The 72,089-nt window shown below is 34.5% G+C and overlaps 2 protein-coding genes across 8 annotated transcripts; both read right to left on the minus strand.

Annotated features, from left to right (window-relative positions):
- Positions 1-30,371: 30,371 nt before the first annotated feature.
- LOC107634249 (uncharacterized) lies at positions 30,372-30,935 on the minus strand. Its single transcript, XM_016337801.3, has one exon. The coding sequence runs from the start codon at positions 30,907-30,909 to the stop codon at positions 30,547-30,549; it is 363 nt and encodes a 120-aa protein (XP_016193287.1). The 5' UTR covers positions 30,910-30,935; the 3' UTR covers positions 30,372-30,546.
- A 28,822-nt stretch (positions 30,936-59,757) lies between these two features.
- On the minus strand, positions 59,758-64,179 carry LOC107629889 (putative protein phosphatase 2C 52). 7 transcript variants are annotated; one of them, XM_088508466.1, is made up of 8 exons: positions 63,906-64,175; positions 63,497-63,544; positions 63,011-63,102; positions 61,850-62,383; positions 61,409-61,753; positions 61,205-61,322; positions 60,884-61,107; positions 59,758-60,290 (listed from the first exon to the last, which is right to left on the minus strand). In XM_088508466.1, the coding sequence occupies exons 4-8, from the start codon at positions 62,108-62,110 to the stop codon at positions 59,823-59,825; spliced, it is 1,416 nt and encodes a 471-aa protein (XP_088364592.1). In that variant the 5' UTR covers positions 62,111-62,383; positions 63,011-63,102; positions 63,497-63,544; positions 63,906-64,175; the 3' UTR covers positions 59,758-59,822. The 7 variants fall into 7 exon arrangements, with proteins under 7 accessions (XP_088364592.1, XP_020974024.1, XP_020974022.1 ...); XM_021118365.2 differs by lacking the exon at positions 63,497-63,544 and having other exon boundaries at positions 61,850-62,356; positions 63,906-64,179; XM_021118363.2 differs by lacking the exon at positions 63,497-63,544.
- Positions 64,180-72,089: the final 7,910 nt, after the last annotated feature.

The raw sequence follows: 72,089 nt of genomic DNA on the forward strand, positions 1-72,089 counted from the left end.
TTCCTTGCAGTAAAAATGGCAACCAAAAATCAAGGTGGAAAAAAATACAATGTAAGTTCATATATATATCTTAGAACAAGTCAATTTTCCTAATACAAATATAGGTTATTTAAATGGCTCTAATTTTCCTTTGTTTACAGCAAACCAAAGACTTGAAGTGTGCCACCAGACTATTGAGTGAAAAATTTGAAAAGATGAGCGAGCCAAAGAAAGTGATCGTTCGTGAATTAGATTTTGGTGGACTCATTCATATCCCACTAATGAATGTGCCTCACAAACTATTAAAAGAGTTGGCTACTCCTTTAAATTGGGCAAAAACACACTGGAAACAAGCTATGGTTCCTTTAAAGTTAAACCCAAAATAATAGGGGCTGTCCTTGGCCTCAATACATCAGGTAACTGATTACAGAAAACCTCTATACTTCCATTCTCTGTAATATATTCTTCATAATATCTTATTCTGATCTCATGTAATCAAGTAATAAATTTAGGTGTATATGAGTGATATTTGGGTGTATTTCAAGTAATAAATTGTTTTCTTTTTTGGAGATCTATTTCTTGATAAAGTGAGTTATAAAAAACTTTTTGAAGAGAACAAACTGATTTTTAGAAGGTTCCAGGGCAACACTCTAAAGAATCTGATTGATGACAAGATGAGTATCGGTATTGAAAACTAACAAGATTGCCTAATGTTCAAGAGGATTTTCATCCTCTATATTCAGATGGCATTCTTGTTGCCAACTACTATAAGCAAAGTATCTCCCGTGCACATAGCTCTAATTTTTGAGATGGAGAACATAAAGGAGGGCAACTGGGGAGCCCATGTGTTGAATTTCATCATCAAAGGCATAACAAATTACCGTCTGAAAAAGAAAAAATCAATCGAAGGATGCCTCTATGCCTTGATGATAATCTATTTCCATCTAACAAAAAACAAGGACAAGAAAGGAAAAGAAAATCCTGGACTGCCCTGGGTTAGCAACTGGAACAGAGAGCAGCTGGTTGCAAGGATGAGAGCAGAGATAGATGGTCATATGGTAAGCGAACAGAATACCTTCTTTAATTTGGGTGTGTTTTATTTATGTAGATGTTGTAAACTAACATTTCTACTGTTTCAGGGGCATTGTCAAGATGGCAGAAACAAAAAAGAAATTGAAAGAAATGAAAAAAAAAGAAAAGAAAGAAGAAAAGAAAAAAAACAAAAAATAAGCCAAGTTCATCATCTGAAAGTGATCTATCAGAGACTGAAGTTGATTTTTCCTCTGAGTCTGAGTCGGAAGAAGACTCAGAGGAACCTAGAAGGAAACAACCTAAAAGGACGGCCAAAAACTAAGTAATATTTTTGGGTGTGTTTTGTCAGTTTTAGGGTGTTTTTTGCTAATGATTGTTTGCTTTCCAGAATGGAATCTAGAAAGAGGAAGCAGATTTTAGAGGATTCCAGTTTAGAAAGCAAAAGTGAATCCAATGATGAGTAAGATTTTGAAATTATCATCACTTTCTTTCCTGTTTCTATCAAAATTTAATGTATTAACAGAGGGTTTCCCATTTAATTTCAAGAGTGAAGAATCATTGCCAATTAAAAAACAAAAATCAAAGAAAAAAAATTCACACTCCCGCCAAAAAGTATGCATTGCTTTCGAGAGTATTTCATCATCAATATTGTTGTATTTGTCTCATTCATGATTTTTTGATTTTCTGGACGCAATCCAAAAAAAGAAAGCACATAATTGAGGATTCGTCTTCGGAAGAAGAAATTCATTCCTATGATGTATAAGATACTTTCTAAAGCTATCTTACACTCTATAATCAAAACTATATTTTGTTAATATGTACTTTTGAATGTACTGTCAGAACTGAAATTGGAACTGAAACAATAGAAGAATTTTTAAGACAATCAAAAAAGAAGAAAACAAATGAAGAGGCTCCTGCACAGGGGTATGTTGAATTTGGGTGTATATTACCTTTCTTAAGGTGTTTTGGTTGCTGATTATTATTCTTGCTTTATTTGATAGAATTTTGATATCCTGATTTAACTAAATAGTATTTTTTCTGAATGATATTTATTCTATACTTAGAATGCCAGAGGTGAACTTAGCAAACGAGACTGATCCTTTGTTTCAAGGACAAATGGATCAAAGCAGTATAAACAAACCTCGGATTGCATGTAATTTCTTTTTCTTGTACCATTTTCTAAATTCTTTTTTTACCATATTCTTCTAATTCTGTATATATTTTTTTAGAACAAAGAGCCCTTTAATGTTTTATTCAAGAAAAAAAAGGTAGGAAAAAAACAAAAATCTGCAACTGCATAAGTTCTAAAAAAAAAAGAGCCTTTCTGGGTGTATTTGGTTATTATTTGGGTGCATTGTTTTCTTATTTGAGTAGATTTCAGGTTGAGTAGGGAAAAAGAATCGGTTAGTGACCCAGCTCAACAACAGATGGTCTTTTTTCAACCACCCTCTGAACCGCTTAATATGTAAGTTTTACAACTAAATTTCAACCTTCTAATCATCTATTTTAAAGGGCTTTCTTAACGTATTATTTTTGTCTTGTTTAGAGTTCCAATTCAACTATGCCTGCCTTCATCCCAGATAATATCAGCAAGCCCTGTGCCACCATTGGAACCATCCCCCCCCCCCAACAGAGAGGTGAGGAATAATATTCAGGTGTATTTAGTTATTATTTGGGTTTATTGTTTTCTTATTTAGGTGTATATCTTGAAAATTAATTTGATTCGTTTTCTTTAACCTTGTAGCACTCCACAACCCCAGAAAGTTGATGAAAGCACACCGACGGTGCCACCAGTTCCATTTAAAATGTAAGTTCAGCACAATAGAACTTGGTTTTCGATATCATTCGTCTATTCTTATTCTTATAGTACGATATATGTCAACATGCAGTGATCCAGCCCTTGAAGTCACTGCTACTGCACTATTGATGATGGCCCGGACAGCATCCTACATACCTAGAGAATTTTCGTTGCCATCATTTAGCCTATACTTGACTAATTCAAGCCAAAAAAAACACAAAGCCAAGAGGGGTAGGGGCAACCAGAACCTCAGGTGGAAAAAAATCCAGAAACCACAGTAATAATAGGAGAATTAGATGAGGTGGTGGAATAAATTGCAAAGGGTGGAGCAAAGACAGCACTAGCTTCTGCAGAAGGTAAAAGTCCCCCAATTGAAAAGCAGACTGTGGGCCAGATTTTTGACAAGTTTGAAACTCCTGCAAGGAGCAATTTAATGTCGGCCGAAATGAAAGAAAAATTCTACCTCTGGGCTACACTTATAAGGACATACGGGGACGGAAGTACTAATGAGTATGATCCAATTTGCACACTCAATGCCCAACAATTATTGGTGTTGTCAAGAGTCCACTTTGCATCTCTAAAAGCTACTTCATATATCGAAACTGACGTAAGATTAGAATAAGATTAATGATTATGTTATGACATGTGACTACAATATTGATTGATGTAATTAATTTGGCTATTTTGTTTTTCTAGATTGTCACTGTTATGTGCCTGATCCTGAACCAAGAAAATATTAAAAGATTCCAGGAAGAAATTTACTGTCTCCCGTCTAATATTGTGGTAAGGTGCAATGTAATAAAATTTGGGTGTATTTTGTTATCTTTTAGGTGTATTAAAAGATTTCTTTTGGTGTTTCACAAATGCTGCAGAACATGGCCATTGGAAATCATCAAGGTGGGGAGTTCTTATAGCCGAAATCCAAAAAGCCATTTAAGGTCGAAGACTACCCAATGTTTATACCCTTTTTGGTAGGGGTGTTCGCGGTGCGGTTTGGTTTGGTTTTTAAAGGAAAAGCCATCCGATCCGATCATTTAATTAAGCTGCGGTTCGGTTTGGTTCGGTTTTTTTTCAAGATCATCCGAACCAAACCAAACCAATTAAAATCGGTTTGGTTTGGTTCGGTTTGTTTGGTTTTTTCAATCAAATCAAAAAAATCTACCATACTATTATGCAAAGTCATAACATTGAAATCGACAAACCGAAATACACAATAGGTAACAAAGTCTTGATCTAATGAAATATAACGACAACAAAATTCAAATACGACAATTAAAGGAGTTTAATAGTTCAACAATCAACACAACTGAAAATAAAAATAAATTGTCATTAAAATGATAGCAAAGTTATGGTGTCTTCTCCAACAAAATAGCTAAACTTCTTAATGCAAACCAACCTGAAATAAAAAAAACAGTTACATAATAAGAACAAGAAGAACAACAACAAAAATAATTAAGGAACTGGAGGCAATCCAGTGTCGCCCATATTCTCACTTGAACTGGCGTCAAACTACATAAACAAATACAATAAATCAAGGACAGAACAAGCAATAAAAGTTTAAATCATTAAGCAGCAGCCAGCAATAAACAAGCAATAAATTGAACAAAACCAGATAATCTTAACAATAAATCAATCACAGAAACAAGCAGCTGAAGTTTAGATCATTAAGCAGCAATAAACAAGCACAGAACCAGCAATAAACAAGCACTTTTACCAGCAATAAACAAGCACAGAACCAGCAATAAATCAAGCACAGAACCAGCAATAAACAAGCACTTTTACCAGCATTAAACAAGCACAAAACCAGCAATAAACAAGCACTTTTACCAACAATAAACAAGCACAGAACCAGCAATAAACAAGCACTTTTACCAGCAATAAACAAGCACAGAACCAGCAATAAACAAGCACTTTTACCAGCATTAAACAAGCACAGAACCAGCAAAAAACAAGCACTTTTACCAGCAATAAATCAAGCACAAAACCAGCAATAAATCAAGCACAAAACCAGCAAAAAATAAGCACTTTTACCAGCATTAAACAAGCACAAAACCAGCAATAAACAAGCACTTTTACCAGCAATAAATCAAGCACAGAACCAGCAATAAACAAGTAGCTGAAGTTTAAATCATTAAGCACAGATAAACTGATAAACTGATAAATCAATAGACTGCTAAATTGATAAATCAATAGACTGATAAACTGAACAATAAACAATAAATAAGCAATAAACAATAAATCAGCAATAAACAATAAATCAATAAACTGATAAGTTATAACCCTAGGCCTAAACTGAACAACAAATCAGCAAAGTTTACCTGAATAGATGGCTCGTACTCCATATGCACTTGAATCGGACAATCGGTGGCTGGGTGGGTGGGCTCCAGAAACGCTGCTGGGTGGACTGGAGGCGGCGAGGTCGGACGTGGCGAGGTCGTGGGAGGGCTCCAGAAACGCTGCTGGGTGGACTGGAGGCGGCAAGGTCGGACGTGGCGAGGTCGGAGGTGGCTCCAGAAACGCTGCTGGGTGGACTGGAGGCGGCGAGGTCGGAGGTGGCGTGGTCAGAGGTGGCTCCAAAAACGCTGCTGGGTAGAGGCTGGGTCGTGCACCGGCTGTGGGGGTTCTCCTCTGTTCGGCGGTGGGATTTGGAGGAACTGAGGAAGGCTTCGATCTGGGATTTGGAGAGGGAGGCTGTCGCGCATGGGTTTGGCCGTCTGGGGAAGGAGAAGGATCAAGGATGCGTTTGGGGGACATGGGGAGTGGGGGTGTGGCCGTCTCACACTCTCACGTCTGGGTCTGGGTCTGGGGGTGGGGTAGGTTTAACTTTTTAGGGTTTTGGGAAGAACCGGTTCGGTTCGGTTCGGTTAGGGTTTTGGTGGTGAGAACCGAAAACCGAACCAAACCGCAAAAAATAGCAACACATCATTTTTTCGATTTTTTTGGTTTTCGGTTAATTCGGTTTTTGGTTTTTCAGTTCGGTTCTTCGGTTTAGTTCAGTCCGGATCGGTTTTGAACACCCCTACTTTTTGGACCTGAAAAAATTAGCATCACATCCATATGTAGGTTTTCTTTTCTAAAACTTCTTATCACAATTCTTTAGTTATGTGCGAATTAAACTAAAACACTGTTCAATGTGGACATGCTTCAGATTTTTGCACTTGTTTGCTATTCAGAGCATTGGTGGATATGTGTGGCTAATGTAAGAAAGAAAAAATTTTATATACTTGACCCGTATCACAAGAAGTGTCCCTCCAAAGACAGAATGAAGCTAAATAAATTTATTTTAAGTTGATTATGTTTTTTGCATTTTAAAATTTGGGTGTATTTCAATTCAAAGTAAGGTGTATAGTGTGATCCTTTGGGTGTATTCATTTATTAGATTTATTCTTTCTTATATTTTGCTTTGTTTTTTGTTTTTAGGGGTACGTGATTTCGAGAATTAGGGTATATGCTGGGGGGCACCTCTCAAGATAAAAGATCGTGAAATTGAACTTCCATACATTGACATTTCAGGCCAACAAACACCGTATAAATCTTTCACTCTGAAAATTGTATTTTCTTTTGCTGTCCTATTTTAATTTGCTAAATTATTTTTAGTTTTAGCTATGATTGTGCTGTTTATGTAATGAAATGGCTTGAAATAATCCAGCCTCAAAACGTTAACAAAGGGAAGTATGAGTGGGATAATTGGACTCAGGTAATTGTGTTTAAAACTATATAACTCTCTATTACTTTTCTAAATTAGCAGAGTTGATTAAAAGAACATTCTTTTAAACTGTAGGCAGATGTGGACCACTTCAGAGTTGAATTTGCTTCCCGAATTCTTTTTCATGAGATGAATCTGATAAACCCATATTTTATGATTTACCTTGTGCTCAATTTGAGTGTTTTTTTATCAATTCTTCACCCACTTATTCATATGAATTGCATGATTTTATTTTTCCTTTTTTATTATATGATAAGTATGAAAACATGTTTCCTATGCTTTAAAAGTATTAATTTTAATTATCCTTTATTACCATTCGATGTCGTGATTTGTGTGTTAATTATTTTCAGGTCTCATAGAGCAGGAATGGCTTAAAGGGCAGAAAGGAAACATACAAAAATGGAAGGAAAGCACAAAAATGAAGTTTTGAAGAAAAGGCAGTGACACGAACGCATGGATGACGCGGACGCGTGCCTAGTGCGAAATAGCATCGACACGAACGCGTGACCCACGCGTACGCGTGACAGGCGCCACGTACAAAAATCTGCAGAAAACGCCCCCAGCGATTTCTGAACCCTTTTTCGGCCCAATTCCAAATCCAGAAACACAGAATATAAGTCAGAGAATGGAGGAATACGACAACAACTTGCAGAACATTCAATATACATAATTTTTGGTTTAGATGTAGTTTTTAGAGAGAGAGGCTCTCTCATCTCTCTTAAGTTTTAGGATTAGGATTTCAACTTCTTCTCAGGTTCAATGTTCCTTTAATTTATTTTCTACTTTTATTTATTTTATTACTTTAATTGATATTTATCTTTTCAATTTGGCTTATGAACCATTCATGTTAGGATTTTCTTAATTAATATAAATTGAGGTATTTCAGATATAAGATTGTTTTATTCTATTTATGTTATTGATGTTTTCGATTTATCCAAATTATTTTCATTCGAGTAGATTTCCTTCTCTTTTGGATTTGGTTGATTAATTGGTAACACTTGAGTTATCAAACTCAGCTGTGGATTGAAACCACCATACTAGTATTCTGAGTTATCAAACTCAGCTGATGATAGATATAATGGTAGTAGGGGGCTTGTGAGTATGGTGGTTTATAGATATGGTTTATAGTTATCAAACTCTACAATGTATTCCGAGGTGCATACCAAGATGATAGATATGGTGGACCCCCTTGTGGTTACCAACAAGTCCCATCATACGCCTATAACCCACCTCATCAACATAACTATAAACCACCATACTCACAAGCCCCCTACTACCATTCACTTCCATATGACCCTAATCCATATCCACCCCAATTACTCCCAAGAACCACCACTTCCCTATGCACCCTGTCCATATCCATCGCCCCAAGAATCAAGGGAGCAACTCAAGGAAACAGTGGAAAAATTTCATGCCACCCTTAACCAATTGAATCAAGCGATAAATCGATTACCTTCCCGACGTTCGGACACTCAGGGAACTCCCATGGCTTCATGTGGACAATCTAATGAAGAACGCAGCATGAAGGAGATACTAGAAACTCCACTGGACAGTAAGGAGCATGATTTTGTACTGGAACAATTGGAGGAAGCTGAAATTATCGAAGAAGAAGAATTGGTTGAAGACTTAGGAGATGCTGAACCTCCATGGGAATCCAGAATTGTGGAGAATTCCGTCAAGGAATTTGCAATTGATGCTAAGGAGGATAGTGCACAGCCCCAAAGCAGGTATCTTATGAAGAACTGGACGGAACAACTCAAGAAGCGAGTTTCCTTGATACTGATAATCACGAGTCAAGTTCTCCTAGTAATGAACTTACATCCGCAAGTGAATTCTTTGAAATTGAAGAATCTTCCCCAAATGAATACGAAGATGATGCGGAGGTAGACTTTTCTAAACCTCCAACTTATGACTTGAGCGATGAGGAAGATATCGAAGACTTTGACCAAGACGTGATTGTAGTTAAAGAAGTTTGCAAAGAAGTGGAAGAATTCACAGAAGAACACAAGGGAGTAGAGCTTGCAAAACCACTGGAAACACATATCCCAAGGCCATTACCACCCAATACAAAATTCAAGTGGGTAAAATCCTTAGCCTTTATCTTTACTTTTCCACTTGAATATGGTTTTCTTGAAACAGATGGCTAGCTTAGAGCTCTTTGCGGCTTTAAGAGTAAAAGGGAAATGGTTCGTACTCAGAGCTGGTATGCAAGATTCAATAAGGTTCCACGCTTCAATTTGAAGTGCAAGGACTGGTATCAAGCTCGATTGAATAGGTCTAGGAAGATGTTTGGTCATCTTGGTGAGAATACAACTTCCAAACCGCCCGTCTGGAAAAATGTAGACCGAGACAAAGGCGGATATAAGAGCAAGGTTTTGGATCCTGGAATCTATTCTGACATTCAACACCTCGGGAGCCTGAAAACCTGTTTGAATTTACTCAAAGGCTTTACATTCCTAGTTTGGGACCCCGGAGGCTGTTGGCATTCCAAACAGTGGTGGAGATTTTTGGATGAATTCAACCACAAGTCACCATAGCAGGAAGCTCAGCAAATGTCCAACTTAAGGACTTTAACCAAAAGTGCTAGGTGGGAGACAACCCATCATGGTATGATTGTTCCTTTTCTTCAATTTTAATTTTATTTTGTTTTGCTTGTTTTTAAGTTTTATTTTATTATATTTTCATTGAACCTGGAATTGTTCACAGCATCCACATTAGCATTGCATGTTGTATCCTGCATCAAAAAAAAATTTTTTTTGCACCCCACGTGTGCGCATGGGCCACGCGTGGGCGTTGAGTTGAAATCCGCGTCAAACATCCAACGCCCAGAAAGTTGGGCTGGAATCGTGCGGCTATGGTGCATTAGGCACAAATTGGGCCACGCGATCGCGTCGGTGACGCGAATGCGTCACCTTCATTATACCTCACCCATGCGATCGCGTCAGTGACACGAACGCGTCACTTTCACTTCACGCACACCACGCGAAAGCGTGGGCGACGCGTACGCGTCGCATGAAAATCCTTGCCCCCTAATTGGAAACAGAGAGTTGCGCCAAAACGACACTAGAACTGCGCGTTTAGCACAATTCTCAGCGACGCGTTCGCGTGCTTTACGCGTATGAGTCACTTACATTTTACCTGACCCACGCGATCGCGTCACTGACACGTTCGCGTCATTTCCCTTTTCGTCCCAATCACGCGATCGCGTGCTCCACGCATTCGCGTGAATTCAAAATCACTAACACCCACCCACGCAAAACCCTACCCCCCCCCCCCGCGTCACAGTTCATCTTCTTCCTCCCTCCTCTGCACTCTCTCCTCCCTCCTCTGCAACCCACCACCGCCGGCCCACCACCAGCACCGCCGCGACACCCCCCTTCTTCTTCTTTCTCTTATTCTTCTCCCCCTTCCCTTCTTCCCCTCTCTTCCTCCCCTCCACGACCCCAAACCCATTGTCGTGCCGCCCCATCACCAAATACTCACCACCGCGCCACCCACTCAGAACCGCCGGCCACCACACCCCCCAACCACCACAACCCTCACCCCCCTTCTTCTCTCCTTCCCCCTTAAACCTTATCCACCCACAACCACCAAACCGCCCCTGCCCCCACCACGGACCGCCGCTGTGCCGCCTTCCATCGCCGCCGCGTCACTGCCGTCACCATCACAATCCTATCACCTCTCTGTGTCCAATTTCTGTTCCTACATACACACCAGGTTCCGCCGAACACCGATTCCTCTATCAGTAGCTAGTTAGTTGCATATTTTTCAATTTCTATTCAAATTAGGATAGTTAGAGATGCATGATCGTAGTGGATTTTAGGTGGTTAGGTAGCTAGGATGTGGTTAGTGGATTTAGGCCTGATAATTGCGCCGTTCTTGCTACCTGTTTTTATCTTATTCGCAATTCTAAATTTGCTGTGATGATGATGCTGTTCATATGTTGCTCTTTCATGTTTCATGCTACTGTTACACTGTTCTTTAATTTGTTAATCTTTTCAGCACTATTTAATATCATATGAACTGATTTTCTTATTGTTTATTATCTGGGAACATCCAATTTTAGCCGGAATGCTGCCCAAATTTTTTAAGCAAATTGTTTCACTCAACTCCCATTCATGAATTGGTTTTGGCAAATTTAAGTTTTGCGCTATTTGGTTTCAAGCTAGCCAATTCATGGATGAATGGGCTTGCATTCTCACCCTTTCTGGTTCCCGAATTACTAAATTGCATTATTGATGATTTCTTTTCTTTCCTTTAGCAATCTTATATATTATCATCAATAATCTGCAACCTTTGCTTGAATACGAGTTGATTGTTCTTCAAGTTTGTGAACTTATTGTTAACTAGGAAACCCATTATCATGCCACTTACTTTAACTTTCTTTTTACTTACTAACTGCTTTAACTTTCTAACTTCTCTTTTTACCTAACCACTTTTACTTTCTAACTCAAGGCATGATTACTGTTTTTCCTAATTAACAAGAATTCCACATATCATATATTTCGAATTGTGATTTTTACTCTCAGACTTTTCACTTGCATGCAGTCCAAAAATTTACTTATATTTAACTCATTTCATGCTTCTACTGCTCTTTTGCCTTTATGCTTATATTGATAAATCCTATTTGCTTACCTGTTTTCCTACTTTAGTCTTAAACTGTATCCTGCAACTTCTGCTTTTCAGGATATCTGATCCCAAAAATAAGGAAAAAGGCAAAGCAACTATAGGCAAAAGAAAAAGAGGAGAAGCCTCTACATCTATTTTGGATATCCTCCACGATAATTTCTGGCAGGAGAAGAACTTTACCCCGCAAGAAAAGGCCGATCAGTTACTGCCTACCACAGACCCTGTCAAATTTACCAACAAATACTGTGAGCTGAAGTACGCAATTTTTGCCACTTCCAGGAACTTATACCTGGAAAGGACCCTCAAAATTTCAGAAGAACTCAAACAATACACTTTAGATCAAATTAAACAAAGAGGCTGGTTCTTCTTGGAAAGGAACTTGACTGAAGTCAACTCATCCTGGGTCAGAGAATTCTATTGCAACTACTTCAAAACATCCCTGGATGCAGTCCAACTCAGAGGCAAGCAAATTCTGATTACTGAGGAAGCAATAGAAGAAATCCTCCAGCTCCTACCTAAATCAGATCAGCCAGATGGTTACCAAAAGGCTGTGGAGGATATGAGGTTCATGAGATTCGACTGGGACGCAGTCAAGAAGACCATAGCTCTTGATTCCTACTGTTCCATGGGTCATGGGCAAGTCCGCAGTGGCCCCCAAAGGAATTAAGATCATTTATCTGAATGATGAGGCTCGGCTTTGGCAGTAGATTCTGAGTAACTATGTGATGCCGAGCACTCATGAGACGGAGGTGCCAGCTGCTATGATTACCCTCATCTGGTGTGTGATGGAGGGAAAGGACTTATGTCTGCCCCGCTTTATTAGGTATTACATGGCCAGAGTCCATGTCAGAGGCACCCTCCTTTTTTCATACTTGATTACTCAGCTAGGCCACCGAGCTGAGGTGCCCTGGGAGCCGACAGATGAAAAGCCAACCGCTGCAGACTGCAAGAAGATTATCCCTCACAGCAGGAAGTTTCTGGCTTTGGGTTACCGACCTCCTTTTCTCACAGACTCTACTGAGGCAGCCACATCTTCTGCTGCCCCTTCAGGCCCTGCTGCACCAGCCACCACTATTGCACCCTCACCTGCTTCAAAGCCCATCTACCACCTCGTGCATCGCTTATTTGACCGGTTGGACCAGATGGAGCGCCGCAACCAGTGGCGATATGAGAGATCTGAACGTCGCAACAAGCAACGCTATGAGCACTTAAAGTTGATGATCCGATCTGGCCACCACGACATCCCCTCCGAGCCTGACACCCCTTTTGAGCCATCTGAGGAGGAGGCGGACGATCATGAGGAGGAGGCACATGCAGAGGCTGCGCAGGCAGGACCTGAGCAGGCTGTGCCACACCATGAGGAGCCTCATCAGATACAGCCGGCTAATCCAGAGATCCCTCTACAGGCAGAGCCTCCACTTCAGCAGGCAGACCCTCCGACACTCATACAGACTGCAGAGCCTCAGACCACCACAGAGACACATACTGCACATCCTTCTGGAGATGACACTTCTTCACACCCAGCTTGAGTGAGCATCGAGGACGATGCTATTATTTAAGTGTGGGGAGGTCACCATCTCCGGCGAACTTTATTTTGGTGAACCACTTTTCAGACTCTCTTTTTATCCTATTTTGTTTATTTTCTGTATTTTTATTTTTGTTTTACTTTATCTTATTTGTCTTTCAGTACTTGCACATTTTTCTGTATTTTTACTGTATTTCTGCATTTTGCACTTTGGTTTATATATTTATCTTAGATATCTAGTTTAGTTGCACTTTTAGCTTATTAAGTTGTGATATAGAAATTATGGATTAATTAGTTTAGTTTACCCTTTTAGCATACAATAATTTGGTTTCATTGGAAATAAAAAGAGTAAACTAGAGACTTTATTTTAACAGAATCACAACAATCTACATACTGTATATATATATAGCAACAAATGTGAGTTAGTTAACAACATTTCTTCAAGGAAGAACACTAAGATTTTAAGAGCCATCCTAAGATTCACATTGAGAATAATGGGAACTCTTGATTTCTACTTGCACGACATACATAACTGATATATGGTTTTTGAGTCAAAGAACACACAACCCGTGAGTTTTTGAGCTTAATTGTATGGTTATATTCAACCATAAATTTTATTCCTGTGTGTTTCGTATTTCTTTTCTATGCTTGTAATCTTTACTTTGTTTCAATCTATATGTCCAATATAGAATGTAGGTACATACCCACATATGATTGAGGCCATCATTTGAATTTTTCCTTACATATCCCAAATAAGCCTACCTCCTACATCACCTTTGTTAGCCTCCTTGAACTTTTTAAATCCCCTTTTGTTCTATAACTACATTACTAACCTTAAGCAGAAAGAACAAATTAAAAACCCCAAGTTGAATCCTTGGTTAGCTTAAGATAAAAATTGTGATACACACTAAGTGTGGGGAAATGTGGGAACATGGATTGATAGGAAAGGATTAAATTAATAAAATAATTAAGATTTTTGGAGCATACTCATATGAAACCAAAATAAATAAAAATACCATGTGCATTGAAAATTGTTATGCTTATGATTCAAAAAAAATAATATATATATATATATATATATATATTAAGTAATTAAATAAGGGGACAGATTCGCCCCAATGATAAGTTTAGTAAAGGAATCAATGCACATGGAGGTAAAAACAAAATAAACTTGGTATATGAGTATGTAATAAGAAAGTGAAAAAAAATTGGGCAAACCAGGATAATTTTAAATTTTTATAGAGTATGTATATGTTAGGTGAGATCTTAGACTAATTAAGGATTCAACTTATAACTCACTTAGCCTTATATATACCCTCACCTTTACCTTGGTCCCATTACAACCTTGAAAAGACCTTATGATGTTTGTATGTATACATTGTATATTTGTTGATTGGTTAGATGAAGAACAAAATTTTAGAAAGCATAAATAGAAAAGAATAGAGTGATTAACCCCAAACACTGAGTGACTAGAGAGTAAACACAAAATCCAATGAGGGTTCAATAGCTCATCTCCATATATCCAGATTTAATTATTTAACTATCTTGCAAGTTTGTGAAATATTTTAACCCAACTCAATTGTGAAAGTATTTTAATATGGCTTGGTCTTATATTTACATATATGATTCCTTGGAGAATATGAATCAAATTAACCACATGTAAGCTCTATATATATAGGTGGATAGTAATTAGAAATGGCATGATTCATGTAGGTAGCTTGCATTTAGAATAGATTGCATTGCATAAGATTCCACCATTCTACCTTCACTCTTTCTCTTGGATTTAGCATGAGGACATGCTATTGTTTAAGTGTGGGGAGGTTGATAAACCCATATTTTATAATTTATCTTGTGCTCAATTTGAGTGTTTTTTATCAATTCTTCACCCACTTATTCATATAAATTGCATGATTTTATTTTTCCTTTCTTATTATATGATAAGTATGAAAACATGTTTCCTATGCTTTAAAAGTATTAATTTTAATTATCCTTTATTACCATTCGATGCCGTGATTTGTGTGTTAATTATTTTCAGGTCTCATGGAGTAGGAATGGCTTAAAGGACAGAAAGGAAACATACAAAAATGGAAGGAAAGCACAAAAATGGAGTTTTGAAGAAAAGGCAGTGACGCGAACGCATGGATGACACGGACGCGTGCCTAGCGCGAAATAGCATCGACGTGAACCTGTGACTGACGCAGACACGTGCCTTGAGCAGAACGCAAATGACACGAACGCATGACGGACGCGTACACATGACAAGGAAAAACTCCAGACCACGCGAACGCGTGACCCACGCGTACGCGTGACAGACGCCACGTACAGGAATCTGCAGAAAACGCCCCCAACAATTTCTGGACCCTTTTTTGGCCCAATTCCAAATCCAGAAACACAGAATATAAGTCAGAGAATGGAAGAATATGACAACAACTTACAAAACATTCAATATACATAATTTTAGGTTTAGATGTAGCTTTTTGAGAGAGAGGCTCTCTCCTCTCTCTTAAGTTTTAAGATTAGGATTTGAACTTCTTCTCAGGTTCAATGTTCCTTTAATTTATTTTCTACTTTTATTTATTTTATTACTTTAATTGATATTTATCTTTTCAATTTGGCTTATGAACCATTCATGTTAGGATTTTCTTAATTAATATAAATTGAGGTATTTCATATATAAGATTATTTTATTCTATTTATGTTATTGATGTTTTCCATTTATCCAAATTATTTTCATTCGAGTAGATTTTCTTCTCTTTTGGCTTTGGTTGATTAATTGGTAACACTTGAGTTATCAAACTCAGCTGTGGATTGAAATGGGAATCGCTGATTGATTTTGATCGCTCTAAAGCTAGTCTTTACACATGAGTTGACTAGGACTTGAGGATCAAATTGATTGGTCCACTTGACTTTTCTTTATTTAGTAAAGGTTAACTAAGTGGGAGCAAAATCCAATTCTCATCACACCTGATAAGGATAACTAGGATAGGATTTCCAGCTCTTATACCTTGCCAAGAGTTTTATAATTATTAATTTATTTTTCTTGTCATTTAAATTACTTGTTTCTTATTTTTAAAAACCCAAAAACATATCTTTTTACATAACCAATAATAAATCATACCTCCCTGCAATTCCTTGAGAAGACGACCCGAGGTTTCAATACTTCGGTTATCAATTTTATTGGGTTTGCTTAAGTGACAAACAAAACTTTTGTACGAAAGAATTTCTCTGCTAGTTTAGAAACTATACTTACAACAAAAATTTATTTGTGAATTTTTTTACCGGCAGGAATCTGTTCGTCAGAATCGTAACAGAGATACAGCGATCAGGGGAAGTGAAGCAATGAGATTGCCCAAGCTATCTGCAGTGTTGTTGAGTCCATATTGTCAAGTAGATTCATATGATATTGACAGTGACAGTGATCAACTTCAGTGTTATCTAGTCTTGAAATAGTTTGAACACTTGTAAATTTTGTGAATATTTAATGCAGTTGTATTATAAAATCTGTTTAAATGAATAAATTGTTTGTGTTGTATTTAAAAACTGTAAATTACAAGTACAAAAAAATAAAGGTAAACAACACCAAACCAACTAATACGCCCAATTATTTTTACTATACACCCAAATATAACCTATATACACCCAAATATATAACCTAAACCCTAAAACCCTAAACCCTAAAACCCTAAATCCCTAAAACCTAAACCCTAAACCATAAACCCTAAAATTCTAAACCCTAAACCCCTAAACCCTAAACTCCTAAACCCTAAACCCTAAACCTTAAACCCAAAACCCAAAACTCTAAACCCTAAACCCTAAATTCTAGAAACTAAACAAAACAATAATTTCTAACATAAATAGCAGCATCTGAAAAATATAAAATTAAAATGTCAAACACATGAGAATTCAGAAATACACCCAAAAAACTGAGCATTACACCAATATCCTGTAACTATACACCCAAAAACCTATCCGCTGCTGCTGCATCCTTGAACTAATAATTCATAACATGTCCGTGATATTGGCTGGAATTTGCTTGCACCACTGATGCAACATCAAAAAGATTTAACTGGAAATAATAAACTCACATATTAACAAAACTATTAACAAAATAATTAAACTCAATTATCACCTATTTAAAGAACATCACTTTTACCTCGCTTAGAGCTTTCGTTTTCTTCTTCTTTGAGACATTTGCAATCTATTTGTCCAACTTTGAACCTAGCCTATTTTTTGGATGTCCTCTTGTTCGAACCCTTGGAGGGCTTTGAAGCTCGTTAACGGATTCCAAGTTGGCATCTTCGTGAGATAATGAACATGTCCCCTTCCTTTTGGCTTTCAGTTCTTCCATCTTAACCATGACGTTATCGTAAGCACGGTGCAAAATGGCAATCAGCTCCTTGGATTCTGATGTAAATTCGCATATATTTTGTGAACGAAACCCCAATTCTTCAAACCTCTTGCTTCTTGGCTCCAACGGTGGCTCGTCGTGGCTGCTCTTGATGTGTGTGTGTCGCCTCTTTACCTTCTTGCTCCATCGTTCCAATATGTATCTCGGTGACTCTTGGGTTACTCGTTCAAAGCTTAACACGCTTAGGGCGTGACGGCACAATATCCCTTTTGACTCGAATAATAAGCACTGGCATTTCACTTGGACTGCTACTGAGTCGTAAGAAACCGCAAACTTGTTGAATATTGAGCTGGAAACTTGTTCTCCAACTTTGTATACTGAATAGCCTAAAGCGGAGTTCATTAATCTTATGATGCAATTCACCTTCCCTCTGAATTGTGCTTGAACTTCCCTAAACTTTTGGTGAGTGTACACATGTTGAAATTGAGCTTCTATGGAGGATTTTGTTGCACATGGAATAACTGTGTGAAAATCTGCAGCATCCAATTCTCTCTCTATTTGCTCCCTGCTTTCGAGGCAATTATCCTATTGTTTGACAAATTGGATAAGTGAGCTATTCCGGGTAATAAACTTGTTAAAATATGAATGCATGCTCTCGCTCCTTTGTGTGCTTCTCATCCCGGTCCAAAAGTAGTGATCCAGATAAATTGGAACCCATATATGACGGTCTTCATAAAGATCTGCAAAATACACCTAAATCAGACTATAATACACCCAGAAACATTCAATTTACACTTCTGCTGCAGATTTTAAACGTCACTACCTGAAAGCCACTTGTTGTCCACAAGACCATACTTCAGTAGAAAATCATCCCAATTCCTATCAAATGATTATTTGGTATGAGAGTTCTAAACAACATGGCTCATTTCTTGTTCGATTTCTACGTGTCCCTTGTAGCCGTTTAATTTGTTTGGAATCTTCTTCATGATGTGCAAAATACACCAATGGTGAATTGTTGTGGGCATACAAGCCTCGATAGCCCTTTGCATCGATGCACATTGATCGGTGAGAATCCCTTTCAGAGCATTTCCTCCCATGCAACGAAGCCAACATTGAAATAACCATTTGAATGATTCAGTATCTTCGTTTTTCATCAAAGCGCATCCAAGAAGTGTTGACTGACCGTGGTGATTCACCCCAAAAAAAGAACCACAAAACCAAATTATACCTGAAACAGATTACGAGAAAACATAATTAAAATCAATAAATACACCCAAATAATGATCTTACACACCCAAAAACCTCCAATATACACCTCTGCAGCAGATTCATAAAACAACATGAATTCAGCATCATAAACCAGAACAGCATGTTACCTGTTTGTATTGTAGGTAGTGTCAAATGAAATAACATCTCCGAAATACTCACAGACAGCTCTGCTCCTTGCATCCGCCCAAAAAGCAAGCTTAATGGACTGATCGTCCTCGAGTTCGAGCTCGAAAAAAAAAATTTTGATTCTTCTCTTTCATTCTTAATAAGTATTTCTCGAATTTTTTTGCATCCTCTTATTCCGAAACATTCCGCACTTCTCTAGTGATGTAATTCCTCACGCCTTTTTCGATAAAATTTAACTTGCGATGACCCCCGGCTGCTGCAGCAAATGATTGAAAAGTTTTGCTAGGTCTGATATCGGCTTCCTCGTTATTCTCTATTGTACGACGCATGGACATGCTTAGTTCCCTGTGCTGTTTGAGCATATGTGCTTGATCTGGACAGCAAGGATGTGAATGATGCAACACGACCTTCGAAATTATCTAAACACCAACATCCTTTAATATGCGTATATAAATTTTTGCAGGATAATTTAAACCAGCTGAGGAATTTGTCTTCTCGGTCGGAGATATTTTCGATTTCCATTTTTCCTCTCTGCTACATGTAATCAATTGATTCTTAATTTTGTTTTCCTTCTTATTTGTGCTCCGAACTCTTGTAGAAAAACCTGCAACCTTCGAATAATCCTTGTAGAATTTTGCAGCATCTTCAAGGATGTTAAAAGTTATCCCAACCTTGGGGACAAACTGGTCATCAACACCACAGAAGGTCTGCAAAATACACTCAAAATAGACCATATTAAAACAAGCATAAACTATAGAATACAAATACAACTATAAAACCATCATCAAAAATAAGAAAACCAGTCATGAATCATAAATAAACAGAAACTAAAACAATTCAACTAAAATAATAAGACAATTCACCCTCCATCAGATAAAAAGTCATAAACTGTAAATACCCCAAACTTTCCTGAAATACCCCCAATTATTACTGATCTACACCCGAATGTCTGATATAAAATGGACAAAATTATTTTAATTCTAATGAGAACTAGTACATTAGATTCAATTCAAACAAGGAAGAATAAATAGCAAATATCATAGGCAAGGTTCACGCATTATTCAGCTACACAATCAAAAACTACTAATTGGATTCAAATTCAGATTCAATTACTAACTAAAAGTAAATCACACCTCAGGAACTTTATTGGATTCAGTTTCAAAATCCACTTCGCTCTGGTTCAGCTGACAATCTGAAGTTGAATCATACATTATCTTCAAAAATGATTTCGCAGCTTGATGTAAAAAAATAATGGATAAACGCACAATGAAAAATCTGAAGCACATAAATGAAGAAGAAGAAAGCAGAGAGAAACGCACGTAAAAAACGAAGGAGAAGGCAGAGAGAAATGCACGAAAGAGATCGAAGACAGAAGGCAAGAAATTCGAAAAAAGAAAACGAAATTCTTTCAAAAAAAGAAGTTATATATTCGCGCGTTGATTGAATTAACATCTGTTAGAGGCGCGTGAAACATACGTGCATAATAGGCGCGTTTGAGTGTAACATCAATTAAAGGACTTATAAGATTTGTAGGGCAAAATCATTTGTATGTCAAGATTAATTGTTTTTTTTTTAATAAATATATAAGGTTCTTAAATGGGTGAAATATTCAATCTAAGTCAAGATTTAATCTTAAAAGATTTTTAAAAATATCTAATATTCTTAAGTTAGATGTAATCTATCTAAGTCTTACTTAAAAAAGTCAGTTAAATATTTAAGGTTACTGGTTAGTGAAGTATCTAAAATTACTTCTTAGTCTAAAAAGATTTGCACTTTTTAATTTAGATATGGAAGGGAGAATGGTGCAAGATGCAGTTATGGAGTGAATGGGTATTTTACGCAACTGTGGTATTAGAAGCTAAAATCGGACCATTCTATTTGTAAGATGTATAAAAATGGGACCGTCCAATTTTTTTGTACATAAATCGGACCCTCCGATTTGTGTTTAAAAATTAAAAAAATTTGGGGTACTCCGATTTGTGTACATAAATCGAACCCTCTGATTTATGTACATCCCATAATTTTAAAAAATATAAAAAATTATAATGTTAAAGTATATCACTCATCTTACTTCCATATCTAAATTTTTTAGTCAAAGATTTGATGTAATAATATCTAATATTTTTATATTAATAAGAAACTAATTTGATTCTTATTTGAGAAGGCCAAACAATGAAACAAATATCTAAAGAATAAATGACCATTTCTATCCATAAAAGATGAAAATACTGACATATATATTCACATTAGATCGAAACTAAACTTGTACCCATGCAAGATGCTTTCCGTGTGACAAAAGTACCCTACGTGGCACTCCAACCTTTCAAAGACAGGGTACTTTTGTCATACGGAGGACATCTTCCGTGGATACAAATTTAGTTTTAATTTAGTGTGGGTACATATGTTAGCGTTTTCATCTTTTATGAGTACAAATAGTCATTTATTCAATATATCTAAAATATTTGATTAGTGAAATAGTCATTTATTCACTTAAAAAAAATTAAGACAATAATATATATCTAAGCTTCTTAATTCGATGAAAAATCACCCCAAATTTTATATAAGATGGTTAGTATAATATAAAATTGTTAAATTGTATTGCGATTCCCAAAGACTAAAAAACCTTTATGCAAATAATATTTACTGTACACTTATTTTATCAGTGAAATTCTAAAACTTCCTCAAATATTCAAGGCATCTTTCTCTTTCGGGGGGTTGTGTAGTTGTTTAGTTGTTTAGTTGTATGAAGGGAGACTAGGATAAGTTGGTGTGTTTTAGGACTTTTAAGCCTCACCCAAGGTCCAACCTCAAATATTTTGTTTTAGACCTTTAGGGTCCGATTGAAAACTCTAAAAGCAACCTTTTTTTTTTTAGCTTTTGATTTATAAAAAGTTACATTAATAATATTTGGTACAATTTTTTAGATAAACTTTTGATTTTTTAAAAAGTTATTTAAGAGCTTTTGAAGAAGTTAAAAAATGTGACTTCTTCTATTTTCAAAAGCTATTTTATCACTCATATTTAATGCACAACTTTAAAACAAGGACTTCTATAATAACTTTCCAAACACAAAATAACTTATTTAAAATTTGTTATTAATAAAAGTCCTTATATTTTAAGCTCCTTTTTCAAAAGAACTTATTTAAGAAGTTTAGCCAAACTCACACTTAGTTCATAAACTATATCTTCTTCTTCACTTAAATTCTAAAACTAAATTATTTTAGATAGAAATTTAAATAGAATTATTTTTATATAAAATTAATATTTAAAAATTATTAAATAATTATTTAATTAAATTTATCAAATTATTTAACAATTTTTATCAATTAATTTTATATAAAGACAATTGTATGTAAGTATTTATTTTTATTTAAATTTTACCAATCATTAATCTACCAAATCCAAATTTATTAACTAATGACTTTTTTGGATTTTACGACTAATGAGTAATGATTGAGGGCAAAGTCTTTGGTATGGATGAGAAAAAACATCCATACTTATGGATAAAAGGTGTCCATATCCATTATTCAACGCGTGTCATATTAGATGTCTTGGGAGTTGAGCATGTACAGCCACCATGCTGAAATTGTCAGGGTTGAAAAGTACTTTTTAAAATTGATCTTGTCATGTTGGATGGATTAATGTGGCTTAATTAGTTATTAACGAAACAATTTAGTTAAATATTATTGTGGAGTTGGGTTTGTTGGACCAATTAATTTTACGTGCTGTCTTGGGTCATGCATGATGGACTTTAAATAAAGTGTATATTTTTTTAGCAACCCAAGATCTAAAACCAATGAAATGGAGGTTCACTAATAAAGGAAATATTTTTTGATAAAAAAAAGAAAGAAATTTTTTAATTTCATTAATAGGGAAGGGAATGATTCTGGAGAATCCTAAACCTTCATTTATGTGATTATGTGATTAAGTTAACATTAGATGTCTTAGGAGTTGAGCATGTACAGCCACCATGCTAAAATTGTCAGGGTTGAAAAGTACTTTTCAAAATTGATCTTGTCATGTCGGATGGATTAATGTGGCTTAATTAGTTGTTAACGAAACAATTTAGTCAAACATTATTGTAGAGTTGGGTTTGTTGGACCAATTAATTTTACGTGTTGTCTTGGGTCGTGCATAATGAACTTTAAACAAAGTGTACTTTTTTTTTAGCAACCCAAGATCTAAAACCAATGAAATGGAGGTTCACTAATAAAAGAAATATTTTTTGATAAAAAAAGAAAGAAATTTTTTACTTTCATTAATAGGGAAGGGAATGATTCTGGAGAATCTTAGACCATCATTTATGTGATTATGTGATTAAGTTAACATTGGATGTCTTGGGAGTTGAGCATGTACAGCCACCATGCTGAAATTGTCAGGGTTGAAAAGTACTTTTCAAAATTGATCTTGTCATGTCGGATGGATTAATGTGGCTTAATTAGTTGTTAACGAAACAATTTAGTTAAACATTATTGTGGAGTTGGGTTTGTTGGACCAATTAATTTTACGTGCTGTCTTGGGTCGTGCATGATGGACTTTAAACAAAGTGTACTTTTTTTTTAGCAACCCAAGATCTAAAACCAACGAAATGGAGGTTCACTAATAAAGGAAATATTTTTTGATAAAAAAAAGAAAAAAAATTTTTACTTTCATTAATAGGGAAGGGAATGATTCTGAAGTATCCTAGACCTTCATTTATGTGATTATGTGATTAAGTTAATATTAGATGTCTTGGAAGTTGAGCATGTACAGCCACCATACTGAAATTGTCAGGGTTGAAAAGTACTTTTCAAAATTGATCTTGTCATGTCGGATGGATTAATGTGGCTTAATTAGTTGTTAACGAAACAATTTAGTTAAACATTATTGTGGAGTTGGGTTTGTTGGACCAATTAATTTTACGTGCTATCTTGGGTCGTGCATGATGGACTTTAAACAAAGTGTACTCTTTTTTTAGCAATCCAAGATCTAAAACCAATGAAATGGAGGTTCACTAATAAAGGAAATATTTTTTGATAAAAAAAAAGAAAGAATTTTTTTACTTTCATTAATAAGGAAGGGAATGATTCTGGAGAATCCTAGACCTTCATTTATGTGATTATGTGATTAAGTTAACATTAGATGTATTGGGAGTTGAGCATGTACAGCCACCATGCTGAAATTGTCAGGGTTGAAAAGTACTTTTCAAAATTGATCTTGTCATGTCGGATGGATTAATGTGGCTTAATTAGTTGTTAACGAAACAATTTAGTTAAACATTATTGTGGAGTTGGGTTTGTTGGACCAATTAATTTTACGTGCTGTCTTGGGTCGTGCATGATGGACTTTAAACAAAGTGTACTTTTTTTTAGCAACCCAAGATCTAAAACCAATGAAACGGAGGTTCACTAATAAAGGAAATATTTTTTGATAAAAAAAAGAAAGAATTTTTTTACTTTTATTAATAGGGAAGGGAATGATTCTGGAGAATCCTAGACCTTCATTTATGTGATTATGTGATTAAGTTAACAACCTTCAACAGAAAAAGCCGTGGATTGATCTATGGAAGTTGAACTTGCCTCACAAAATTAAGCTATTTATCTGGAAAGCTCTCCATGGCCGGCTCCCGGTGCTTGCTCAGATTCATCACCGCATCCCATCTATATCACCAATATGCCCCTGCTGTCATGAAGCAACCGAAACAGTCACTCATTGTTTGATCGATTGCTCTAGAATTAAAGATGTATGGTCTCATAGTTATCTTCGTGACTGTCTTCCCCCTCAGAGTCCTAACGACTTTTGGACATGGTGGATTGCATCAACAGAGATGCTTAATCCGTTAAAGAATGCTGACCGTAATCCTCAATTACTTGCCATCATTTGCTGGAACTGTTGGAAAGCATGCAACCAGTTGATTTTTGAAGGTTCTACTTCAATGCCGTCTGCCATTCTAGCAAGCTCTGTCAAGTTGTTTCGTGAAATCCAAAGAACTCCCAGTTTAGGTCGTCATCTCCATGAGGCAAGCTCTTAGTTGCATTCAATTTGATTTATCATTTTTTTTTCTTTAAGATTTTTTTCGTTTTTTGACCATGCACCGTTGGATGAATACCTTCAGTGTAGTGTTTTTGGAAAATCCCCACTTTTCATTCTGCTGTCCTGCTTTTGGACATCTTTATATTTCATTTTTCAATAATTAATGAAATATAACCTATTATCTTTGGAAAAAAAAAAAGATGTCTTGGGAGTTGAGCATGTACAGCCCACCATGCTAAAATTGTGAGGGTTAAAAAGTACTTTTCAAAATTGATCTTGTCATGTCAGATGGATTAATGTGGCTTAATTAGTTGTTAACGAAACAATTTAGTTTAACATTATTGTGGAGTTGGGTTTGTTGGACCAATTAATTTTACGTGCTGTCTTGGGTCGTGCATGATGGACTTTAAACAAAGTGTACTTTTTTTTTAGCAATCCCAGATCTAAAACCAATGAAATGGAGGTTCACTAAAAAAGGAAATATTTTTTGATAAAAAAAAAAGAAAGAAATTTTTTACTTTTATTAATAGGGAAGGGAATGATGTTGGAGAATCCTAGACCTTCATTTATGTGATTATGTGATTAAGTTAACATTGTAACTCATATCTTTGAAATTTGTTATTTGTTTATTTTAAACTCTTTTAAAGTAATATTATTAAAATGGTTAATTTTTTACAATAATTAAAAATATTATTAAACAGTTAATATTATTAATTAATTGAAATAATTAGGAATTAATATATTTATTAATTTTTTACAATAATATTGTTACGTTGGATAACCAAAGATTAATGGACTAGACTTCGTTGGGTTGACCCAATCGTCTGATGGAGGGAGCCTCTGACCAGGTTTGCGTCTGGGAACCTCCATCCGACTTGTGTGTTGTGAAAGAATGGGGGATGGTACCTGCAAAGACATTCCGATGCTTAAGTCAGCAAGGGTCTAAGTAAGTTTAGAGAGTATTGGAACTCAGAGATACCTGAGGGGTGTCAGTGTATTTGTAGTGGCGAACTAATAACCATCGTTGAAGTAGTTCCACTTTTTAAGGAGGATAACCGTCCCTTTATCTTAGGGAAGTTGAGATATGGCTCCTGGAAGTGGGTTGAGAGATTTTAGGGGCAGTTATTTATTTGAATAAGGATTATCTGCCAGCTAATCTTCACTCCCGACTTCCTTAGAGCAAGTCGTCGTTTGATCCGACTTCTTAAGAGAAGGTTGGTGTCGAGTGAGGGTCAATCTTTGGATTGGGCATTTTATTTAAACCTGGACCTTAGTGTTGGAATAGGGTATGAACAAATATTATTAAAATAATTAACCTGTTGCAATAATTAATATAATAATATTATAACTGTTAATAATCAGTTAATAATATAATAATTTTATAACAATTAATATTATTATTAGCGCGAGTTTTCTATGATAGAAACGATAAGGAAGGGGTTTTAGGTTAGGGAGGTTGGGATTAGGATTCGGGTAGGGTTTTCTGGGTTTAGCCCAAGACAAAAAAATAGTGAAACAAAAGTAATTATTTTCACTAATATCATAATATGTTAGAATAATTTAAAATTTAATTTAAAATAAATAAATAAAGCACTCCAGTATAAATAATTGAACTGGTAATTTTTTTTCTAATAAAATATTTTTTATACCTAAATTAAAAAAATCATGAATGAAGCACTGCAGGAAAAGAACAAGAATGAAGCCATTAGGCAGCAAAAAAAGAAAAAAACGAATGAAAAATTTTTAAATTAAATTTCAAATTATTCTGGTAGGGTTTTCAGTTTCACTAACATAGTTCTTTTTTTTTTAAAACAAGTGAACCATGTCAGTGAAACTGAAAACCCTACTAGAATAATTTGAAATTTAATTTAACAATTTCTGATTCGTTTTCTTTTTTTTTTTTTTGCTGCCTAATGGCTTCATTTTTGTTCTCTTCTTGCAGTGCTTCATTCATGGTTTTTTTTTTTAATTTAAGTATAAATAATATTTTATTAGAAAAAATAATTACCAGTTCAGTTGTTGATACTGTAGTGCTTTATTTATTTATTTTAAATTAAATTTTAAATTATTCTAACATATTATGATATTAGTGAAAATAATCACTTTTGTTTCACTATTTTTTTTGTCTTGGGCTAAGCCCAAAAAACCTACCCAAATCCTAATCCCAACCCCGACCCAAAACCCTTTCCCCATAGTTTCTATCATAGAAAATTTACGCTAATAATAATATTAACTGTTATAAAATTATTATATTATTAACTATTAAAATTAATAAATATATTAATTCCTAATTATTTTAATTAATTAATAATATTAACTGTTTAATAATATTTTTAATTATTGTAAAAAATTAATCATTTTAATAATATTACTTTAAAAAGTTTAAAATAAACAAATAACAAATTTCAAGGAGTATGAGTTACAATGTTAACTTAATCACATAACATAATTGAAGGTCTAGGATTCTCTAAAAATCCTTCCCTTCCCTATTAGTGGAAGTAAAAAATTTCTTTCTTTTTTTTATCAAAAAATATTTTCTTTATTAATGAACCTCCATTTCATTGGTTTTAGTCTTTTAGATCTTAGGTTGCTAAAAAAAAGTACACTTTGTTTAAAGTCCATCATGCACGACCCAAGACAGTACGTAAAATTAATTGGTCCAACAAACCCAACTCCATAATAATGTTTAACTAAATTGTTTCGTTAACAACTAATTAAACCACATTAATCCATCGGATATGACAAGATCAATTCTAAAAAGTACTTCTCAACCCTGACAATTTTAGCATAGTGGCTTCACATGCTCAATTCCCAAGACATCTAATATGACACGCGTTGAATAATGAATACGGACACCTTTTATCCATACGTATGGATGTTTTTTCTCATCCATACCAGAGACTTTGCCTTCATGATTGAGAAATCAGTTGATCGCTTGTCTATAGTCTATCCCAAGTTGATTCAAAGGCACGCATGCTCCTACATTTTTTTTTTTTGGGGTTTGCGTTCGAGCAGGAAATATACAAGGGCTCATCCAAACCCAAAACGTGCAGTCTAAAAATATCACCCAAAAACTGAAGTTCGACATCGACAAAAAAAAAAAAAAAAACTGAAGTTCGACCCAAGAAAAGAAAGACCAATCCAAAAACTAAATAAGAGAGATCCTCATTCGTCAAGAAGATTCAAAGCTGCTACAATTCGAAAGCAATGGCGAAGCTCAAAGAAAATGACGATCCCAGAATCAAGAAGAACAACAGGAACCATGGCTCTACGGGCTTCTTCGTCTTCGTTGATTACCTTTTCATCTTCATTTTCATCTGTTTCTTATGCTTCATCATCTACAAGTTTATCGGCATTTGAATCCTGATTCGAAATAAAATAAATAAATAACACAATGCATCAGGTATCAACTTTACTCGTTAATTAGATGCTTCATATGTTCTATGTTCATGTCTTAAGAAGCATTTGCAGCATTTCCTTGATCTCTTGGTTTACTTGTATTCTCATCTTTGATTTAATTAATAATTTTATGCAATCGTGACCTACGTTGCTTTTTCTTGTTATTATTTATGTACATAATGTTGTATCATGGAAATCATTGGATGTAATTTTTGGTAGTTGTATTAATTATTATTATTTTGCTGATTTTCTTTTCTTTTCTTTGGTGCAGGATATTTTCTATTTGACATGCCCTATGGCAGATCTGGTTCCAAGCTGCAATGCCATGGCAGGTGTCGGTTTTGGTTTATCAGACTCTACCATGTTTTTCTTGAATGTATCATCCTATTCTTTACTTAGAAAGTTTTGCTCTAGAATCCCAAATTTTGCATAGTTGATTATATTTTGTGAGTTACATTTGATCCCTCCTCACATTCAATTCTACTAAAACAATGTAGCTAAAATACCTATAACATTTTTCTATTTAGTGTTTTTGTATCATCTTCTCCCTTGGCTATGATAATCAAGGATGACAATGTGTGACAGCTAAAATCAGTATCAAAATATAAAGGGGTTGGTTATAGAAATCCAAATTGATTTTGATTCTTACAGCAGACTAATCTCTCTTTTCATCTAAGAGTTGTGTTACTTGGACATCTATAATTCGATTTGAATTTAGATCCTCTAAAGTGAGGAGATTAGTAAAGTTATAAAGTAAGTGATTAATCACTATTGAATTTGTAACTCCTAAACCCTACTTTCTTAATTTAAGAATGATTTACCCTTCACTTAATCACTTTGTCAATTTTCTCACTTTAGAGAAGTTTGATCCGATTTATTTGTCCTATGAATACCTAACTCAATCTTGTGGAGTTGATGAACTAGATGTCAACACGGTGTATAACTATGAAAAATGAACTAGTTACATTTCCTTTCATTTAATACTTGAATGTGTCATCTTTTCTCTGTGTTAAGAAAATTTTAATCTGGAGTACCATATTTTCATAGTTGAATTCTTGTCACATTTAACTGTAGTATAGTAAGACAATGTAGCTATAACATTTTCTGTTTGGTATCATCTTCTGCCTTGGCCATGATACAGAAGGATGACAACTAAATCAGATGAATGTAGTTTTGAGTTACATTTGATCCCTTATCACATCTAGCTTCAGTAAGTCAATATAGCTATAAAATTTTCTATTTATTAGTATCATCTTCTACTCTTATAGAATGATGAGAGTGTGACGGCTAAAAGGTTGGTTTTAGAGATGCAAAATTGATTGTGACAGCAAAATAATCATTCTTTTTTGCCTCATAAATATTGGAATGAGGGACTCCTTTTGAAAAATGCTGATATTCTGGTCTCTGGATCAAAGGACAAACTTGCTTAATGGTGCTAACTAGTGTCTCAATATCTTTCAAAGGGGAGAGGGCCAAAACTTCGGAATATATTGTGAATTATGTCTATTTTTTCAATTTTCTCGTTGATATGTGGGGGCCCCCAAACTAATTCTTTGCATGTGATAGACCCTTGTGTTACTTCAGCCTATTGCATGTTGATGGTACAGCTACTAAGGATTTAAGTGCATCATTTTCTGTCTTTCAGGATGATGTGAGATGCTGAGGAAAAATAAATGAATTTGTTCCCATAATCCCATAGTTGTTATTCCTTCATGCATTTATTTATAATGTATCATTTATGGACAGTTAGGTTTGTTTTTAAGAGTGAAATTGGAGGTTTGAAAGGTCTGTGATGTGTTTCAATGTTCAGTTTCAAGGGGATTGATTATTATCTCCTGCTTGGTATCAGTTTGTTGTGATTGCCAACATTAGTTCAGTGTGATTTGTTGCTTAAATATGAAGTCTGCATTAATTTTTGGTCAATTAGTTTGCATTAATTTATGATAAATGTTATACTAAGTAAATATATATTCTTATGTGAATGCTAAAGTGTTCTAGAGAAAGTAAGAAGTGCAGTATTTTTTGAATTTTAAACTCTAGATTTTAACATTAAATTTTAAACACTAAATTTTAAGCTCTAAGTTTAAATCATTAATATTAAATAGAATAAAATTGATGATTAAGATTTGTTTATAATAAAGAGTGCATCACTCTTTACTAATTCTTGAGCAAGTTACCATTTCTAATAACGAAAAATTAAAGCACAGATCATGTTGACTATGACAAATATAAACTAACTTGATACCTATCAAAGATTGGATCAACGTTGGATAAAATTACCTAATGAACTATCTATTTTGAATAATTTGTTGAATTAGCCCAATCTTTTCTGAATATAGAGTTAGTTTACATCTTTTATGATTAGAACTATCAGAATCTGAGTCTTTTATAACCAAAGAGGATAGTTTATTCCAAATTTTTTTTAGATATAGCATGCGTGTTAATTACCCAAATTCTTGCCACATATAGAGTATTGACTAATAATTAAACAACAAAAAATATATAGATTACAAGAAAAAACCACAAAAGATGTAGCAGAGCGGTCCTTACTCCTTAGTGTCCAAACCAAGTAGAAGCCAGTGTGTTACAAGCACACATATTTATTTGTAGAAAGCGCACACAAAAAGAAGGAAACAAAACGGGAAATCTTAATCAAACCATAAGAACAGTGACACCATTACAAATAAACTACTTTAGCTATTGCACTAATGCATGACTGAAACTCATGGATGAACTGAGCCTGGAATTCTGCCACCACTGCCACCGGGAACTGGAACCTCGAATCCGGGGTTTGGTACAAAGGTGTCATCGCCACCGGGAACATAACTGCGGCCAGTTGGTCCTGCTCCTGCGCCGGCTCCTCCACCTCCAATGCCCCGGGTGAATGGATTATTTGGTATAGCCCCAAGAGGTGGAAATCTCACTGGTCCAAAGCCAGGAATGTGCACTCCTCCATGAGACTTGAACAAGAATTTCTTGTCATCATTGTTGGGATTCACAGCAATGGTGCGTGCAGAAACAGAGAAAAGAAGGATGTTGGATATGAGAATAAGTGCAATGAAATAAGAGGAAGCTTTGTGAGCCATTTTTAAGACAAGCTAGCTAGCTAGTATGTTTTAATAATTTATGCTTTGTCTCTTTTCTGTGTTGAAGAATGAATTGTAGTGCATGCATTATATATAGTTTCTGTTCTTCGGTTTTGATGCAGAGTTGAGAGTGAACTTTGGCGGCGAGTAAATTGTTTCTCTACTTGATGAGTAAATGTGGTTGGCGGGGATATGATCCCAATTCACAAATGCATGGGGTTGGGATACTACTACTTTGGTAGTTGATCATCACTGATTCTTTTTCAGGACAAGTTCATGAGTTAAAAAATGGTTAAAATGCTGGTGGGAATCTCTTATTATTATTACATGCTATTTGTGGAAGATTGTCACCAATGTTATGGCGGCCACTAAATGGTGCCTTCACCCCTTCACATGGCTGATTTATGCACCGCGGTCTAATAATAAAATGCTTCGAATTGCTTCAAGCTATATTTCGGAGGAAACTTTTAACTCTTCTTAAAAAAGAAATCTTCATCGTTTTCTCTAAATCATTCAGTTTTCGACGAGTAAAATCAGTCGTAGAGAAATTATTAGTAGGATATTTTAGTCTTCAACAAATTTTGTTATACACATCATATTATTTATCTATAAAAAAGGATTGACGTAAAAGTTTTAAAAATTTATAAAAGAGTAAAGTATCGTTTTTGTCACAACGTTTGGGGTAAATTCTATTTGTGTCCCTAACGTTTAAATCGTCCTATTTGTATCCCTAACGTTTGTAAAAGTGATTCAATGTTATCCTGCCGTCAATTACACATCATGAACGCTTTAGTTTGAGTTTTAAAAATCTCTTCTTAAACTTAGAATACAAATGTTTGGAATAGAATCGATGATCTACTCCGAAAAATAGTTCATCAAATGTTGAAACTAATTCCTACAATATTTACATAATTCACTTTTTTAGGGATATAATTGAGTTTAAACACAAATAGTGGGTATAATATTAAAATCGAATACATTCAAGTGAGACCTACTTGAGAATGAATACATCCAAGTGAAAATAATTGAAAAATATAATCTGATTTGTTAGTATAATTGATAGTAGGATAACATTGAATCACTTTTATAAACGTTAAGGATACAAATAGGATGATTTAAACGTTAGGGACACAAATAGGACTTACCCCAAACGTTAGAACAAAAACGATACTTTATTCTTTATAAAAACTATTATGCCTTTTATTAAATAATGACAAAGGCTATTTTATCTAATTTTTTGCCAAAATTAATATAAAAATTAATATGAATAACAAAATAAATAATTATAGATTGATTTAGTGATTATATTAAAATTTGCTGAGAATTAAATTATCCAATTAAAATTTTTTGAAGACTAATTTAGAATATTACTCATTTTGGATTAGTTACTAAACGATGCTTTTAAGATGAGGGTCTTCTTTGGATTCGGTGTAAAGCACGATTCTCTCTATGCATCATCTTTCAAGGGAAACAGAATCAGCTGCTAATCATGTAATTTTCTTTGTGCTTGCTAATTATATTCCACTAATTCTTGTATATGACAATGACTTGTGGTTCAAAATGTCCTTATTTATCATAACTTGTGTACGTTGTCAATTCTTCGAAGTCTGGGTGGGGGGCCTAGACCTATGTTCAGATAGACCGTACGTGCATTTTCTTTTTATTCATTCCTATTGAGAAAACAAGTGGAAAGAAAAGTTAATTGAAATGCGTTATTGTTTTAGTTATTTTGGGAAAGGTTGGGGTATCACTCTGTTGGTATAGTAGAGGCAGAGGGGCATAAGGGAGGTATTTGGTTTCTATCCTCTATGAAGGGTGTTTGTTGTAAGTTCATTGATGCTTTTGATCAAGGTGTTACTGTTGAGGTTCACTTTGATAATTTAATTTGGAGATGTAGTGGTATTTATGGCAGTCCTCGATTTAATAAAAGGGTTCTCCTTTGGGATTATCTTGTTGCACAATCCATGATTTTTCAAGGACCTTGGATTGTTCTTGGTGATTTTAATGAAGTCAAATTTTCTCATGAATCTAAGGGCTGTCAATTTTCTCATCAAAGAGCAGACATGTTTGCTACTTCATTAGGGGATAGTGGTTTGTTTGATCTGAAGACTATCGGGAGGCAGTTTTCTTGGTACAGGAGGGTGAAAAATTATGTTGATGTGGCAAAAAAGCTTGATCGAGTCTGTATAAATAGTAGTTGGTTATCTATCTTTCCAGAGGCTTATGCAGAAGTTTTAAATAGGCTTCAGTCTGATCATTGCCCTATTCTGGTGCGTTGTAAAGGTCGTCCTCAGCCTAAAGGGAATCGACCTTTCCGATTTGTTGCTGCTTGGGCTACTCATCCTAGGTATAAAGATATTGTGAACCAGTCATGGTGGTCTGGTAATAGAGGAATTCATGGCAAGCTTTCAGAAGTACAGAAGAATTCACTAGAGTTTAACTCAAAGGTATTTGGTAACATTTTTGTTAAGAAATGTGAATTAGAGCAGCAGATTAATTATTTACAAAAGCGTTTGGAAGTGGTGGATAGTATTTATTTGCGTCAGAAAGAGCAACAGTTGCTTGATGATTATAATAATACTCTAGTGCAAGAAGAGCTCCTATGGTTCCAAAAGTCCAGAGAGCAGTGGGTAAGGTTCGGGGATAGGAATACAAGATTCTTTCATATTCAAACTCTTGCGCGAAGGAAGCATAATAAGATTCATGGCCTTTTTCTCAAGGATGGAGTGTGGGAAACTGATCCAGAGGTTCTGAGTCAAGAAGCAGAGTCTTTCTATAAAAGCTTATTCTGTCATTTGGATGATGTTGATTTGGGTTGCCTTGGTGATGTGCCTCTTCCTTCTCTGAATGAGGAAGCTTGCAATAATCTTACGGCACCAGTTACTATGGAGGAAGTCAAAACAGCTGTTTTTCACATGAACTCTTTTAAAGCTCCAGGTCCGGATGGGTTTCAAGCTTTCTTCTTCAAAGAATATTGGGAGATCATTGGTCTTGATGTTTGGAAGATGGTTAAGCAGGCATTCTCCGGTGTTACTCTTGATCCGAGAATGTTGGAGACTTTACTGGTTCTCATTCCAAAGGTTGAATCACCGGTATCTATGAAAGATTTCAGGCCGATTAGTCTCTGCAATGTAGTTTACAAGATCATCACGAAGGTCCTTGTTAATAGGCTTCGTCCTCATCTTGCGGAGATTGTTGGCCCGCTTCAAGGAGGATTTATTCCGGGACGAGGAACTCCTGACAACATCATTATTGCTCAAGAAGTCCTCCACTTTATGAAGAAGACTAAATCAAAGAAAGGCACACTGGCCTTTAAGATTGATCTGGAGAAAGCTTATGACAGAGTTGACTGGAGGTTTTTAGCTCATACCCTTAAGAGCTTTGGTTTTCCTATTCCTACACTTAATTTGATTATGAATTGTGTCACTGCTTCTTCCTTATCTATTCTTTGGAATGGGAGTCGTCTGAATGGCTTTACTCCTAGCCGAGGTCTTAGACAAGGAGACCCTATGTCACCCTATCTTTTTGTGTTGTGTATGGAGCGACTGGCATGCTTTATTAGTCATCAGGTTGATTTGGGCTTGTGGGAGCCGGTTGCTATTTCTAGAGGGGGACCAAGAATATCCCATTTAATGTTTGCGGATGACTTGCTTCTATTCTGTAAAGCTACAAAGAGACAAGTGCAAAATGTGATGTTGGTTTTAGAGACTTTTTGCAAAGCATCTGGGATGAAGATTAATGTGGAGAAGTCTAAAGCGCTTTGCTCCAAGAATATCTCTGCAACAAGGAAAGAGGTTTTCACTGGGGTATCCTCTATCAGATTTGTCCAGGATTTGGGCAAGTATCTTGGAGTTACCCTTAGCCATTCTAGGGTGACTCGTTCAGCTTTCAATGGTGTCCTGGATAAGATTCGGAGTAGGCTAGCAAGCTGGAAAGGGAGTTTACTCAATCGGGCTGGTAGACTCTGCTTGGTTAATTCTGTTGCCGCTGCTATTCCCACGTACCAGATGCAGGTCTCTATTTTTCCCAAAGGAATCATTAGTAAATTGGAGTCTATGATGAGGAATTTTCTTTGGAAAGGACAAGTTGATGGAAGAGGATTGAATCTTGTTAGTTGGAAGGTACTGGTTACTCCAAAAAAATATGGAGGTTTGGGGATTAGAGATCCTTATTGTGTAAATATTGCTCTTCTTGGGAAGCTAGTTTGGACTTTTTTCCAGCAGCCAAACAAACTATGGGTCCAATTATTAGATGCCAAATACCGATCATCTCTATATGACTGTTTTAGTTATCCTAAGAACAAGGACTCTCCCATTTGGAGGTGTCTTTGCAAGGCTTGGAAAGTGTTGAAGGATGGGTTTGCTTGGTGTATTGGAGATTTGAACCAGAATTTTTGGTTTTCTAGCTGGAGGAGAGAAGGACGGTTATCTAATGAGATGGATTATGTCCACATTTCTGATTTGAATCTCCGGATACAGGATATTTGGTCGGTTGGTAGGTGGCATTTGGATACTCTTTATTCTCCTTTATCTCAAAATCTGAAAGATAATATTCTCTCTTACAATCCAGATGAACAAGCAGGTCCGGAAGTGGGTTGGTATTGGAGTGGGTCAGCTGCCAAAGTCTATGACTCACGCAATGGTTACTTGTGGTTGTGTAAGCAGCTGTTTGGTTGGGAGGAGAGGGAGAATTGGCTTTGGCTTTGGCGTCAGCTTGTTCCGGAAAAGCATAAGTTTTTGGCTTGGTTGTGTCTTAAGGAGGCTCTTCCTACTGCAAGTTTTCGCTTTAGAAGAGGGATGTCGTCATCGGATAGGTGTCCAAGATGTCTTTCTAGCCAGGAATCGGTTATACATTGTATTCGGGATTGTCCACAAGCTCAGCTTGTCTGGCAAAGGTTGGATATTCCTTGTCATCCTTTGGATTTGAAGAACTGGTTCTTGTATCATAGCAGAGAGCACCCGTTCAAGTTCTTTTCGGGACTTTGGTGGATATGGCGAGCAAGGAATAATGACATCTTTAATCCCCACGAAACTTGGCCTCCGGAAAAAGTCATTTGTCTGGCATTAGCTTCAGAAAAGGAGCTTAGAAATATTTTTGAATTACAACGTATGTCCCTTCCCTCTACTCTAAATGGTTTTTGGAATCCCCCATCCATTGGTACTTTTAAGATTAATTGTGATGCTAGTTATTTTGGTTCGGGTGATAGTGTTGGTTTTGCTTGTGTTATTAGAGATTGTAATGGGAGCTGGCAAAGGGGGTGTTTGGGAATGATTGAGAGTAATAGTATTCTTCAAGGAGAATTGTTTGCTATTTGGAGAGGATATCTCTTAGCTTGGGATGTGGGTCAACGAGATGTTATTTGTGAGACAGATTGTGTGGAAGCATTTAATCTTGTTACTCAAGATGGTTTTGGGTTTATTGATCCACTGGTGCTCAAAATAAGAGATATCATGCATTGGAATTGGCGTGTTGACTTTCGTTTGATTATGAGAGATGCAAACACGGTGGCAGATACTATGGCAAAGATGGCGATGAAGTTACAACTTTCGCATGTGGAGCTTCTTTCACCTTGGGAAGAGTTTAAGAGTAGTCTTAAACGGGACTGTCCCTCTATTTAAGCAGTTCCTTGTTTTGTTTCTTTTGTTTTTCTTTGTTTAATTTATTTCAGTCACCAAAAAAAAAAAAAAAAAATTTAAATAGGTCACTAAAGATTTGATAGTCCCACAAATTTGTCTTCCAACAAAATTAATTAGGTATTTAATCTTTAAAATCATTAGATATATGCCATATAAATTTTCAAACAGGTTCGTTTTTTAAAATGTATTATGTGAAATTTAAACCCCCTTAATTTAAGGATGCATCAAGAATGATCATATCACTAAGTTACAATGTTTCTTATTAATAAATATATAAGTATATATGTAAATTATAATACATATAGCAATCTTTTATTTTATTTATATTCAATTTATTTTAATTTTAAATTCACTTATTTTTAAATTAATTATATTTTATTTAACTATAAATTTTATTAAATATATAAAATTAAAAAAAATAAACAAAAAATTTATTAATCACAATTTTTTTAATGTGATATTTATTAATATTATTTTTTAAATAAATATTTGTAGTATAATAATACAATAAATATAAATTAATTAATAAAATATTAAATTTTGAAAATAATAATTATTTTTATAAAAACAAAATAAAATTACTTATAATAAAAAAATAATTTAATTATATATAATTATTTATCAATTCGCTTTTATGACTAAGATACTTTATTAGGTTTCAGTTCAAATTTATTATTTAAGATACTCTGGCTTAAGGTTAAAATTTGTTGTTTAAGATATTCTGATTTAAGATACTTTACTAGCTATAATTTTTTTGGAGATACACTTCTATGAGTTCTTCCAAAACACAACTACAAATTAAATGCCCCTAATATTAAACCACTCACAAACGCACAAATTTTACCTTTCTTAACAACACTGTCATTCTTTTTCTCTAACATGAGTTCTTCGAACACTTTAATTCTCTCATCTAAATCACTATCTAAACCGCACCATCCAAAGAAGCATTTAAAGAAGCCAATTCAATTCAATCTTCTATACTTTCCTTAGCTTCGCATAACAAAAAATGTTATCAAATTGCCGAAAAAATAGTATAATATATATATAATATATAAATCAAATAAATCCCTTAAACTTTTTGTTATAAGACAAAAAGATTTCCAAATTCAGCATATATGTCAATTTGGTCATTTCCAAAGAAACAATTAGAAGATGAGAGACAAAAGTAAGAGATGAATCTATCTATTAAAAATGGCGTTCCCAAAACGACATCGTTTTAACTACATATTCCGAGATTATGTATCCTGAACGCGACGTTTATTATTTTACCTGACACGTCACACTTACATACAACCTTCATGTAAGAGAGAGAATATTTTATTAATCAACTCAACCTGATTTGAAACTTATATAGCTTATATCTAATAATTTTAGAGATTAAAGACCTAATTAATTTTTTTGAAACGACAAATCTATTGAACTATCAAATTTTTAAAGATCTATGTGGAGTATTAAGTAAGTGTTTATTGATGTTCGACTCAATCTTAAACAAAGATGAAACGAATGTTGAAGTGTGTCAACAATTCAACATACATCATTTCTAATTTTTCATAAGTAAAATTACTTATTATTAGAGATATATCAAGATATTTATATATCAATCAATTAATATTAGTTTATATTTTATGAATGATAGAATATTAGATATTTAATATTTAATTATTTTTTATTTGTTTATTATTTATAAATAAACAGTATCTTGTATTATATTTCACATGACCAATATATACTCATAAAATTCTTTCTTTAGTTTTCTCCCTCAATTTCTAACATGATATCAAGTATTTGAATATTTTTTTCAATGAGAATTTTTTCACAAAACTCTAGTTTTTCTTTTTCTCTTCGCTCCTAAGTTCTCTCTCCTTTTTCGGTCATCCTTTTTATGTTGTTTTGTGTCACGACCATAGCATCGCATGCGTCTCGTTGTTTCGAGTTTAATGGACCCAATCCTGTTGCCAGAAGCCTCTGGCCGCGCTTGCCAACTTGAAAATTTTTTTTTTTCTAACTCTAGACTCGTCCAAAGCCGTTCGATCAGTTCCACAATCAGCGGCTAAGATTGCCTCCTCCCCCTATTGATATTCGATTCAACTTAAACGAAGATGAAATGAATATTGAACTGCTTCAACATTATTTCTCATAAATAAAATTGCCTTTTGGTTGTTTACTTAGAGAAATAATTTACCTGAAAACAAACTTGCTTGCATGGCACTTATCAGTATCTAGGAAAATTTTAAAGTGTACAGGTATACTAGTGTTTTATTGGTTTTTAATTATTAATCTTAATTATAAAAAATATATATAATTAAAATTTACTAAAATACTGCTATACTAATATACTTGAAAGCTTTTTAAAAAGATTACATTATTATAAGTCTATTTTAAAAGGAAAAATTGATACCATCAGGAGCGGAATTAAATTTTTTTTTGAGAGGGCCAACATAAAAAATATAAATTAAAAAAAATTAAAAATTAAAAAAAGACTAAACTAAAAAATTAAAAACTTATACATATAAATTATTAATTTTGGAGAGTCATTGCCCCTCTTTCCTCTAACGTGGCGGAAGATACCATTCAAATAAAATGCAAAAAGTTACAACTTAACTTATGATGCTGTTAAAGAAACCAAAAAAAGAGAGGAAAAAATTGGTTTTAACATGTCTGAACAAAAAGGAGAACTAAACTGAAAAATTTATATATAATATAATTTACATATAAAAATTTAAAATTAAAAAAAAATATATTCTCCCTTTTATCCTTATGTGGCTCCGCCCCTGCTACGAGACTAATCTTTAATTAAGTTGAATCTCTCTTGACTAATATCCTACAAATACTCTTTATAAGACATCTCTTATTGCAAATTCACCATTATTAAATAAAATGATATAATTAAAGAGCTATGTTACTGAAATATAGCAAAAATGAAACGTTATTTTAATATATTCTTATCTATTATCCACTGTTAAATAAAATGAGACATAAACAAAATTAAATTCACATTCAATTAAATAATAAATCGAAAAATATGAAGGCATTACTGCACAAACAATATTTTCACTAAGATATGATAAATAGTAAAATGATTTTTTTTTAATTATTTGAAAACTCAAACCTTGGTTGCTAAAGAGGTTGCCACCAAGGACCAAACCAACCCCCCCTCTCTCTCCTTCGGCAAGGTCATTAGGGGGTGCGAGCTAAATTATTAAATTAAAAAAAAAAATATAATGAAATCATGCTCAAAATATTGCTAGTTTTTAACATATTATTCATGATGCCCTCTACTCGTTTCCTAATTGACATAAGCTATAATGGCAAGATATTGTATAGTGAGCATTTAAACTCTAAAAAGGAAGATGATAATTTAACGAAAAAATTCAACTAGATTCACAGCATAACAAAGTGATGAAACTGCTAGAACTTGAGAAGCAGTTGAATCAAGTTAGCTTAAAATTGAACTTCTTTAGTTCTGTTTTCGCCGAAATTAAATATGTAGGAGATTTTTTTTGTTTTGTCTCATATGCAGAAAAGAAACAGAGAAGGAAAAAAAGAGAAAGAGGCCAGCATTGGTTCGGTTTTTAAGTGCCATGAAATTTATGTCCAGTTTCCACCACAACTATGGTAAACTTTTTACTATAATCAACAGATTACAATCACCAATACTATTGAATTACAACTTGATATATGCTCGGAAAGACAACAGGGGCATTCTAAGACATAAGGGCAGAATGGGAATTTCACACTTTCAGAGGGCCCCATCTCTAGAGCACGTGCAAAGAAGCTCAAGGAGAGCTTTGGGAACCTGGCAGCGCTTATGCATATGGAGCTGCATCAAGTTCTAACTAAGGAAGAATGGGCAAGACCCATTGGATTAAGTCAGGACAGCAAGAAGCCCAATAATGCTTTTCAAATTCAGTGGAAGGCATAATTTATCTTTAAATTTCGAAAATCCTAGATTTTTGTTTTAAGTTTGTTATGTGGTCAAAAGTTGTTAGAAGACTTGTTTTATCTGCTATGCTTAGTAGTATTTTTAGGAATTTTTAAATTTTAAATCAAATCTGATCTAATCTAATAAGATCAAGTCTGATTTAAATTAGTTATCATATCTTTAGAATTTTAAAATTTAGATCAAATCTGATCTGATCTAATAAGATCAAATCTGATTTAAATTAGTTATCTTATCTTATCTTTTATCTAGTTTGTTGAGGTCTATTTAAACACCTTCTGGTGAGACAATTTACATAACTTTGATGAATAAATTTCAGTTGCTTTTAAGCACTTGTTATTGTGTGAGAAGTGAGGTGAGTGATTTGCTTCACTTGTTGCATGAGGAAGATTGGAGGATCCAACACTAAGGTGATCTGTGTGGTGGTTTCTTTCAGTTTTCGTCCCTCTGATCTAGGTTGTCAAGGACAGGTTCTTTGAAGGTCTAGTAGGGAATCCTTTCCGGTGACCTAGGTTGTTAAGAACAGGTATCTTAGAGGTCTAGTAGGAAAACTGTATCTATCCTTTTGTTTTTCTTTATCTATCTTTATGTTTCCGCTGTGTCTCTTTATGCCAATAAATTTCTCTTCTTGATGTCATTCTTTTCTTATCCCCTTCCATTAGGATTTTATTACTTGGAATATATTAAACCCTTAAAACCCCAATTAAATCCTTATCATCTAGTATCAGTTACAGGTCGTAGGTAAATTCTTATTTACCTGCACGTTCCAGGAATTTTTTTTAGTCTCTTTATTTTTCTCTATAATTTCTGCAAATTTACTTTAAAAAAAAAAACGAAATTTTTTTTCCTTAAATTCAATTACTGCACTTTCTGTTTATTCCAGTAAAAAAGAAAAAAAAAGCGAAAAAAAAAAAAGCAAAAAAAAATTTTCAATTTTAAATTTTAAATTTTCTCCTTGTTTTATCCTTAATAAGGATTCAATTTTGCTAGTTTTGTCATCCTAGTATCACTTCTTGTTTCCTTTGTCACATACTTTACTTATCCTCTTGTCAAGTTAAACGTCTCTATCATTCCGATTATCTTAGTTTGGTGTCTCAATTCCTCATCTTTTGAAGTGCAACTTGTTAACGCAATCCAAGAGTGGAAAAAGGCAAGAGTGGTGAGCTCAATAGAGGGTAAAAGCCACGTATTAAGTGAAACACGAGTGTCCTACTCTGAGTGATACACGTGAGAGGAGTGTTGTAAGGCCTTTTCTTTTACAGGTTCATTGATGGCTAACACTGAAGAGAACCCCGATCCACAACTAACTTTTCGCATCGACGCACTTACTAGCATCCTTACAAAGATTCAACGTCTTGATGACATGGATTCCCGCATTAACTCTTTCTCCCCTAAACAAAAAGCACAGTCACGAGAATCTGTTCATAATGATTCTACGGAGTCTGAGGAGGAGCCTTCATCCAAATCCCGGCCTCATAGACACTCGGCAGATGTTGATAGTAACCTTAATGCTATCAAGATGCGCATCCCAGAATTTAAAGGCAGAAGTGACCCTGAGGCATACCTGGAATGGGAACGAAAGGTGGAGCTCTTATTTCAATGTCATAACTACTCTGATGTGAAAAAGGTAAGACTAGCGGCTGTCGAATTCTCGAATTATGCCCTTGTCTGGTGGGCCGAGCTGGACAAACAGAGGAGGCGGAATGACAAACCACCAATTCTGTCTTGGGAGAAGATGAAGAAGGTCATGCGACAACGGTCTGTCCCTTCTTACTACTACAGGGAGCTACATCAATGGCTCCAACGGTTATACCAAGGTTCTAAGTCTGTAGATGAGTATCATAAGGAGATGGAGATGCTACTAATCCAGGCAAACATTGAGGAGGAGTCTGAGGCTACTATGGCACGTTTCTTAAGTGGGCTGAACCGAGACATTGCAAATACTGTCGAACATCCCCCATATGTGACTATGGAAGACTTGGTGAACCTCGCTATCAAGGTGGAAAGACAGCAAAAGGGAAAAGGGCTGCGTAATTCTACTTCAAGGTGGGATTCGAGAGGTGCTAATTTCGGGGAGAAGACTGGATCCAAACCTACCGAATCAAAGGAGAAGCCCACCGAGCAGCACAGGAAGACGCACACGCCTAATTCCACTTCTAAACCTCCTGCACGGCATCGTGATATTACCTGCTTTAAGTGTCGCGGATTAGGCCATTATGCTTCCGAGTGTCCAAATAAAAGAACCATGGTAATTAAAGCAAATGATATTTTCTCAGAATCTGATAACTCAGATGGGTTTGAAGACATGCCACATGCGGATGATGCTACAGATAATGAAGATATAGTTGAGTATGCTGTTAGTGGCGAGACCCTTGTTACTAGGCGGATCTTAAATGTACAAGCCAAGGACGATCGTCTAGAACAGCGAGAGAACATCTTTCATACAAAAGTTTTGTTAGGAGGTAAGGTTGGACTCATGATCATTGATGCTGGAAGTCATACAAACGTTGCTAGCTCAACGTTGATCACAAAGTTGGGGTTGAAATGCACCAAACACCCTAACCCTTACAAACTGGAGTGGCTAAGTGATGTGGGTGAATTGAAGGTTATGAAGCAAGCCCACATACAGTTCTCTATTGGGAGATATAGTGACGAGGTACTTTGTGACGTGGTTTCCATGCAGGCTTGTCATCTACTTCTAGGCCGTCCATGGCAGTATGATAGGAAGGTGATCCATGATGGTTTCACAAACCGATACTCTTTCACCTATCTTGGGAAGAAGATTACCCTTGCACCTTTGACACCTAAAGAAGTGTACCTGGAGCAACTGAGCATGCGCAAATCTACTACAGAGTCTTTAGGATGTGAGAAAATTGAAAAACAAGAGGGTAAAGAGAGAGCTCTGAGAGATGACACGTGTGAGAAAAAGAATCAGAGTCTGAGTGAAAAAGAGAGTTCTAAAAGAGAAACATCTGTAGAGAGTGAGAGTGCTCACAAAATATGTTTTTATGCAAAAGAGAGGGATCTGAAGCATGCTAGTTTAGGAAAAAAAGCATTGGTGCTAGTACGATTTAGAGAGTCTTTACTTTCTACCATTGAAACTAACCATGACCTGCCTAGTGCTTTTATTTCACTCTTGCAGGAATTTGGCGATGTCTTTCCAGATGAGCTGCCCCCAGGTTTACCTCCGTTACGAGGCATTGAGCATCAAATTGACTTTGTTCCCGGATCAAGCATTCCTAACCGGCCAGCTTACCGGACCAATCCCGAGGAGACAAAGGAACTACAACGGCAAGTCGAGGACCTTTTGGCTAAGGGTTTTGTGAGAGAAAGCATGAGTCCTTGTGCTGTTCCAGTACTGTTGGTACCCAAGAAGGATGGCTCATGGAGGATGTGTGTTGACTGCAGGGCTGTAAACAAGATTACGGTAAAGTATCGCCATCCTATTCCTAGACTTGATGATATGCTTGATGAACTACATGGATCTGTTATTTTTACTAAAATATATTTAAGGAGTGGTTATCATCAAATACGAATGAAGCTTGGTGATGAATGGAAAACAGCTTTCAAAACTAAATATGGTTTGTATGAGTGGTTAGTTATGCCATTTGGTTTGACTAATGCACCTAGTACATTCATGAGATTAATGAATCATGTTTTGCGAGAATTTTTAGGTAAATTTGTGGTTGTTTATTTTGATGATATCCTTATCTACAGTAAATGCCTTGATGATCATATTTTGCATGTTCAATCTGTTTTAGAGGTACTTAGAAAGGAAAAATTGTATGCTAATATCCAAAAGTGCTCGTTCTGTCTGAGTAAAGTCGTATTCCTAGGTTTTGTGATAAGTTCTGTAGGGATTGAGGTAGATGACGCGAAGGTGAAGGCTATTAGAGAATGGCCCACACCTCAGAGTGTCTCTGATGTTAGAAGTTTTCATGGTCTTGCGGGTTTTTATCGGAGGTTTGTTAAAGATTTTTCTACTATTGCTGCACCTTTAACTGAAATCATCAAGAAACATGTTAACTTTAAATGGGATCATGAACAAGAAATTGCCTTTAACACCTTGAAAGAATTATTGTGTTCTGCCCCCATTCTTATTTTACCGGATTTTTCTAAAACTTTTGAAATCGAATGTGATGCTTTCGGAATTGGTATAGGTGCTGTTTTAATGCAGGAAAAGCAAGCAATCGCCTATTTTAGTGAGAAGTTGAATGGATCCCGTCTCAACTACTCAACTTATGATAAGGAGCTATATGCCTTGGTGCGAGCTTTAGAAATGTGGCAGCATTATTTGCTACCTAAGGAATTTGTGGTACATACTGACCATGAATCCCTCAAACACTTGAAGGGTCAAGGGAAGCTAAACAAGAGACATGCAAAATGGATAGAATTCCTTGAATCCTTTCCGTACGTAATTGCCTATAAGCAAGGTAAGGAGAATGTGGTTGCTGATGCATTATCTAGAAGGTATTCATTAATCACAACCCTTACTTCTAAGCTGTTGGGTTTTGAGTGTATGAAGGAATTATATGCATCTGATTCTACTTTTGCCTCTATCTATGTTGCCTGTGAACATGGTGCACATAACAAATTTTACAAGCATGATGGTTTTCTTTTTCGGGGTAATAGGATTTGTGTACCTACTTGTTCTATTCGGGAGCTACTTGTTCTAGAATCACATAGTGGGGGTTTGATGGGTCATTTTGGTGTGCATAAGACTTTGAATATTTTATCTGAGCACTTTTACTGGCCCCACATGCGTAAAGATGTCGAAAAATTTTGTGCCAAATGCATTACCTGTAAACAAGCTAAATCTAAGTCCTTACCACATGGTTTGTATACTCCTTTACCTGTTCCTATGCATCCATGGGTTGATATTTCTATGGATTTTGTTCTTGGTTTGCCTAGAACTGGGAGAGGTCGAGATAGCATTTTTGTTGTGGTAGATAGATTTAGTAAAATGGCTCATTTTATTGCTTGCCATAAAACTGATGATGCCACAAATATTGCTGACCTATTCTTTAGAGAAGTTGTGCGCTTACATGGTGTTCCCCAAACTATTGTTTCTGATCGTGATGTCAAATTCTTAAGTCACTTTTGGAAAGTTTTGTGGAGTAAGTTGGGAACAAAATTGTTATACTCAACTACTTGTCACCCTCAAACTGATGGTCAAACTGAAGTAGTAAATAGGACATTGGGAACCTTGTTGCGTGCTGTTGTTGGTAAGAATTTGAAAACCTGGGAAGATTGTTTACCTTTTATTGAGTTTGCTTATAACCGAACAATCCATTCTTCCACTGGTTTTTTGCCCTTTGAACTTGTCTATGGTTTTAATCCTCTAACTGTCTTAGATTTAATGCCTCTACCCTTGAGTGATCTTATTAGCTTAGATGGAGCAAGCAAGGCTGAAAAAGTTAAAGCAATACATGCAAAGGCTCGTGACCTCATTGAGAAGAAGAACAAAGCCATGGCAAAAAGGATTAACAAGAGCCGAAAGCATATAGTCTTCGAACCAGGAGATTGGGTTTGGGTACATTTGAGGAAGGAGAGATTTCCTACTCAGAGGAAGTCTAAACTTGATGCTAGAGGGGATGGCCCATTCCAAGTGCTTGAGAAGATCAATAACAACGCCTACAAGATTGACCTACTAGGTGAGTATAATGTTTCTGCCACTTTTAATGTTTCTGATCTCTCTCCTTTTGATATGGGCACAAATTCGAGGACGAATCTTTTTGAGGAAGGAGGGAATGATACATGCTCGGAAAGACAACAGGGGCATTCTAAGACACAAGGGCAGAATGGGAATTTCACACTTCCAGAGGGCCCCATCACTAGAGCACGTGCAAAGAAGCTCAAGGAGAGCTTTGGGAACCTGGCGGCGCTTATGCATATGGAGCTGCATCAAGTTCTAACTAAGGAAGAATGGGCAAGACCCATTGGATTAAGTCAGGACAGCAAGAAGCCCAATAATGCTTTCCAAATTCAGTGGAAGGCATAATTTATCTTTAAATTTCGAAAATCCTAGATTTTTGTTTTAAGTTTGTTATGTGGTCAAAAGTTGTTAGAAGACTTGTTTTATCTGCTATGCTTAGTAGTATTTTTAGGAATTTTTAAATTTTAAATCAAATCTGATCTAATCTAATAAGATCAAGTCTGATTTAAATTAGTTATCATATCTTTAGGATTTTAAAATTTAGATCAAATCTGATCTAATCCAATAAGATCAAATCTGATTTAAATTAGTTATCTTATCTTATCTTTTATCTAGTTTGTTGAGGTCTATTTAAACACCTTCTGGTGAGACAATTTACATAACTTTGATGAATAAATTTCAGTTGCTTTTAAGCACTTGTTATTGTGTGAGAAGTGAGGTGAGTGATTTGCTTCACTTGTTGCATGAGGAAGATTGGAGGATCCAATACTAAGGTGATCTGTGTGGTGGTTTCTTTCAGTTTTCGTCCCTCTGATCTAGGTTGTCAAGGACAGGTTCTTTGAAGGTCTAGTAGGGAATCCTTTCCGGTGACCTAGGTTGCTAAGAACAGGTATCTTAGAGGTCTAGTAGGAAAACTGTATCTATCCTTTTGTTTTTCTTTATCTATCTTTATGTTTCTGCTGTGTCTCTTTATGCCAATAAATTCCTCTTCTCAATGTCATTCTTTTCTTATCCCCTTCCATTAGGATTTTATTACTTGGAATATATTAAACCCTTAAAACCCCAATTAAATCCTTATCACAACTTAATTCAATTAGTATCTACCACTAAACTTTCTTCACCAAAGCTCAGCTTTCCAAGTGTTGTCCCAACTTGGAAAGGGAACCTAAACAGATTTAAACTCACCAAGTGCTATCCCAACTTGGTAAGGAAAACTAATCCTAGTTCAACAACTCAATTACACAGATTTTCAGTGGCTCTTTCATGCATATTTCTTGTCTTTTTTCTCATGACTTTTTCACTCACATAATCAGCCTTTTTCTCAATACAAAAGATTACATAAGATAGCCATAACTACCAAAATCAAAAATGAAGCACTAGTAGAAGAAAAAGAATTCAACTCAAGTATGTTGAGATGATGCTCATGAGTTTGTTCTCTTTTTCTTGATTTCCAATGTTGAAATGAAGTCTTTTTTATATCATCAGCTTGATCTCCAATTTTCCTCTTCAATTCCTTGTTTCTTCAACCCATTGGAGCTGTCTCTGATGGCATGTAGTCTTTTTTCATCCTGCTCCACTAACTCTGCTGGTTAAGGAGCCATTCCACCACCTCTGCTATCCTAGGATTTGCTTTTTTCCTTGGCATGCATTTCTTTCTTCCCTCTGCTCCATTACCTCTACTATCCGAGGAGCTGCTCCACTACTTCTGCATTCTTGCAAGTTTGTGTTTTGCTCTCCCATATTTTGAATATTGCTTTATTGATGTCCTTGGAGTAGTGGAATTGTTCTTGTGTCTAATTGCTTTGTTAGAGCCACAGCTATCCTTGTTGTATTGTTAATTCCTTTTTGTTCCACCTGTCCTCCTTTCTCCATGATGAAAATAGATACTCATTTTTCACTTAGTAAATGCATAGCCTTCTACTTTTGCTGAACGGTGCTTGTTAAGTGCCTTGGACTTGTGCATTGATTTGAAGCATTGAAAGAATACTCAAACAAAATGTTGGGTTGAGAATTGAATAATGGGCCTGCACCACTAATACACACATTAAATAATATTGAATTTTTAACTCAAATAATGTTTGTCATCATATATGAGCTCAAAATCAAATTTAGCTCAACAATCTCCCCCTTGATGACAAACATGATAAAAGAGGATAATTGAATTTAAAATATTAATTTAAATAAGTTGAGAGCACTTCCCTTTGATGACTATCCAAAGTGAGTAGTACTCCCCTTCACTGTTAGCATTTCTCCCCCTTAATCATGGCTTGTATCTTCAAGTGGATAAAACTTAAAACAGTCAAGAACAATTACCAAAGCAATATATCACAACAACAATAACACAGAGCATAGAGCAATTAACACAGAGCAATTAAAGTTAATCAAAGTAACACAGCACCAGATATCATTTAGCATCATTGTCTATGACCTAAGCCAATTCTAAATTTTCTTTTCTTTTATTTTCTCCTCCTTTTGTCATTAAGGAGGGAAAAGACCCTGCAAAAACTGTTAGTGGCTAAACAAAAGAGTCAAGTAGTTATGGGTTACAGTCATCCAAATAAAAGAAAAAGAGTCCAAGTAAAACAGTCCAATTCACAGAAAAGATAAAAGAATCTAGGCATCAGATTCCAATCATTGGAGGCTTCATCATCATCCTCATTATCAGTGGTTGTAAGGCTAGCCTTAATGTCCTCCACATAATCCCTGAGAATCAGAATCCTCCCCTTAGTTTTCTTGAGCGCATTTTCTTCCATAACTTCATTCCTCTTGTGCTCGGCTCCATAGTTGATGAGAAGATCGGTCAGATTGACGAACTCTTGGAGTACGTTTTTGATGATACCAGTCAGAACTCTGAGCTTAAAGGAATTGGATGTGGGAATCAGTGGATCCTCATCATGGGATGGAACTTCAATGCCTTCATCAGAGTTGTGGTGCTTAGTTACTATTCTTTTTACTGCACCACCACCTTTGATGTAAGAATTACAGTCACTATAAATCTCAGCCCCAAAATCAACATTAGAATATTAAAAAATTTTAGTGAGCAGTATTGCATAAGGTAAAGCATTTTTAGAACTAAAACAAGCATGCATGTGTCTCACTAACAAGTAAGCAAAAGAAATTGAAATTTTGGAAAGAAGAGCAAACATAACCAGTGTTTCACAAAAGGAGACTCGCTGAAAAGATCCACTCTGAGGAAAAATTATATGATTCACAATCCTGTGTAACTGGTCACGAACTGGACCAAGAGATTTATGAGTGGGAGTGGTACCTTCAAGGAGAGGAATGTTGACACAAACAGTCCCTAAGGCTTCAAAATATGATACATTGAGAGACTCATCCCATTTACCAGAGGTGAACATATCAAGTCTCCTGTACTGGTAATCTAGGACTTTTGCTAATGTAATACTTGTCGAGAATGATTATGCAACCTTTAACAAAGGAAGCGATTCTCCCTTCCTTGTAGGACATGTTGCTATAGAACTGCTTCACTAGATCAGGATAAACTTTTTCACGAATGGATAGGATGGGAATCCATCCTTGACATGCAAATAGAGGTGTAAAGTTTAGAACTTTTCTACGAAGTTTGTCTAGATTGACAAGCTTAGAGGGACAAAGAGTACGCTTGTAAATGTCCTTGCAGAAAAACATGTAGTTCATGAAGAAATTATAACCGCGAAAGTCAGCATAGAAGGATTTATAGGCAATGGGATTGGAAAGTTTTGGTTCAAAAACAGAGCGAAGATGAAATTCGATGACTGTACCGCGACTATGGCGAGCAGGGGATGAAGGAAGCTCTTCGTCTTCTTAACGAATGGGTCTCTTGTCCCGGGATGAACTGGATTGAGAAAAGCTGGGATGTGAGACATTTAACTGGGTAAAGGTTGGTCGAGGAGTTACGCCAGGACGGCGAGCAATGGTCATGGTGCGAGCCATTTCAGGAGTGGTATTTGGAGGAGAGGTAGAATGAGAGTTGGTGGGAGATGGAGAAAGAGATGATTGAGAGTTTAGTGAGGAGTAGAGGGTTGAGAACGTGAAGAATGAGCACCACTATGAGAGCCTCTGCGGACTGCCATTTTCTTGCGAGTCATACTTATAGAGCACTAGTTAGTTTCAAAAAATGAAGAGTGGAGTGAAGGAGTGGAGGAGTTGTGTGTGAAAGGGTGCATGTAGTGGAGAGTTAATATAGACCTTGGGGAGTGCAAAGGTCTCAACTTGAAAAAGGGGATAAAAATAAAAACTTTGAAAACCATTTAATTTCACAGTTGTAACCAATATAACTTTTATTTATTTAAAAAAATATAAAAATAAATTTGAAATGTAAATAAAAAAAATTAAAGAAAGCCCAACTTATAATGTTAAATTACAGACAAAAATGTTTCTTAGATCCATGTCCAGAGTGGACCCAAGGTGCTTCAACATAGGTGCCCCACATGATAATAAATAAGCAAACATACTAGGTTCAGTAAGTCTAACCTGCCATCAATAAGTCTAGGTAGCTTCACAATGAGTTAATGAAGCCTATTCATCATCTGCCCAGAATAATCTCATCTCGATCTGTGAGACAAAATGCTTAAACCACAATATCAGTAAAATTAAGAAAAATTAGAAGAATCAAGAATGCCTAATGCAGTGCGCAGTTTGCAGAATCTCTCTTCAATCAATGGTTTGGTGAAAATATCAGCTAATTAATCTTCATATTTAACAAACTGAATATCTAAATTTCTATTTTGCACATGTTCTCTTATAGAATGAAATCTAACTTCAATGTGCTTTGTTCTTGAGTGCAAAACAGGGTTCTTTGAAATATTTATAGCAGTTATATTGTCACAAAATAATGGAATATTAGACACTTTCAGTTTATAATCAGCTAACTGAATTTTTAACCATAGTAATTGAGAGCAACAAGAAGAGGCTATAATATACTCAGCTTCGGCAGTGAATGGTGCCACGGTTGCTTGCTTCTTACTTGACCATACATTGAGTGATTTGCCAAGGAAGCAACACATGCCACTTGTGCTTCTTCTATCAATTTTGTCCCCAACAAAATCTGTATCACAATAACCCATTAATTGAAAGGAATCAGTTTTGGGATACCATAAACCATAATTAGTGGTACCAAACACATATCGAATAATCCTCTTGACAGCTGAGAGATGAGATTCCTTGGGTTTTGATTGAAATCTTGAGTACACACCAACACTATGTATGATATCAGGCCTTTAGGAGGTTAGATACATCAAGGAACCAATCATCCCTATGTATCTTGTCTCATCAATATCTCTAGCATGTTCATCTTTGTCAAGCTTGATATTTGGATGCATGGGGTTCCTATTGGCTTGGCACATTCCAGCCCAAATTTCTTGACAAGTTCTTTCGCATATTTTTCTTGATGAACAAAAATGCCCTCAACAGTTTGCTTGATTTACAAGCCTAGGAAGAAAGTTAGCTCTTCCATCAAATTTATTTGTCATTAGCTTAGTAAAATCTGCACACAAAGCCTCATTAGCAGAACCAGAAATGATATCATCAACATATACTTGCACAAAGATAAAATGATCATTGAAATCTTTAATAAACAGAGTGGTGTTAGTGGCTCCTCTTTGAAAATTATTTTTCAATAAAAATGAGTTAAGTCTCTCATACCAAGCTCTAGGAGCTTGTCTTAAGCCATATAAGGCTTTAGCTAGTTTGAAAACATAGTTAGAAAAGGTTTTATTTTCAAATCCAAGAGGTTGAGCTACATAAACCTCTCTATCTATTATACCATTAAGGAATACACACTTTATGTCCATTTGGAATAGCTTGAAGCCGCAATAAGTCGCATAGGCTAACACAATCTGATGGCTTCCATTTGAGCTACAGGTGCGAATGATTCATCAAAATCAATCCCTTCCTCTTGATCATAGCCTTGAGCAACTAATCTTGTTTTGTTTCGAACAATGGTTCCATCTTCACCCAATTTATTTCTGAAAACCCATTTTGTACCCGTGACATTCTTTCCATTTGAATGAGGCACTAAGGTCCAGACTTGGTTCTTCTCAAACTACTGTAGTTCCTCCTCCATGGTTAATACCCAAGATGGATCAACAAGTGCTTCTTGGATATTTTCAGGTTCTATCTTTGATATAAGAGCAATATTGTTCGATTCAACTCTTTTCAAAGATGATCTAATAGTCATTCCTTTAGAGGGATCTTCTAATATAAACTCTTCACGATAATTTTTTTGAAATTTTCATTCTCTTGACTTTCTGGTTTGGGTTGAGGATTCAGGTTCTTCCTGATCAAAAATTGCCTCTGTATCAGGATTTTCTGCTGCGATAGGAGATAATTCCAAATTGTATCCTGCAGAATCAGTGTTTTCATTGCTAGCAGATGCAGTTTTTTGAGGACTTGAATTTAGTTGAATTGTCTCAGTATTCTTGGTAAATTCAACTTCAAAATCTGGACTATCATCAATACAAATACTAGGAACAGAGTTAGACTCACAGAATGTTACTTGCATGATCTCCTCAACAGTTTTAAAGTTCTTATTATATACTCTATAAGTTTTGCTATTTGTGGAATAACCAAGAAAGATAACTTCATGTGTTTTAGGATCAAATTTTCCCAAATTTTTTTTTATATTCAATATAAAACACTTGCAACCAAACACACGAAAGTAATTAAGATTAGGTGGATGTCTTTTCTAAAGTTCATATGGAGTTTTCTTCAAAAGCTTTCTTATGAGGGTTCGATTTAAAACATAACAAGCTATATTCATAGCTTCAGCCCATAAGAATTTGGGAACCTCATATTCACACAACATAGCTCTAGCCATTTCTTGTAAACTTCTATTTCTTCTTTCCACAACACCATTTTGTTGTGGTGTTCTAGGATAAGAGAAGTTGTGTAATATGCCTAGTTCATCACAAAAAGATTCAAAGAGTTGATTTTTAAATTCTTTGCCATGATCACTTCTATTTGAAATAATTTTTAAACTCTTTTCATTTTGAATCTTCTTGCTAAATTTTTTGAAAACAGAAAATGCTTCATGTTTATTATGAGCTAGAAAGAACACCCAACCAAACCTAGTGTAGTCATCCACAATAACCATTCCATAATTTTTTTCTCCAAGACTTTGAGTCCTAGTTAGTCTGAAAAGATCAAGATGCAACGACTCCAATGGTTTCTTAGTTAAGACATCTTCATTGGGTTTAAAAGAGATTTTTGTTTGTTTACCCATTTGACAGTCATCATAAGTGATGTCTTTATCAAATTTAATGTTAGGAAGACCTCTTACTAAGACTTTTTTAACAAGCTTAGAGATTTGAAACATGCTAACATGTCCTAATCTATTATGCCACATCTATTTTTCAGATTCCATTGAAGAGAAACAGGTCACATTTTGAACTTTAAGATCATCTAGTGTGAGACCATAAACATTGTCACTTCTTTTTGCAACAAATAAAATAGCCACTGTTTTCTCATTAATGACCCTACAATCTAATTTCCTAAAGGTTAAAGCATATCCAAGGTCACACAATTGACTTATGCTCAATAGATTATGCTTTAACCCATCTACTAAAAAGATACTATCAATGCAAGTAGAAAAATCTTTGCCAACCTTACCAAATGGCAATTATTTTACTTTTATCATTATCTCCGAAAGTGACAAATCCTCCATCATACTTCTTGAGTTTGATGAAGAAATTATCCTTTCCGGTCATATGCCTTAAACATCTACTATCAAGATACCACATGTCCAATTTCTTCTTGGATGTAAGGTAAACCTACATGTTCTTCAACTGACCTTTGGTATCCAAATCCATTTGGATCCTCTTATGTGAAATCTTCTTGGTTTTCCAAGATCATTATAATCATAAACAACTTTATACAATTTACTATCATTACCAAAAGACCTCATAAAGATGAAGCATTGTTGAGGATTATGACATTTTCTATTGCACTTATAGCAATGGTTCTTGCTCACTGATTTTTGTGACTTACTGAAATTTTTTGGTTTGATAATATTGGAAGAGGAAGCTTCATATTTTTTATTATTTTGTTTGAAAACAGCCTTACTTTTCTCTTTGAATTCAAGTCCAGATTTTTCACAACCAAATCTTTGACAAACAAATAATTTGTCAAGATTTTATGAACCTTGAACAAATTTTGCCAAGTCCTTATTAAGGTTATTAATTTTTTTTATTCAGCCTTTCATTTTCAGCAATGAAATTAGTGGAGACAATGACCGAATGCCTGAGTTTGAATTTGTTTAATTCAGCTCTTAAAGCACTGTTTTCTTCTTTTAAAAAAATTTCATCACAAGCTTCGGTTGCCTTTACTTTTTTCAATAAAAGTTCATTTTCAGCTCTCAATGCTTCATTATCTTTCTTGCATTTAACATATTTATCTAAGAGTTTCTTAGAGCTCACAATAAAGTCTTTGATAATGTAGTGCAATTCATCAATAGATAGGTCAGAAAGATCTACCTCATCTTCATCAATGTGATCAGCCATTAAGCGTAGTTGAGCCTCTTGATTTGAATCTTCCGAACTGGTATCATTTTTCAAGTCTTTCCATGTTGCCATCATCACTTTCTTTTTGTCTTTCTTTGATTTCTCACCTTTCCTTAATTGAGGACAATCTGACTTGAAGTGATCTGATTCCTTGCAGTGGTGACAGGTGAACTTGGTTTGATCCTTCTTGAAGTCTTTGGATTAAGAACTTCCTTTGCCTTTATTTTTGAATCTCAGTAATCTCCTCATTTTTCTTGCAAAAAGCACTATTTCTTCATCTGAGAAACTATCATCAGATTTTTCTTCTTTATTTGGCTGTTATTCTTGATTTCAGTGCTACACTTTTCTTTTTGTCATCTTTGTCTTGAGACATGTAAGTAGTTTCATAGGCCAGCAGCTTGCCTCTTAGCTCATCATAGGTGATTTTGATCAAATCATTTCTTTCAGAGATAGCTGTGCTTTTTGCTTCCCATTTCTTAGTAGGACTCCTCAAGATCTTCCTTACCAAGGTTTCTTCAGAATAGATCTTCGTGGCATCCAGGTTGTTGATGATTATTAAGAACCTTTCGAACATTTGATCGATGCTCTCATCCTTCTTCAGATTGAACATTTCATACTCCTTCATCAACATATCAATCCTGGTCTCCCTTACTTGTTTAGTACCTTCATGGGTAAGTGGTGCGGAATTTAAAGTCCACAAACTAACTGGCAAGTGCACTGGGTCGTACCAAGTAATACCTCAGGTGAGTGAGGATTGATCCCACGAGGATTAATAGATCAAGCAATAATAGTCAATTGATTATTCTAGTTAGACAATCAAAATTTAGGGTTTCAATAGCAAATAACATAAAAACAAAAAATTAAATAAGAGCAAACTAAAATTGGTTAAGAAAATAATATGATAAAAATAGTTAAGGTGTCAGAGATATTTAAATTTTCGGATTAATATTCAATATTAACTACCTTGATCATGCAAAGATTATGTTCATGGCAAACCTTAAGTGATTAAACCCTAATTTCTTAGTAATTTAATCTCTTCTAACTCAATCAATCGCCAATTTCTTGGTCACTTGATTGAATTAGAAGATTAAGTTCAATTCTAATTTATGAGCCACACAAACCCTAGATACCAAAAAATAACACGATTATATGTCACGTATCGCATTAAATCTAGATAAATAGAGAGTTGTGAGGAATTGATTTCAAGATGTAATTCTAGTGATATAACTTTTTCAAGATTCAAATAGAATTCAAGTTGAACTAGAGTTATTTCCCAATAATCACTAATTCTTAGGATGAAGAATGAAACCAATTCTTAAACAATAATCAAAACATTAATCAAGAGTAGAAGAACAAATAATTATTAATCCATCAAAGTAAAAAGAGCTCCTAACCTTAACAATGGAGGCTTAGTTCCTCATGGAGAAAATAAACCCTAGTAGAGAAAAGTATGAAAATGTGGAATCAAAATTCGGAGAGGAGCCTAGGTCAAGATCTTTTCTCTTTTTATATCTAATCTTAATAAATATAAAATATATTTTCTAAAACTAAATAATATCTTTTTATATTTATAAATAAAATAAAATTTAATCAAAATAAATAATCAAATCTTCGAATACAGCATCACATAGGCACGGAACCACTTGGTGTTAAGACTGGCGCCTAACTTGGGAAATTCCAAGTTAGGCGTTACTTTGGCAGCGTGAATATGGAACTTTGAGTGATCTTGGTGCCTAACTTCAGGAAATTGAAGTTAGGCGTGGCCTTGGCAGCATGCTTTGGAGTGTGATTGCTTCATCCGGTGCCTAACTTGGGATTCTCGAAGTTAGGCGCCAATATGGCCGTACAGGTTGGAGAAGAAGTATATACTATTATATATCGTTGAAAAGTTCTGAAAGTTAGCTTTCCAATGTCACTAGAATCACGTCAATTAGACTTCTGTATCTCAAGTTATTTCCGTTGGAGTGCAAGAAGGTCAGGGTTTACAACATCATTCACTTTCTTCTTTTCTTCTATAAAACTCCGTCAAATCCATCTGAATGCTACCTGAAATAAACAGAATTGCACGCAACTCAAAGTAGCATTCATTGTGGTTCAAAAACACTTAAATATTGATTAAACTTACAAATTCGAATGCAAATTTACTAGGAAAAGATAGGAAAGATACTCACGCATCAGTAAGTCTGAGCTTGTCCCAGATTTCTTTAGCCGTCTTACACCTCGACACTTTTCTGTATTCTTCAAAACTGATTGCGCAGTGAATTAGGTTGATTACCTTTGTATTGAGTTCAACCTTCTTCTTGTCTTTCTCTGTCCACTCATTGTCTTTTTTTGCCACAACTTCTCCATCAACATTTTGCTTTGTTGGAATGTCTGGTCCGTTGAGAATAATCTTCCAAATGTTGTAGTCAGTTGACTGCACGAAGATTCTCATTCTCTCTTTCCAGTAAGAGTAGTTGCTGCCATTGAAGTAAGGAGATCTATTATTCGACTGCCCTTCAGTGAGAGTATACGCCATGATGTTGGGATCCATATTATTGTCCATGGATCTTTGCTCCAAGCTGTAAAGCTTGACTCCTTGAGACCTTGCTCTTGATACCAATTGATGGAACTGCTAAATCTTGAGAAGGGGGTTTGAATCAAGTTAGCTTAAAACTGAACTTCTTTAGCTCTGTTTTCGCGGAAGCTAAATATGTAGGAGATTTTTTTGTTTTGTCTCATACGCAGAAAAGAAACAGAGAATGGAAGAAGAGAAAGAGGCCAGTATTTATCCTGGTTCGGTTTCTAAGTGCCATGAAACCTACGTGCAGTCTCCACCACAACCATGGTGGAATTTTCACTATAATCAACAAATTACAATCACCAATACTATTGAATTATAATTTAATTCAACTAGTATCTACCACTAAGCTTTCTTCACCAAAGCTCAGCTTCCCAAGTGCTGTCTCAACATGGAAAGAGAACCTAAACAGATTCAAACTCACCAAGTGCTATCCCAACTTGGCAAGGAGAACTAGTCCTAGTTCAACAACTCAATTACACAGATTTTCAGTGGCTCTTTTATGCATCGTTCTTGCCTTTTCTCTCATGGCTTTTTCACTCACATAATCAGCCTTTTTCTCAATACAAAAGATGACATAAGATAGCCATAACTACCAAAATAAAAAATGAAGCACTAGAAGAAAAAAAAAAGAATTTAGCTCAAGTATGTTGAGATGATGCTCATGAGTTTGCTCTCTTTTTCTTGATTTCCAATGTTGAAATGAAGTCTGTTTTATATCATCAGCTTGCTCTCCAATTTTTCTCTTCAATTCTTTATTTCTTCAACCCGTTGGAGCTGTCTCTGATGACATGCAGTCCTTTTTCATCCTGCTCCACTAACTATGCTGGTTGAGGAGTCATTCCACCACCTCTGCTGTCCTTGGATTTGCTTTCTTCCTTGGCATGCATTTCTTTCTTCCCTCTGCTCCATTATCTCTGCTGTCTGAGGAGTTGCTCCACTACTTCTGCATTCTTGCAAGTTTGTATTTTGCTCTCCCATATTTTGAATGTTGCTTTACTGATGTTCTTAGAGTAGTAAAATTGTCCTTGTGTCTAGTTGCTTTGTTAAAGCTACAGCTGTTCTTGTTGTGTTGTTAATTCCTTTTTGTTCTAGCTGTCCTCCTTTTTCCATAATAAAAATAGATGCTCATTTTTTACTTAGCAAATGCATAACCTTCTACTTTTGTTGAACAGTACTTGTTAAGTGCCTTGGATTTATGCATTGATTTGAAATATTGAAGAAATATTCAAGTAACATGTTGAGTTGAGAATTGAATAATAAACCTGCACTACTAATACACACATTAAATAATATTAGATTTTTAACCCAAATAATATTTGTTATTATATATGAACTCAAAATCAAACTTAGTTCAACACAAAGAAATCTCTCCATTCTAATTAGGCATCGCCAAACCTCGAAAGAGTGAAATTCTATTAGTTGTTACCTTCAGTTCACATAGGTGTGGAATGTGAGTTAAATGGTAGGTATAACTAACCCTGCCGCTAAAAAGGTGTCCAAATTACATCATTACTCGTTTACTAATTCATGAACAGCTTTATCAGAAGAAAGAAAGAAAGAAAAGTCTGAAAAACACATCATTGGAATTACATAGTTCACATCACATATAATTGCAAGAATCTGAATGGAGGTTGGCTTAGCTTAGCTTAGCTGCAGTTCAAATAAGACAAGTCACATTCATGTTACTGTGACTGTCGGAATTTCGATGCTCTCTTAGCCACAAATTCTTAAATCAAGGACACTATCATAACTACCTCTATCAAAGCGTGCATTAATTTTCATTACAATAATTGTGTAATAACGTTACTTTCACGTTTAATCTAGTAGGCTGCGACCACCCTTGCATGAGCTCATTATATTATTATTTGGACTATTATCATTAGTCATGGTTCGGTGTATAGAGCTTATATATAATTATAATTAGGACAATTCTAAGGTTGCCTCAATCATAATCAATTGAAAATTATCTGTTAAGAGCATACATAGCTGGCTACATGGAATTTCCTAGGTGGAACATCTTTTTAATGTGTCTATAAAGCAATACTATTTTCAACCAAGATTTGCTGGAATATCTTAGACTTAGAGCAACAAAATGTTCCTGTTAAAGTTGAACGTTATTGGGGCCTTAAATTGTGCTAAAAGGAAGACCCGTTTTAATGGTTCCAAGCTAAGCAAGAACAAAATAGTATTGTAATGCTTTTATCATTCATTGCATCACACATAATCTATATTGCAATAGTGTTGGTTAAAACTTGTAATTGCATACAATTGATGTGTTACTTCGAATGACATAAAGTTGATTACTTGATTACTTTCATTTTTCTTCAGTTGAGTATCTAAGAATTTGTCATCATGAAACCCATTAATCCATTATGCTTTTGTGAGCTTAATGATTAAAAATTTAAAACCTACTTTTCTATAAGTAACTAGTTAGCCATATGGAATAAAAAGAGAAACCTTTTTTTGGTGTACTCACTTTTTCTTATACAATCAACTCTTCATAGTAAAAGTGAGTACCAAAAAAAAAGATATCTTGAAATAAAATGATATTTCACTTGCAAGAAAATTTTTTCTTTTGCTGAATAAAGTAAACAATCTCCATTAGTTAAAGCAACAAATTTCATGATTTTGGCCTTTCCTCTGAGAATCTAGGTAGTTGGACCAATGAGTTCACACGAGTAACACCCTCCAAACCTGACCAATTTTGATCATCAGCTGATGATGCTCCATCTTCAACATCAATGGATTGTACTCCGTTATTAGGCTCATTTTCCTCTGAGGATCTAACTGTGAAGTTCCTCTGCAAAGATGGCTCGGATTTTAGTCCGTCGTCTGACTCGACCGGGTTTCCAGAATGATTGCTCTGGAGGGTTGCAGAAGAGAAGCCTTGTTCGTCATAGTCGGATTCTGTGTCCATTTTACCGTCCAAAAATAGGCAGACCACGGCGCAGTCGTCCATCTTTGAAGTCGGATACTTAAGTTTCCACTCCCGGGCTGCAGCATCTACCAGAATCCTTGCGGCTGATGACCGTGTTGGTGCCGAAGATACTATCTCAACCACCTCTTCATTGCTTAAAACATCCCAGACCTGGAAAGAATCAGAATCAGTTACATTCGGAGGAGACATGGAAAGATTCCACTGCTAAGTGCTAACAAACTATTGAGTGGTTACCTCATCAAGGCATAAGGAGAAAAAGAAAATAAAAAAGTTGAAAAATCAATCATTGCAGAGAATAGATAAATTATTGAAAGCATACTTATCCAACAAAATACGAATATTTGGCAATCAAAACAGTAGCTGATTTGTTTCTTATTTTCAACTCATGAAAAATCAAGATGTTTGACATGGCAGTCTCAATCAAGTTAATTTTCATGCAGCAAAGTATGATTATGAACAAAGCTCCAAAGTTCCCACTCAGATCATGCACAAGCTTTGCTGCCGGTTCACAAGAATTATTAGTTCTTTTCAACATTATTAAAAACTCAGTTCTACTAGATGGTTGGATCCTCACTTTTTTCTGTTCCTTCATTTTTTTTATTGGATTCTTATAGGCCATGTTAAATAGTAAGTTAGTAACCAAATTAAACAAGAATAACGAAAAATATAGTCCAACATTTGAAAGAAATAGACAAAAGTGAAAAGAAGATAAATAAATAGAAATGTGGGTTTAAAATTCTTACACCATCTGAGGCAAGAACAACAAACTGATCTTTGTCAGTAAGCAGCCGGTGAGAAAATTCAGGTATGGAAATCACACCATACTCCTTCAAGCAGAAATCTCCAAATGCTCTAGCCATTGCTAATCCCGGTGCATCATCAAAAGGCAACCATACCCTTGGCACCTCAGGCTCATCTTGCAAAGCAAACACCCTTCCCTTGCACCGTTTAATTCTTTCTGCTTCTCCTATGAGGATTTAAAACCAAATTGAAATGGGTTAACATATAGCAAAAATCACACATGGAACAGAGAGATAGGATGAATTCTGATGCAAATAACAAACTTGGCAAATCGGGCTTCAAATCAATGGTCAACTGAATTGCCACCATGGAGTCATTGCTGTCCTTGGATCCCATCACTGCTCGAGAATCCCCGATATATCCCATGAACAAATTTGAGCCCTGGTAAGAGAAGAAACTGAGAAAACCATAATGGAATCAGAAACCATAGCTAGATTCTCTTTTCATTTCTTTTTCCAATGTGTTACCTGCTTCACTATAGTGACAGCCGTGCTCCCACTACAAAAGCAGTCCAAATTCGGATGAGACCTGAGCTCTTTGTCCATAGACTTATATGCCTTCATGAAAGCCTCTCTCCACGTTGAATTCAGTTTATCCTCGGCTGATAAATCCTTCTGAGAGTCTCCATTGTCCGGTTTTACATTCCCCTTGAAGCAAGCTTTACCTGATCCGTTTCGCTTCGATTCAGAAGAATGCAGAAATGAGAGCAGTTTCAAAGGCAAGGCGTCCCTCACTTTGCGCGCAACGAGATGACCATGTGGACCATGGCCATCAAAGACACCACAAAAGGTCATATCTTCAGACATAAAATCCTGCCCAAACATAGATTGAATTTCGTATGTCAATGCCTAAAAAAATGTAACCAAGAATCATAAACTGTTCCTCTGATAATACAAAAACATACTTACTTCCCACACAATCATTGCATCCTGATTGATCCCTTTGCGGCCCTGCTGCGTAAATATGCAAGAAGCTCTACTCTTTCCATTAGTGAAAATCCTGCTCGGCAACGACGCCAAATGGTGTAGTGAAATAACATGATCAGAGAAGGTTCTCCTTGCTTTCTTATGCACACAGCATCCGATTTCTAAGCATGATGGATTCGCCATCTCTCCATTGCTCCGGCTGCTACAAGTACTCTTACTACTAGTTGAGACACAACACCCCATTTTCCTCAATTCCAGAATACAGACATCCGTGTTGAAAATAACGCGAAAAATCGGAATTCCTTCTGTCTGTTTCAACTATATAGATCTCACACCGTATTGCTGAGGTTTCAAGTTTGATCAACTTAGTAAACAACTTATCTCATCAAAAAATTCTCTTTTCTCTCAGGTCAAAACATTAGCCCACTTTACACTTCTTTAGAAAAATGGGATCTTCATTCCTTGGTCAAATGCAAAATCTGGTGGCGCCTATTTGAATAATTGATTAAAAACCAGCTGAGAGTCTCAAACACAAGTAAGACATGTGAGTTTAATAGTCAATATAGGGTATCCGAAGACATGTAAAAATGAAACCGAAAGTTAAAATATAAAAAGGGGTCAGCAAAAACAAGCTATGTGAATTAAAAAGAGGCCTAACATGTGAATAAAGAATAGAATATACTAAAAATCTGACTGGTCATTGAGAACATTTAAAAATGGAGTGCTTTGAGAACTATTTTAATCCAGAAACTGCGCCTTAAAAATTGAACCAGCAAACAAGAAAAAACAAAAGCAGAACACGAGTTAAGACCATGTAACACATTTTTTTCTTTTATTTTTTCACACAAGTTGAGACAGTCAAATTTTGTTGTCTTTCCTTCTCACAGAAACATAGATCCAAAACATCTGAAGTGCTTCTCTCTCTAGCCTTCACTCTCTCTCTCTCTCTCTCTCTCTCTCTCTCCATCAATTTAAACAGAGATAAAAAGGAGAACGTGCCTGAAAAAAATACAAACTTTTTGTCCACCAAGATAAGAATAAAATAAAGAGAGAAAGAGCATCAAATCTAATCTAACTGGAAGAAAAGAAGTAGGAACAAAATATAGGATTCGAATTTCAAATACTTCACTAATTTTCACTAACCTGAATGAGATCGACTTCTTTGAAGAACGAATGAATTCACGTGATTACAAGCATGAAAGCTAATTCCATGAACCCGTTTACTTGTGCAAAGACTGCAACAAAGTAAAGCACAAATTTGAAGTTCAAACTTGAGAGAGAGAGAGAGAGAGAGAGAGAGAGAGAGAAAAGAGTACAAAAAAGTGAGGTTTCCCACTACAGAAAAATACGAGAAGAGATAAAGTGAAAAAGCACAAAAAAGCAGAAAAGGACGAAATAGAGTTATGATCTTGTCAACAATGAACAAAAAAAAGAGCATAGTGTAGCGTAGGGGCATCAAGTAATTATCATTACCGAATAAAATATTAATTATTAATTAGTAATGTAACAAAAATTGAATAAATAACTAAAGAGACGAGTAATTAGGTAGAGAGATGCTCAATCAAATTAAGAAAATAAGCACACAAGATGTCAGAGGAAGAACAAGGAAAGTAAAGTTCAGAATATAACTGAAGTAGCTGAAGGTGGTTACTCCATGAAGAGACATCTCGGTGTGAACTGTGAAGTTAATATTATAAATTATTAGATAATTTAACATATTTCTCTGCATATATTTGACTAAATTATTTAATTATTTATAATATTATCTTCGAGTAACTACCGTATCGTAGCTGAAAGCCTAACACATAATGCAAGTAGAAACATTTCACAACTAAAAAATATAAGAAAGTAAATATAAGAATAAAAAAAATAGTTGTGAAAAAGATGACAAACATACACAACATGCAAATCTGCAATTAGCAATGGTGCTAAAAGAGAGGAAAGAAAAAGATACTAGTGTTAAATGAAGGCAGATGCAACATTAACCATCAAATTAACCAAGTAAAGAAATGTGTTGAGGAAAAAGAGAAATAGTAACCTTAGATGCAGGGAAAGTGGGAAAATTGAAGAAGTGGGAGATTCCACCACCTTTGTTTGTTGTATTTAATAGTAATAATGCAGAAGATTAATGGGTAGTAATGGATGTTGGATGGATGAGTGAGTGAGAGTGAGAGAAGGGAGTGAAAGAAAGAGCGTTGGAGTATTAATAAGGAGAGATGAGAGTAGCTGAGTAGGTAGCGTGGTGTGGTGTGTGGTGCTGCATTCATTCAAAAAGCAGAGTACACACAACATAAAGAGGGGGAGTGAGAGAGAAAACTAAGCTTCGATGAAATCATAAATACCATCGAGTTTTGGCTAATTTTTATTTTTTTATATGAAAAAATTATAGGTTTTTTTTTTTTTAAAAACGATATTATTTCATATGATTATGAAAAAGTATATGAAATCAAGAGCTAATCAGTCAAAAAGTAAATAATTTAATTAATTTATAATTATATTTAATTAATTTTATTTGTTTTTAATTTATAATATTTGATATTAATTGATTCTCATCCCAAATTAAAATTCTGAATGATACGTTGGAAAAATAGGGGTGAGGATCACGAAACTTTCAATAATTCATATAAAAAATTTTATAAAATATATAAAAGAACATCTATTTAGTATGAAAAAGAAACATTCTAATACTTAGTAGAAGAAACATCTTAATACCTAATATAAATACTATCCACGTAAAAATTTTGAATTTATCCAGAAGCATTTGGCTGGTTTTTAGCTGGTACCCTCTTGATTCTCTAGGATTGTTATTGCTAACACATGAAAATAAAATCATTTTATGCCCATTTGATATTCCAACTCTGGGTGTCTTAATTATGACTCATGAGAGCAAATGATGAGTCTTCTGGTCACATCTCCGTGTGGTAGGCATTTTTTACCTTTTCTGTTTTTATAATAAGACGGGACTAATGTTAAAAAAAAAAAAGTTACAAAAACTCTAGTTGCAATTTATTTTCCATATGGTAAGAAAATTGGTGTATTTATTTAATATTGACAATTAGAATAATTTGTAGATATGTGGGTGTAGCTTAATACGTGAGGGACGTGTTAGAACAGTATCGTCAGTGTCATTATTGAAGCAACATGTAGAAAATGTATTTGTCCAGAAATTCGTCGCAAACGTAGAAATACTCGCACAACAGCAAGAGGCATACGTGCTGCATCAAAGATTTCAACCAGCAGAGAGTTGTCACATATTTTCAAGAAGTTGCAAAACCTTTTCTAACACAGAGAGAACGTGTTGGAACTGTGACTACATGTAGGAAGTTGCTCCTTTCTACGAGAATAATTGACGGAATGCTAAAGCTTTTTAAATTGAGTTCAACCCTCCCTCCTCCTCTGTTGTATCTAGATGAAAAAATAAAGATAGAAGAGAGGAATTTTGAGAAAAAAAATTCTATAATAAAAAAAAAAGAAAGTTAGTAGTTTGTTGAAACAAAAAAGAGTGATTATATATTAAAAAAACTGTACATGTTTTAACTTTAAAAAAAAAATATATCCCATTTTTTAACACTTGTATTTAAACAATTTAAGCAAAGGCACCACTTAAATAAAGATCCCAAAACAACTTTATGGTAAAGACGCTTACGTGGCAAAACCCAAACCATACATTCTAAAGTCATACTTTTCACTTAAAACCATAACTTTTCACAAAGAAAAACGTCACCTAATGGAAAAAAGTAAATTAGAAGATTTAAGAGAAGAAATAATTAAATTATCAAAATTAATAGATCAAAAATTAATGATTTTAACTAATGTTAACGGTAAGGACACCGAATTCTTAAAATCAATACAAAATGATTTTTCTCAAAATCTTTATTTTACTATAAGTTTTATTGAAGGACTTCAAAAATCGGAAAAAACTTATTTTTCACACGGAATTTCTAAAAAATGTTACCATGGAAATGACTCCCCACATTTTTATCATACTTTTAACCCATAATTAAATTCTATAGTAGATATGCTTGAAGAAATATTAGTATCCATAAATTTTCAAAGAAATAAGGAAAAAGAGAATCCCAAAGAAGAAAAACTTCAAAATATAATCAACATAACATAATTAAAAGTAAAACCACCATTGAAATTATGAATATTGAAAAAAAGTTAGAAGAAGTTACAATGCTTTTTAAACAATTAAAAATGGCTCAAGAAAATAATATTATGGAACAGGGATTTCAAATAGAAGAAGAATTAGTAAATTTTGAAAATATAGAAAATGAAGAACACATCCTAGATTATTCAAGTGACGAAGAACCACCAATTCCAATACAAGTAAAAAATGAAGCTGGAACATCTAAGGATAATCAATCTCAATTTAAATGGAAACAGGTTTTGATAATTATGCTTTTAAAAAAGGATTTATAAATAAAGATTCAAAATATACAAAAATACCATCAAAATACGTTCCTAAAATCCAGGAAATGGAAGGAGAAAGAATGCTCGATTTAGACTGTAAAAAGAATGAAAAAGAAATTTTCGAAAACTGGTTGAATTCCTTCTTATTAGAAGCCTTTACTAATCCAAAACTTAGTGAATTGTCTGGAAGAGATATTTGGAATTACATAGGATTTCATACTAAAGGAACTGTAAGAGATTATATGACATCAACAGAAAATCAAATAATAGAAGAATTAGCAACAAAAATAACAGCTTATGATAAGATATTACATATAATGATGATTCTATATAAAGAATTTTTTGGAAAAAATATTATAGATCATAGACAAGAAGTCTATAATAAAGAATATCAAGAAGCAAAAAACCATTTAGCTAATATTCAGATATATGATTTATGTAATGTGGAGTCTTATATATGTGAATATAGAATATATTATTATAAATTAAAAGAAGAAGATAAAGACCATTATCTTAGTATGTATATAACAAAACTTCCATATCCTGCTAATGAATTTATAATGGGAAGATTTATAAGAGAAATAAATAGAGGGACAATTGAAAATAATTTTGGTGGAGCAACCTCTGCAATAAGAGAGGAAATAAAAGAACGTTGTATGCAAGAAGCGACTCAAAAAAGATTTGCAAATATAATTAGAATTTGCTGTCAGGATAATAAAGAGATGCCCAAAAAATATGGTCTTAATAAAAATTTTCAAAGAAAGAGAAAATATCAATTTAGAAAAAGAAAATACTATCCAAACTGGAGAAAAAAGATGTATTTTAGAAAAAGAAATAACAATAAAAACAAAAGACAAAAAAATGACTATTGCCCAAATAAAAAAGAAAATTATAAGTGTTGGTATTGCCAAGAAGAAGGACACTATGCAAATGAATGTCCAAAAAAGAAGGATAAAAAGGATCTTACCAAACAAATAGAAATTGCTAAGTCTTGTTTCATGGAACCATTAGAAGAATCTGATGATAACTTAGACTATATTTTTGAATATGTCTCAGAAACAGACTCAGAGACTGAGTAATAATGCCACATTTATTACTATAAAAATAACAAAAAAGTTTATAAATGCTTTCATAGATACTGGAGCAACACAATACTTTGCTAGTACAAATATAAAACTTGATTGGAAAAAATTAAAGAAACCATTAAGAGTTAGAATAGCTGACAAATCAATATATAAAATTGATCAAAAAGTAGAGATGGCTGAAATATTTATTCAAAATTATAGGTTCATTGTTCCATCCATATATATGTTAGATTCTGGAATGGATTTTATCATAGGAAATAACCTTTTAAAGCTATATCATCCATTCATTCAAGAATTAACATATATAGTTTTAAAAGCTCCACACGATTCTTCAATAAATCAAAAATCAAAACATATAAAAATACCAACTACTACTATAGATAAAATCTTAAAATTTAAAATATTTTCTATATTAGAAACATGTTATTTAAATTTATACTTTCAGATAAATATTCCAAAAAATAATCTTAAAATAAATATAGAAGAACTTTTGGATAAAATTTGTGTTGAAAATCCTTTAGATATTAAAAATATAAATAAAGAATTAGTAAGCATTAAATTAAAAGATCCTACAAAAGAGATAAATGTTTCAAATAAAATTCCTTATTCTGCAAGAGATAGAGAAGAGTTCTCATTAGAATGTAAAGATCTTTTGGAAAAAGAAATTATAAGATTAAGTAAAAGTCCTCATGCGACTCCAGCCTTTTATGTCAAAAACAATAATAAAATTAAAAGGGAAAAACGAAGAATGGTAATTAATTATAAGAAGATGAATGAAGCAACTATTGGTGATGCTCATAAACTTCCAGGAAAAGATTCTATTTTAGAAAAAATTAAAGGAGCAACTTGGTTTTCATCTCTTGATGCAAAATCAGGATATTGGCAACTTCGTTTAGACGAAGAAACAAAGAAATTAACTGCTTTTACTTGCCCAACAAAAGAATCAACAAGTGTGTTACTCTATGAATGGAATGTATTACCATTCGGATTAAAACAAGCCCCAGGTATTTATCAAAGATTTATGGAAGAAAATCTAAAAGAGTTAAATGAATTTATTTTAGTTTACATTGATGATATACTAATTTTTACAAAACAGAATAAAAAAGATCATCTTCAAAAATTATTAATAGTTTTAGAAAGATGTAAAGAAAAAGGATTAGTTCTTAGCAAAAAGAAAGCAAGAATAGCAAAACAAGAAATAAAGTTTCTTGGATTAATTCTATCTACTCAAGAAAAGCTAAAACTTCAACCAAATATTTTAGAAAAGGTAAATTTATTTCCCAATAAAATAGAAGATAGAAAACAATTACAAAGATTTTTAGGGTGTATAAATTATATTTCTGATCAAGGATTTTTAAAGAATATAACAGAATACACTAAAAGCTTATTTCCAAAAATAAGTACTAAAAAAGAATGGAAATGGGAAGAAAAAGATAGTATGCAAATTCAAAGAGTTAAAGAATTATGTGAAAAACTTCCAGAACTTTATATTCCAGAAGAAAACGACTACTTAATAGTGGAAACAGATGCTTCAGAGATAACCTGGTCGGGATGTCTAAAAGCTAAGAAAGCTATAAAAGGTTTGGAACAAGAAAAAAAATCACTAGATTCTAAATATTCCCTAAAGGAATTACTTTGCAGGTATATTTCAGGGACTTTTACTCCAACAGAACAGAGATATACTACTCATGAAAAGGAAACTCTAGCAGCAATTAAATCTCTTAAGAAATGAAAAATTGATTTACTACCCAGAGAATTTACATTAAGGACAGATTCAAGTTACTTACCAGGTTTCATACGATATAATTTAAAAGTTGATTATAATCATGGACGATTGGTAAGATGGCAATTATTTTTGTTACAATATCCAATAAAGATTGAATATATTAAGGGTGACAAAAATGTTATTGCAGATACATTAACAAGAGAATGGAGTTCGTTTACAACGCATTAGATCAAGAAATTCAAAAATATGAGCAAGAACTCGAAAAATGCAAGCATTGTCAGCAAATAAGGACACAAATCCAATCCCTCAAGAAGGCTATTGAGCAATGAAATCAACGCAACAAGCAAAGCCATCAGTGTTCAGCCAGCTAAGCATGGTGGACAAATCAGGTGAAGAAAAAATTTCAGAAAATAAAACAATTGCTGAAATTATTAAAAAATCTACCCAAGATAAAAAATATATGATACCTGGGAAAAAACAGCACCATTCACACATCAATCAAGGATAATTCATAAAGGAGGATTTTTAACACTGGAAGAGGCAAAGGAATCCTTCAGGGAATATGAAGCTCTTCATCCAGAACAAACCCTAAAAAGAGCAGATAAAGCTCCAATTCAAACCCAGAGAACAGGAATAATAAGAAATATTCCTACAAGGGCTGAAATCAAGGAAAAGAAAAGGGTTTGTAGATCAAATCTCAGAGAAACCCTTAATATAGTCCTGAATTGGACTGAAGAAAAAAGGGCAATTTTGGGATATTATCCTATTACCAAAGAACAGCTAACAAAGCTGGTTATCTTTTCAGATGCTTCCCCATCTGGCACTTATCAGTTCTTCCAATATGGATTAATTGATACAATTTTAATTTTTAATGATCTAAAAATTATTAGTGAGTTTCCTGCAGGATTCGTTGATGTAGTAAAGAGATTTAAAAATATGATTGACAATGTAAATCCAAGGGATGTATCCCTAAAATTTACAAACAGTCAACCTATTTTTAATGAAGAAGAAGAATGCTTGGTTCCAGCACACCAAGTAATATTCATGTCCGTCTTCCCAGGAAATTTTCAACCAATTGATCAAATTCAAGATTTAATAATTTACAGTCATGAAGGAAGACTAGCCAGCACATTAGCAAGGGTCTTTGAAAGAACTCAAAAAATAACGAAGGAATCTCACACAAGGATTAATTATAAAAGTAGAAATACTCTGCTTGTGTCCAGTAAAAGAAATGAAATTGAAGAAAGATAGATGAGACTCCTGGTGGAATTTGAATCAGCATTCTACAACTTATCTGGACTTTTAGAAAAACTCCCTGAAGGGATAAAGAGGAATTTCTGCTATTTGATAAAAGACAGAGAAGACCACAAATGTCAGCTATGTGCCTCAGAAATATCTGAAGAAAGCAATAATGAAACGGAATCAACCCACATGATAAAAGAAGAGGACAATGCATCTGAAGCCCACATGATAAAAGAAGAGGACAGTGCATCTGAAGCATCCCTCAACATTATTGCATAATGACGTAAGCGCTTAGGTCATAAGGCACCAACAATGTAGCTGGTGCAAGATAATAAACAATGACGTAAGCAATGACGTCATAAGAAGGGTAAGGATGGGAATTGTCCATCAGACCCAACCATTATAAATAGATTGCTTAGGCAATTGTAAGAGGCATTAGAAAACAGAAAGCAGAAGACTAAGAGTACTCATATGCTAGGAGAGTAAGGAGGAAGCTGCCGAGGCGATTCTGTAGTCTGACAAAGAATTTCCTTAGGGAAAAATAGTTCTAAACTCCCCTCTGGAGTTAGTATCTACAATCTTCCCTCTGGAGATAAAAACACCTTATGTAAAATATACTAAATAAAGGAAGTTTTTCTCCAGAAAGGTACATCTTCATCCTAGTCTTTTAGTTATGAATTATTTAGAAAGTTTAGAATTAACAGAAGAATCTGATTATTATAGATTAACTGCTTTATTAGATAATGAAAAACAGGCTGTTCTAAAAACAGAATTAAATCTCAAATCAAATAAAAATTTTAATAAACAAAATCTTTTAAAAGAAGTTTTTAATAGAAAAAATATAATATACTATGAAAAAATTCAACTTGAAGCCCCTATAAAGATAAAATCTGCCAATGGAGAACTTGAAATAGCTTTGATAAATGATGAAGAATTGAGTAAACAGATTGAAAAAATTAAGGATCAACAAAAAAGATCTAAAATTGGATGGATTCATATTAGTACTATACAAGTCTTAATCAAATCTACATATATGAAAGGAATTAATTCACCAATAAGTTTAGCAATCTGTGACAAAAGAATTACTGATGACCCAATAGATCAAATAATTGGAATTGTTCATGAAAATTTAGCAAACATAAATGTTAAATTTAATGCCCATCTTTGATATGCTATACCTTTATCAACTGAAAATCTTGGAAGATCTATAAGTTTGGCTTATAAATTTCACAGAAAGAATTTAATGGAACAAGATGATGAACCATTTTCAATTACATATACAATAAATTATGCTTTAACAAATAGCCATCATAGCATAATATTTAAAAACAGAGAAAGAATTTATGTCGATGAATTATTTCAGAAAATTGTAAAAACAGAAATACCAAAATATAAAGCTATTGAAAATCCAATTCTATTATTAAAAGAACCATCAGGAAAATTGGTTTCATCGAATTTTCAAATAAGAGAATCTAAAATTAATAGCCCTTTAAGTTTATCTAAGTTAAAGATTAAAGAAGAAAATTCTGAAATAAAAGAATTAACAAAAAAGGTCGAAAAATTAAATGAAACCCTAAATACTAAATTATGACAATAAATAAAGAAGAAATATATGTAACTTATCAAGATAAGAAACAAGAGCTCTTTGAAAGAGAAAATCGTTTGAATTATTTGCAGTTTTTTGAAATAAATCAAAGAGCATTTGAAGCTCTAAAAATAATCTATGACAAGTTGAAAAGAGAAGTTGAAGAGTTAG

The sequence above is a fragment of the Arachis ipaensis genome, chromosome B3, assembly GCF_059453495.1.
Source record: "Arachis ipaensis isolate K30076 ecotype BB chromosome B3, ASM5945349v1, whole genome shotgun sequence".
In the NCBI taxonomy this organism is placed as follows: Eukaryota; Viridiplantae; Streptophyta; class Magnoliopsida; order Fabales; family Fabaceae; genus Arachis; species Arachis ipaensis.

Bases quoted from the DNA above. Each gene is read 5' to 3' on its own strand.
- LOC107634249 (XM_016337801.3), bottom strand. From the start codon at position 30,909: ATGGCTCACAAAGCTTCCTCTTATTTCATTGCACTTATTCTCATATCC.
- LOC107629889 (XM_021118365.2), bottom strand. From the start codon at position 62,110: ATGGGGTGTTGTGTCTCAACTAGTAGTAAGAGTACTTGTAGCAGCCGG. The intron at 61,323-61,408 runs GTAACACATTGG...TTCTCTTACCAG, and splicing joins CTGTCACTATAGTGAAGCAG to GGCTCAAATTTGTTCATGGG. The intron at 60,291-60,883 runs GTAAGAATTTTA...GATTCTTTCCAG, and splicing joins TTGTTCTTGCCTCAGATGGT to GTCTGGGATGTTTTAAGCAA.